Source organism: Brachyhypopomus gauderio, chromosome 17 (genome assembly GCF_052324685.1).
Source record: "Brachyhypopomus gauderio isolate BG-103 chromosome 17, BGAUD_0.2, whole genome shotgun sequence".
Classification (NCBI taxonomy): Eukaryota; Metazoa; Chordata; class Actinopteri; order Gymnotiformes; family Hypopomidae; genus Brachyhypopomus; species Brachyhypopomus gauderio.
In genome coordinates, this window is record NC_135227.1 from 16,787,295 (window position 1) to 16,859,383 (window position 72,089).

At 39.8% G+C, this 72,089-nt stretch overlaps 2 protein-coding genes and 1 long non-coding RNA gene across 7 annotated transcripts; 2 read left to right on the plus strand and 1 right to left on the minus strand.

Moving 5' to 3' along the window:
- The first annotated feature begins 8,452 nt into the window (after nt 1-8,452).
- LOC143481067 (uncharacterized) lies at nt 8,453-11,515 on the plus strand. The gene is made up of 3 exons (XR_013121952.1): nt 8,453-8,534; nt 10,392-10,624; nt 11,047-11,515. It is a non-coding gene; the product is annotated as an uncharacterized LOC143481067 (long non-coding RNA).
- Nucleotides 11,516-19,076: 7,561 nt separating this feature from the next.
- nkx2.2a (NK2 homeobox 2a) lies at nt 19,077-40,272 on the minus strand. 4 transcript variants are annotated; one of them, XM_076978890.1, is made up of 3 exons: nt 40,226-40,272; nt 20,793-21,107; nt 19,077-20,204 (listed from the first exon to the last, which is right to left on the minus strand). In XM_076978890.1, the coding sequence occupies exons 2-3, from the start codon at nt 21,046-21,048 to the stop codon at nt 19,651-19,653; spliced, it is 810 nt and encodes a 269-aa protein (XP_076835005.1). In that variant the 5' UTR covers nt 21,049-21,107; nt 40,226-40,272; the 3' UTR covers nt 19,077-19,650. The 4 variants fall into 4 exon arrangements, with proteins under 4 accessions (XP_076835005.1, XP_076835003.1, XP_076835004.1 ...); XM_076978888.1 differs by lacking the exon at nt 40,226-40,272 and adding an exon at nt 39,982-40,098; XM_076978889.1 differs by lacking the exon at nt 40,226-40,272 and adding an exon at nt 31,617-31,744.
- A 13,570-nt stretch (nt 40,273-53,842) lies between these two features.
- pax1a (paired box 1a) lies at nt 53,843-58,677 on the plus strand. 2 transcript variants are annotated; one of them, XM_076978887.1, is made up of 5 exons: nt 53,843-54,255; nt 54,703-55,332; nt 56,160-56,293; nt 56,494-56,694; nt 58,020-58,677. In XM_076978887.1, the coding sequence occupies exons 1-5, from the start codon at nt 54,252-54,254 to the stop codon at nt 58,044-58,046; spliced, it is 996 nt and encodes a 331-aa protein (XP_076835002.1). In that variant the 5' UTR covers nt 53,843-54,251; the 3' UTR covers nt 58,047-58,677. The 2 variants fall into 2 exon arrangements, with proteins under 2 accessions (XP_076835002.1, XP_076835001.1); XM_076978886.1 differs by having other exon boundaries at nt 53,874-54,255; nt 56,494-56,704.
- Nucleotides 58,678-72,089: the final 13,412 nt, after the last annotated feature.

Sequence of the window (72,089 nt, forward strand, 5' to 3'; positions counted from 1 at the left end):
ACATTTTGCATCAGGTATCATTATAAATGATAATACAGATGTATAAACTGGTTAGGAAAAAAAATCTGGTCTATAGCATGGATGACCATTTCACAGCTCCAATTAACTCAAATTGCCATGTCACTCCACCATTTAATAACACCGGTTTCAGGAGTGCTGCAGCGTTAACCGGACTTTATTAAATCCTCCACAACAGAGCTGCACGCCAGTGCTCACTGAGGTGATTAGTCCATGAATGAGTAACTTTACTGAACAATTCAAACCATTTTCTTTAAGTAAAGGAGTTCCATTCTTTCATCTAATATATGATGTTTTGTTTCTCATAGCCATAATGAACACTCCTAGGTCAGTAAAGGTCTACTGTCAATAGCAATGTAACCCATTCCCTGATACTCACCATGCACTGGCTGCACCAGCAGCTACCCTACCCATGACCACTGTTACTGGTGTTGTTCTAGAATCAAAGATCACTACTACTGATTAGTAGTCATTCCATTGCCAGGTAATGATTCTAGAATGTTCATTCAGAACTGGCATACTAAAACAAGACCTGGCAATTCACAACATGATCAGTTGGGATCAGGCTTGGGTCAGGGAATACAAAAATCCAGTTTACATCCACTTACTAAAAGCTATGATAAGTGGTCTAAATCAATTGTCTATTTTGTCTATTCTGATGGTACACAGTAGATAAAAAACCTGTATCTTACAAATGTATCATTTTCCTGAAATAAGCATATCAAAAGTTAAATGAATAGGTTAGTGAAAATGCACAATTATTTACTCACCTTAAAGTTGACCAGCTAGATGTTTGTTTTGAATCTTCTGTTTTGAAGTAAAGGAAACTTATACTTACCAGAGACCTTGGTTATGACCAAGTACCTGTGCATAGGATTATAGAGTAGTAAAATAATCTCAATTTAACATTTTACACATATAAATCAAACTAGAACTATTTTTTCATTGTAGTATGAGATCATGATTATGAGGACTTTGGTATGTAGGTCACAAGATGCTAATTGAAAGACTTCATTTGTTAGCTGTTTTCAACTTGTTGCTCCACTGAAATGCTGGGGAAAAAAAACAAACAAAATGAACGTAATTCAGTTACACGGGTAGAAACTCACTGGAAAGTTTTGCTGTTCTTCTGTCACTGTGATTTGCTAACTATAAATATTGATCATACTCTGACATCTTATCTCCACAGAGACGCAGTGCTGCACACTGGACCAGCACTTCCACTTTCACACTACTGCACATCTTCGCCTTCAGGAATGATGTTGCCTGTGTAAAGACACTGGTTATGTAAAGATATTGGTTATGTAAAGATATTGGATATGTAAAGATATTGGTTATGTAAAGATATTGCCAGTGTAAAGACTTTGGCTATGTAAAGACATTGCCTGTGTAAGGACACTAGCTATGTAAATATATTACCTGTGTAAAGACATTGGCCATGTAAAGATATTGCCTGTGTAAAGACATTGGCCATGTAAAGATAGTGTCTGTGTAAAGGCATTGGCCATGTAAAGATATTGGCTGTGTAACGACATTGGCTATGATAGATATTGCTTGTGTAAAGGCAATGCCTGTGTAAATACATTGGATATGTAAAGACATTGGCTAGGTAAAGATATTGACTATGTAAAGATATTGCCTGTGTAAAACCATTGGCTGTGTAAAGACATTGCCTGTGTAAAGACATTGGCTATGTAAATATATTGCCCGTGTAAAACATTGCCTGTGTAAAGACATTGGCTATGTAAAGATATTACCTGTGTAAATATATTGCCTGTGTAAAAACATTAGCTGTGTAAAGACATTGCCTGTGTAAAGACATTGGCAATGTAAATATATTGCCTGTGTAAAAACATTAGCTGTGTAAAGACATTGCCTGTGTAAAGACATTGGCAATGTAAATATATTGCCTGTGTAAAACATTGCCTGTGTAAAAACATTGGCTATGTAAAGACATTGCCTGTGTAAAGACATTGGCTATGTAAAGACATTGCCTGTGTAAATATATTGCCTGTGTAAAAACATTAGCTGTGTAAAGACATTGCCTGTGTAAAGACATTGGCAATGTAAATGTATTGCCTGTGTAAAACATTGCCTGTGTAAAGACATTGGCTATGTAAAGATATTACCTGTGTAAAAACATTGGCTATGAAGACATTGCCTGTGTAAAGACATTGGCTATGTAAACACATTGGCTGTGTAAAAGCATTGGCTATGTAAAGACATTGCCTGTGTAAAGACATTGGCTATGTAAATATATTGCCTGTGTAAAGACATTGGCTATGTAAATGTATTGCCTGTGTAAAAACATTGCCTGTGTAAAGACATTGGCTATGTAAAGATATTCTCTGTGTAAAAACATTGGTTGTGTAAAGATCATACCTGTCAAGTTTTGTATTAAAAAATACGGGACATTTCCCGTATATGACGTCATTGCAGAATTTGCATAATCAGTTATTTGCATATAGCCGCAATCGAGGCTGTAGGAGAAACATCTTTGTAGTGGCAAAAGTGAAGAAAAAAACACCCCAAATATGTTTTGAACTACAAATGAATAAAAAAATTAAAAAATTCTAGTGGTATTTCTAGCTACAAATGGGGACATCTCCTGGGCATATTTCTGTGCCTTTAGCCCGCGTTTGTGCTTGGCAGATTGTTCGTGCTGACGGACATAGTTCCTTCCCCCATGAGAGACACTAAAATCACAGCTACATATCTTACAGAATGAGTAGCTGTGCCCCTTCATGCTCCTCTTTAGGAAAATAAATTCCCTGTCTCATTCATCAAGGTACTTACACGTACGCTTAGCTTTTAGGCTGGACTGCCTTCTCTCGTTAAATCCTGATTTGTTGTTCCACGTTTGCTCCCACTGTCGACACTAAACCCGCGAGTTTTAATTTATATATTTTTTAAAGCATTCATGTGCCGCGCCAAACAGAATTCTGTCACTAGCCTCGCGAGAACTGCTACCTGCAGTAGTCTGGGTGGCAGTTCTCGCGAGGCTAGTGACAGAATTCTGTTTGGAGCGGCACATGAATGCTTTAAAAAAATAAAAATTGAAAACTGAAAATACGGGACAAATACGGGAAAATAAAAATACGGGACGTCGCCGGGACAGAGCGGTAAAATACGGGACTGTCCCGGCCAAAACGGGACACTTGACAGGTATGGTAAAGATATTGGATATGTAAAGACATTGGTTATGTAAAGATATTGCCTGTGTAAAGACATTGGCTATGTAAAGATATTACCTGTGTAAAACATTGGTTATGTAAAGACATTGCCTGTGTAAAGACATTGGCTATGTAAATATATTGCCTGTGTAAAAACATTGCCTGTGTAAAGACATTGGCTATGTAAAGATATTCTCTGTGTAAAAACATCGGCTGTGTAAAGATATTCTCCTTGTAAAGATATTGAATATGTAAAGCCATTGGCTAGGTAAAGATATTACCTGTGTAAAGACATTGGCTATGTAAAGATATTGACTGTGTAAAGACAATGGCTATGTAAAGACATTGGTTATGTAAAGACATTGTCTGTGTAAAGACATTGACTATGTAAAGATATTGCCTGTGTAAAGACAATGGCTATGTAAAGACATTGGTTATGTAAAGATATTGCCTGTGTAAAAACATTGGCTATGTAAAGACATTGTCTGTGTAAAGACATTGGCTATGTAGAATATATTGTCTGAGTAAAAGCATTGCCTGTGTAAAGACATTGGCTATGTAAAGATATTCTCTGTGTAAAAACATTGGCTGTTGTAACGGACTCTGAGGAGAGCGAGATTTATTAAATGGAATTCCATAGGCAGAGTTGTAATACCGGGCAGGGAGTATGAACATGAAATGTACACAGGCATACTAATAGGGAACGAAAACAACAAGGCAGGCTAACTAAGGAAGGACAGGCAAAACACACTGATAACGGATAACACAAAAGCACAAACTTACAAACGGCAGCGATCACAAGGAACATGAATGTACAAACGGGCTCATAGCACAAAATAACAGATGACCGATATGGGAGACACTGTCACGTATGACCATGCCCCCCTCCGTTAGCTGTCACTCCAAACTCCCTCGTGTCTGTGTTTCGTACCTGTTTACCACGCCCCGCTCGTTTATTTTGATGATTCCTCTTTGTTACCACGCCCCTGTGTCATTGTCATCACCTGTCCCTAGTTTGGTTCTATGTATATAAGTCCCGTCATTCCCCAGTCGTGTCATCCGTGATTTTGTCTATCAGTTGGTTTGTTCATCCCGTCGGTACGTGCATTCGTGAGTTTACGCTGTGTTTCTGTTTTCCGTGTTTGTTCTGCCTGCTCCGTGTCTCCCCGTCGTGTTTAAGTTCCCTGTCCCATTATGCCCGTGTACCTTACCTGTTCTGGCTGCCCTCCCGGTTTGACCCACGCCTGTCCTTTCGACTCTGATTTTGGTATTCCCTTTAACAAATCTCGCTCCTCTCAGCGATTGTGTCCGTCTCCTCGCTCCGTGGCGCAAGCCACGTTACAGACACAGGGACTATAAATACATTGAACTAGACTAGAAACAGGTGAAGACAATAACGATATGGGTATGGCAGACGAGGGGAAACCATAGAAACAGACAAGGCGGGATCAAGGAGCAGGGAACAACACAGACACAAGGAACAGGGAAACCGGAGTAACAGCTAGGAGAGGGGGCATAGCCCTACGTGACAGCTGTGTAAAAACATTGGCTGTGTAAAGACATTGCCTGTGTAAAGACATTGCCTGTGTAAAGATATTGAATATGTAAAGACATTGGCTAGGTAAAGATATTACCTGTGTAAAGACATTGGCTATGTAAAGATATTGGCTGTGTAAAGACACTGGATATCTTCAGTGTGTAACAGCTAAAACAGAAAAAGAAAGACTCTGCATGAAATTGTTATTACTAATCAATAAATATATTTTGAATATTGGTTATTGTAATAGTTGTTATTATTATTGTAATAGTTGTTATAAGGAAAACCTATTCCGGATTGACATTAAAAGTACATTAGAATATACACTGATTAGTATTTTCAGATATAATGCTTTTTTCTGTATCTAGTATAAGAAATCAACACTGGTAACATCTATATTCAAGAGGAATTCGAGATTCTGATCTGCCTAAAACAAAAGATTGAATATGTTCTCTACATTCTAAATCATTTAGCCACACAAAACAATCTGGGGTGAGTTTCCCGAAAGCGATTGAACTTAGCGATTTACGAACAACTTTAAGAACTACGTAAGAACGCTGTTTTTACGCCGATTTCCCAAAACCCTTCTTATCTTTCAAACTTACGAACGAGCAGAGGTGGAAAGAGTACTGAAAAATTGTAATTGAGTAAAAGTATCATTACTTTGCCTAAAATCTACTCACTCAGAGTAAAAGTAAAATTACCCATCTCAAAATTTACTCAAGTAAAAGTACAAAATTACTTCATTTAAAATGTAATTTGAGTAAAGGTTACTTAGTTACTTTCAGTTATTTAATGCATGGATGAATCATGAACCAAATTCAGCACAAGTTGTTTTAATCGATTTCAAAGTGTATTTAAGTGCACATCCACACTTGCAAAAAGATCAGCTGGGCTCAGGAACATACATCCTCACAGCACAAGGACAGTCACAACCTGTACCATAAAGTGCAAACAATTTTCAGTCCTATTGTCCAACGGACAACACTATGATAAGAATAAAGAAATTTAAATTACAAATTATTCAAAAAACAAAATGCCACAAATCAAACTAAACAGGATTCCACTACTCACAATAAAATGCCCACAGGATCCCACATAAAAAATTTTAAAATGCTCATAGGATCCCACAATTTAAAAGTAAGTGCTCACAGGATCCAACTATTCACAATACAGTGCCCACCGGATCCCACTATTCACAATAAAATGCCCACAGGTTGCCACAACTCAAAATAAAATATAAAATGACCACAAGATCCCACATCTCAAAATAAAACAAAATGCGCACAGGATTCCACCATTTAAAACGCTCACAGGATCCAACTATTCAAAATACAGTGCCCACAGGATTCCACTTTTCACAATAAAATGTCCACAGGATCCCACAGAACCTGATAGATAGAAGATTTAAAGATAGAACAATCTCATCCTTTTGGAAAAAAAGTGCACCAGATTCCGACCTGATTATGAGACAATGGAAAGGGCACGCGCAAGGCAAGGCCACGCAATTGGCCTTCAGTTCTGGGACTCAGAAGTTTAAATTTCTGCCCGCATTTAATTTTTCACCATCAATATTTTTTTCAAATGTAGTGAAGTAAAACTACTTGGGTCAAAGTGTACTCAAGTAAAAGTAAAAATTACATATTTCAAAAACTACTCAGAAAATTACAAATTACTCATAAAAAGTACTCAATTACAGTAATGTGAGTAAATTCCACCCCTGCGAACGAGTCCCTAAGTAACACTTACTTGACTCCGCCCCCGCGTTTGCTCAGAACAGGGTCTGCCAGTCGAAAACTGAACCACCGATTTACATACATTTCTATATTATTAAGCCACAAAAGTGTCGGTATGTAACTAATAATCATAAAATCAAACAACAAAAAAGTATTTACACAACATGTATGTAAAAAAATAAAAATAGCTAATTTGTAATTGCTGTCCATCGCCAAGCCTACTCTATAAATAGGCAATTAACCTTTATCTTTAGAAGCAATCAAGCAGCAAGCATGGCAAACCGACCACGCAAACTAATTTTTTCTCAGGACGAACTAACACAAATGCTGGAAGAAATTGAAGAAAACAAGAGCATACTATTCTCCAAAGCTCTGGGAAGCTCAACAAATAAATGGGAAGAAATTGCCTAAAAAATAAGTGCCTGCAGTGCATACAAGAGATCTGCAAGGGACATACGCAAAAATGGCATGACTTCGCTAGTCATGTAAAAAGAAAGGGAGTGGAACCTAGTAAAGAGAGGACTAAGACTGGTGGGGGTCAATCATCCACAACAGCCCTCACACCAGAAGAGGAAAAAGCCCTGGGAATACTGGGCCCAACTGCATCCCAAGGCATCACTGGATACATGTAGCTTCAAATGAGTTCCCGACCACCCCACCTCACCTGCATCCCCTGTGCAACCTTCTTTTCCCTCCAACAGTCCTGTCCCATCTTCTGGCCCTTCCTCTGCACAACATATTGAAAGACCATCACATGCTCTTTACAACTAATGTAGAGGCAGCGAGGAGGTAATTTCTATTGAAAGCCAAAGGCTCCAGATACAAAAAGAGCGTCTGCATTTATGCCATTTATATGTGTAGTATGTTGTATTTTGTGAAAACAATCATTTCGATTTAGTATGTATATTTATGCGCAGTATTGAACTAAGGACATTGGATCGAATTTATGTGACACAATTACGCTTTCAAAAGTACATTTACCTGTTCGTGGATTCGTGTTGTACACACAAGCGTGCGTAGTTCGGAGCGTTTTTAAAGGGATAATCAGCGGCCTCTATCGTTTTTCAGACAGAACTGCGCGTGAACTTCAGGTTAAGAACAACTTAGCGAGTTACGACAGGGTCAGACCACTCGTAGATTTACGAACGAGTTTAAGTACGACGTTGGTTACGAAGACTTTTGGGAAACCGGCGTAAATTTACGAACGTTCGTAAGTACGAGGTTACAAAGTACTTAGCGTTAAGAACGTTTTGGGAAACTCACCCCTGGCTGGTATCCGAATATCTTTGCAAAACCAAAACCAAACAGGTTTGGTGTAATGCTATCAGGAATAATTTAAGTCATCAGGAATTATAAGGTTTACTATCCCACAAAGCACAGAATTCTTACACAACATAGACAAAGAATATCTGACAGTGTCATACTATTTAAGTTTATTTTTAGCTTTTGATAATGCCTTTTGTCTCATCTCACCTAAAACTAGCTGTCTCAGCCAACAAGTTAAGACGATAACATTCTGCATCAGTTCAGAAAACCCATTTACTGCTGTAGTTATCTTGAGTGGGATTTTTAAAAACTACTATCAACAAACAAATAGATTATTAATTTTAAAATGCTGTTGTAACTTAAAACAGTAAACCTTCCACAACCTGGACCTTATAATTCTCTTAACAATGTGCCCTAAAATGATACTTGAAGTTTTATTTCTTTAATTTTGTTCTGTTTTTCAGCCTAATCTTTATTTGCTGTATCTGTACTTCCCAGTGTTTAAAACAACCAGACAAAACATCGCCATGAAAACATCAAATAGCAGAAGCCTAGGTCAAGATGGTGGGGCCATCATAAAGAACTTGGATGAAACACATTTGTGTAGTGCAATACTGACATTAATTCTTCAGCCAAAGGCATTTGATAATGATGTTGTAAATCTGTTCTTTCAGTGATGACCTTACTTTGCCAGAGGGAAGAATTAGTGGTTATCTGTTATGCTTGCTTACTGCTGTTTGCTCCAGGAAAACATGATCAAGCATGTAAAGCACAAAACCTCAAGCAAAGGAAAAGTCAGCAACGGTAAGAACAATACATGTACAAGTCCAGTTCAATACATTTATATTGTATTGCACTGATGTTCAAAAGCTGGACAAATCTACACAAGTGACAGTTTTGGTAAATATTAAGACAATCTTACAGTTTTGGTTAGATTTCCTCAGTTTCATCTAAAGCCCTTTATTGTTACAGTGTGGCGTGAGGAGTTTTGATTTCTATAGTCACCTATTTCCTTCCTATGATCACAGTTCCTACGGTCTAACTTAGTTCCAAATACATGATCCAGACAGCAGTCTAAACTAATGGACTCTTACCGTTTGTGTCAGAACACACACACACACACACACACACACACACATGTATATACATATAGTTATGTGTATATACACACACATAAAATAGGTATAAGTTACAAAAGGTTTATTTATATTTGTTTAGATGTCTTTATAAGCAATCTTTATTGCTTCACATCCAAAACTGATGAAAATTGTTGGTTACTCAGCTTTGCTATAAAAATGAGACCAACCTACAAAATATGAAACTTGCAGTAATGCACAGAAATTAGAGCTAGTTTACGGCAGGGCAAATTAATGAATTTGCAAGAGATAGTGCATGTGAGCAGGATCGCTGATGTACCTCTGCACTGGGGTCCAAGTGTGCACTCCTGTATGGATCCAGTTCCATCCACTTCTCATGGCTTGCTCATGAGTCTGCATATCAATATGCACATTAATATTAACATTTGGCCAGTCAGTTTTGCTTGGCGTATGAGGCAGCAGACGTTTGTGAGGCACACAGGCTTGGGGGGTTTAAAATACACAGCCCTCGTCACCATCCTTGGCATGGCATATGAGGACCCCTGTGGCTGACAAACATCAAACAAGCAAAGAAACAGAACTGGACTAACACAGAGTCAGTTGACAAAGTGCTAAACCGATGGACAGCTTATACATCTGGGCAGTAGTATAATCTGTTTATCGTAGTATTGGTAAGAAAGAATAAAGAAGCGTGTCATTGCCCCTCTGTGCTGCTTGTGACCCACTATTCTCCATATATGCATTCGTGTGTAAATTACAAGAGTACTCTAGTAACAATCATCACTGCTAGGACTGAGGTGACCTTGTATATGCAGAGCATGACATGTGCATGGTGGTAGACATGAGAGAGGTGAAATTATGAGGATGACCTGAAAAGCCCAAGTGAGTTAACGTATCCTCTGGTTCCCAGTGTGGAAGCACGTGTGTCCACAGAAACAGGCGTGGAACGTCCAGCACATCACTCCAGGAAAATGAGCAGATGTTTAAAAGTACCAGTGAAGATACTCTGCAATGTTTTCAAATGCACCCACTGTTTACCTGTGTTTCAGATATCTTTTACCTTCTAAGACCACATAGAGGATTCAATTTTACATTTATCTCACACTTACAATTATTAAACACATTACACTTACAATTATGGCTGAATATAACTCAAGCAATTGAGGGTCAAAGGCCTTGCTCAGGGACTCAACAGTGACAACTTGGCAGTAGTAGGGGTCTTGAACCGGCAACCTTCCGACTACTATTTGAGTGCCTTAATCAGCTACCGCAGCCCACTGCCGAGTTTACAAAAGTGCCATTGTGTGACAGCAGCAGGTGGAGCGCTTAGGGAATGCACACCTCTGTCTCTTTGTCCTTCAGCACAATGGCTGCAGCTGCACAGACTACGTATAGTTCCTCGAGTTTGCAGATGACCCAACACTCCATGATCTCACACCCAGTAGTAACGATACAGCAGGCTGATGCAGGTTGAAAAATCCTGTAACTACATTCTCTCTAAAAAATGTGACAATTACCATTCCACCCATCACAGGCATTAATAACGTGGTCTTTCTCATTACAGTGCACCCGCCCATCATCTCTAAACATCTGCTTTGGACCATACAGGAGAGACTGAACACACATAATACCTACTGCAGGAGAGATGGCTGTCCACACCCTGATCTCTCTGAAGGACCTGTGTAGTTCCAGATGGAGAGCAATCAGGATCAGCGTTACGTCCTTGCATCCTTTGTTGGCGAAATTATTCTTAAAATCCCCAATTCTCTGTTTAGGAAGGACATGCAACACACTTGAGTAAGTAAAGGTTGTTTATTCAACAGTCTGGATTTGGGTGCCAAGCTGAAAACATTACTCTGCCATGCAGAGTACAAACCTCCATTTATAACCATATACTGATGTCACCAACCTGTGTGGTTGGCCTTCCACTCAGACAAACAGACAAGGCCCGGTTGTTACTTGATAAGCAGAGTTACAAAGTTTTACCAGGAAACCAGGGCATGTCTATTCTATTTGTATTCACTCACGTACTCCATCACTCTTTTATATTGTGATATTATTATAGCACACTAATCAATACTTATTATCAATACTTGCTATGCAGATAAGCAAACTATAAATATGTTATATACGAACCTGTGAACACCATGAATACTTTAATATATGAAGCAAAAATGGGAATCAATGACATTTTAAAATGTCTCCACACCTTCCTACAGGTCTTTAGATGCAGAGGACCACCAAGCCAAACAACAACAAGGAACAGCTTCTCCTGACGTTGGACTTCTTCAACAACTGACACATGATGTCATGATTTATTACTTTTAAATAACATGTTCCATACAGATTGCTGTATTGTCTAAATTCGACAGAAAAACAATTTGTCAAAAGATTTGCAATCATGTTTGTCAGACTCTGAAGTCTGTATTTCGTTTACCTGCCCAAAAACTGAATCACTGGAATTTTGATTATACTAGACTCTTGTTCACTTGTATTGAAAGAGCCATTAGTTTATTTTGTCTTGAAGTGAATTAGTTGTGATCAGTGTCTACTCACAATAAACCTTAGTTCTTCTCAAGAGAAGGAGCAAGACTGTGACCATCTTAAAAATTCTTTGTTGCTTGAGTATGTCCAGTTCCAGAATGTCAGTAAAATCAGTTATACATTAAATTAAAATATGGTGACTGTTGACTAAATATGTGCAATTGTCTGCATGAGCTGTTTTGGTATTAAACAGGCTATTAGAGAAACTAGTCCGTGTCTTTAACATGATTCCTATAATGAATTTTTTCACTGACATACTGACAAAACCCCATGTAGACTCCAGTAGACACACCATTAAGCAACAAGACTTAATGCACATAGCTCAAGAAGAGTTCATATCTTCCAGATTCTCTTTGATTTACGCTGGCTTCTGGACCCTTCCTTCATCAGCAGTAGTTGAATGACTTCCATGGTGGTGCTTTCTGCCAAGTCCATCCTACACCTCCAGACACACGCTAAACGTTGTCTCAGCAGCCTCCTCAATGCTCCCAAGTTTAGTCTCAGTACTGCAGGTCATTCTTTTAGTGTCTTAGCACCTGAAATCTAGCACAACCTGCCTCTGTCATTCTTTCATTGCCTTTTTCAAAGTACAAATCAAATCTTCCCAGTTGAGAACAGCAATAAAGACATGTATCATATTATTACTATTATTATTATTATATTTTATTATATATAATAATAATTATAATAATAATAATAATTATTATTATTATAGATCTAATTATCCCAATTAATTTAGTTTTTTACGGGTGTGTGTTTAGTCTAATTATTCATGACATAAAGCTAGCAGCAATAAAGAAATAAGAATCTCCAAAGGTTTTAAGTGTAAAAGCTAAGCAAATGGGCTACTCAGTACTCAACCTCTTGCCAAGATCTAATCATTTAGCTGAATAAGTCATTAAACTAACTGAGGAAGCTGACTTACCTTATGGGGGCGTGTCCATTTGTGGCTACTGATAAACTCACTGTGATTTAATGAGAACCGCAGCATGATAGCAGGACAGAGAAGAAAACCCAGTCTCCCTTTCAGCTCCCAGCCTTCATTTAAATCACATTTCTAAATCCAGTTCTAGCTTTTAAAGCCATTACAGTAAATGAATGAACCCACTGCTTTGGAAGGACACTCCTCTAAAGATTACAAAAACTCTCTCTCTCTACATGATATTACTAGAGTTTGGGGAGTTCTTTTTTTTTCTTTTTTTAATGGAATGAAAAAAAACTACTTTTTATTCTATTCTTCTGAATACTCGACATTTTTCCATGAGAAGCTTAACTTCTGCGCTCTAAAATGCTTCTATGGGCCATCTGCTGAGACACAGCTGTGTACGGCTAAGCCTTCCACTGGTCAGGAGCCAGTGTGCTTTTAGCGGGGCACTTCCTGGGTTTGAGCTCTCCAGACAGATTTGTTCATTGACAGGTCTTAATGCTGTTCTTAGACAAGCCTTTTGTCCACTGAGAATCCCCCAAAAAATCACTTCAATCAGTAGTGATGAGACTCGACTTAATCCAGAGAATCTAAAAGTATATTAGGAAACCATAGCATTAGCTAAAGACGTATAAAATGAGGCCTTGAGTGAGCAGAAGGTCTGTGGAAAAACAATAATGATTGTACCATAATAATTTTAGAGTTATGAAACTATTATAGAATCACTAAACTTTACACATCATCATCTGAAGGACAGATGTTCTATACCGACTGTACTGAGCTAATTCAGATTGCATTTAGCTATACAGATATTTTGTGTAGCTACTTTGAGATGCAGCATAGCAAGACAAGGTTTTCATTGCAATGAACATTGGTTTATATGTACAATGGCAATAAAATCAAATTAGAAACAACAACAAACTTAACAGAGATGTACCCCAGGAACTTTATTATTAGAAACCCTAGAATTGTTTAGCCAACCTCTATTCCTTCATTAACACACAATGTGGGACTGCAGAAATGCTAGATAAAAAAAGAGGTGGTTTTCATTTCATCTGCAGGTCCGTGTCTATTTTTTTTTTTCAGAGGACAGCCACACTCTACAGCCACTTTATTAAAAACACCCACTTTGTTCTCACATTCTCCAGACAATGTATTAGGATTTTATAGGACCACTCCATAAAAGGTGCAATGACTGTAGCTCATTTATTTGTGTTCATCAGCCAACAGTGCTGATAAACTTATACAAGGTGGATAGGTCACCACCATGCCACTACCTCCATAGTGTTAATGAGAATATGTATCCAAGACTTGGTCAACAGTGATCCGGTGGTCAGAAACGAACTGGTAGGCCGACATATGATGTTTACCAGTAGATGGGCTCCAGTCTGTAATCATAAATGTATTAAGTGTGACTATAAGAGATGTGTGCCTCATACAGCGTTCTATGAATGCATAGACGAGGTAGATGTTTCTGAGAGTGGCTACTGAGGCTCTTTGAGAAACGTCTTTTCCTAGGCGTCTTCCTGCGGGTTGAAGGTCGGTGAAGAACACCTTCGTGTTTCATTGTTTCACATCACAGTAGCAAAACAAAACAGGATAAACCGAATATACATTAAGCAGCATCTTAACACACTTGGAGGAGGATACCAGTTGACTTACTATGCACTGTAGTTCATCTTCTTCTCTCCTTCTGCAGAAATTGGCTATGGAGGAACACTTGCGTCAGCATGGGACATGTAGTTCAAAGCCAAAGACCACTGAACGATTATGTTTGCTCTCACAGAACACTATTGTTAGATGTTTCGTGTTCGTTTCTGTTGCTTGCGCTAAAGCAGTTTTCGCTACAGAAGGGAACTTTGTGAACCATGGTGTGATGTTATATTCCAGCTTGTTAACTGGTTGACATTCATGAAATTATCTTTAAAGTCATTCCAAAAGCAAAACCAAGCAAATAAACAATAAACAAACCTAAAAACTCAAAACACCAATTAGTCCACTTACGGCCTCCACAATAGATGTATAAAACTATACAATATATTCTGAGCAATAAAAAATATGTTCAGATGTTTCCTCAGCGATTTACTACTTCCACAATGATTCTAACATAGTAACATACAACAATAACAGCTCAATTGAGCAGCCTACCAAAGTGAAACTCCATGGTTGTTTATGGACTTAACATTTCAAACATCTTAAATCTCAAGTTTGTCCCTGGTTTCTGACACACCACAGAGACATGTCTGTGTACAAAACTCCAGTGTGTGTTCACCTCTTCGCATCACCAAGTTCAGGCACTGGCAGGAATGGTGAAGGAGACTTGAATGATCACTGAACCACGAGACTGTTGTGATTGTGGAGAAGAGTGCTCTCCACAAGTCTGACCTGGAAGAATGTCCAGCAACCAACCAAGCATGAATGCCAAGACGCTGTGAGGTTTTTTTCAAGATGTTTGGAATGTGGTTCATAATTTAGGCTATGGGAATTATGGGTTTGTTTTTTTCTGTTTTAATAACAACAATAACAAAACAACAACAATAATAATAATAATGTATATCCAGTCACTTGGCAAAAATGTTTCAACTTGGCCCAAATATATATACTAAATGTTTTAATATTCTCAATGAGGTCTTAAAAGTTTCATGTCATGTCAGAAAAGTCAGTGAATTGTTGTCATCCAGGCTTACTGTGATTACAGACTAAACAAAATATCTCTTCATAGTGTAGTCGGCTACTGTTTGAACACAGTCTTGACCAAGAGCCGTGGCCTTAATGCCTTAACCAGTTAATGTGTATAAGGCTAGTCAAATTAAGCAAACAATTTGCTGAAAAGAATGAAAACAAATCTGAAAGCATGAACAACCATGGTGACTGTTTTTTTTATCATCAGTGTGACAAGAGCGCCACCTGGCTCAACACTGCAGTTTTATTAGAAACTTTGTTATTAATTTTTAGTACACTTCAAGCGTTTAAAGCGTGCCATTCATACGTCTCTACGTTTATGCAAAATCACAACAAAATATTCTGCTGTGTTTGAGGCGATAAACATAGACTACGTATTCATGTGTAGGACAATGTCGATATAAGATTGCTAGTATTTTAAAACCGTTTAAATAACATGCCGTGCTGGTAATAAAATATACTTTCCCTGCTCGTTGGGTAGTTGTAGATTTCTTGTGCAAATCCTCAGTGCAGCTTAAAGTTAAAGTCCATAAGAAATCTTTGGAGTAACTGTGGGAGAGTGCTGTAACCACACCCGGGCTCGTCGGCCTTCCTCGCAGGTAGACTGAGAATTTCCACGTGCCGACTGCGCCTCTCAGTGGATTTTCATCGCTTTCGCTACACAAGGTGCCTCCCCCACGACTCACGGACGCTGACAGCATTCACGTTGAATTTAGATTTGGCATTGTCACTCTTGGGTAGCATTGTAACTCTCAGTTACAATTAAAGAACGATATTCTCATTTAGACGGACACTTAAGGCCTCTTTATAGTGTTTCATGAATAAAATGCAACAAGGACAATGGGTAAAACGCACCGTTTTACCTTTGCACGGGGCTCTGTCGCCATCTTGTGGTATTCTTCACGCCAATTTTCACTAACCAGCGTGAAGCTGGCTCATTGCAGCAGTTTGTTCAATATCTTGTCCGTGACGGTGGGTGAATCTAATCTGGATCTTCTGAGAGGCAATAAAATACTAGATTACTTCCTTTAAATAAAAGCCCCTCTTGTTATTGCAGTGAGAACCCTTGTTATGTGGAGATGTGCATGATACAAAATGATTCATGCTTAGGTTCAAATGGTCACGACTGCGCAGATCCAAGGACTCATAAGTGCACATTTCCTGAAAATTCTATTTTGAGCCATGAAATGGTATTATCCACGCGCTAGTTTGAGCGCATTCTTGTCGATGTTTGCTAGAATGTTTACGCCTTCTTTCTTTATTGAGTCTCTATACTCAAACACTCTGTAACCGAAGCCCATTTCAGCTAAGCACAGGTCTCGTAACAAGAGGACACAGATGATATGAATTATCTTTCTGGGGTTTTTTTTCAGTGTTTCCTGTGCTATTAGAAAGCTAGGTTTGTATGATGTCTTCTGGGTTTCTGTGGAATTTTATTACGAACGTACTCATGTTCTTGTGATCAATGTGAGCCACAAGAACGTTTTAGATACAAAAAAAAAACCCGGGGCATTATCTTCAGTTAGGACTAGAAATTAATTCAGATTATTTCCTTTTAGTCAAAGTGGGCTGACTTTGTGATTTCCAAAACTGTCTAAGAAGCATATAGCCTACTGTAACGTTCTACTGCAATAACTGGTATTACAATAGTTTTACTAATTAATTATGGTAAACAGAATGAGAGAGAGAGAGAACGAGAGAGAATGAGAGAGAACGAGAAAGAATGAGAGAGCAAAAAACAGAACAATTCGAATGCGTACCTCTCATCCGTTTTGTAATAAATTAATCAGAGGAATGTAGCCAAAAATAGCATATTTTCCTGACAGCGAAAATGTGAAATTAGAATAGCTATATGTGAAGTTACAATGAAATTCCGCAGTCACCATGTATAGTCTCGTTGCCTTGTGAGATTTTTTCCATAGCGACAAAAAGATACGCAAACACCGGGTACTACGCGGGAACAAGGCACGGAATAAAATGCATGCAATTTAGTGTCTTAAATAGTTTTGCAGGAGCATCGCCACAGACTTTGCAGAACAGACAATAATCATTCTCTTTTAACAGGCAGACAAGAGGGGGTGTGTGAAAGAGGGCAAAGGGAATGAGAGAACTGTTGTTAGCACTGCTATATCAAGGAAGAAGGACTCCCTGTTATCTGTGAATGGGTTTGCCTCTTTCCAGAATAGATATAGCACGAATTTTTAATTCGTTTTTCTTTGAGAGACAACAATGCTGCATTTGAAAGCTGGACACAATTTGGGTTTTGTGAAGGATCCCTTTCTCTTCTCGTGGGCCCAGCTGTCCATATGGAATAGGACGTGTACAACAAGGACCACAATGGCACCAACAGACAGGCTCACAAAAAACCAAGGATGTATCTCCCTGATTCGGGATGCACTGGCCGTGATAAAGGGACTGAAAAGCACCAAGAACTCCAAGACTCTCTCTCACTCTCTCTCCCTCTCTCTCTCTCTCTCTCTCTCTCTCTCTCTCTCTCTCCAATAAAGAATACACTCCCCCTGTTAAAATGCACGCCTCTAACATCCAGAACAACCGACCCTATGCCTTTGTGTTCTTTTTGTGCCGTGTACAGTATATTGTGTAACGATAGACTCCTCCGTCACACTATGACACGCAGTCGACTGTTGGACCGGTACGGCAAGGCCGGACAGCGGTTTATAGACTAAAGCATAATCGAGATAGCTTCCAGTTATTTTCCCCTTTAAACACGTTTGAAAATTGATTCTGTGTTAAAAGCAAAAAAAAAATGTATCCTTTAATTGAAGGAAATGCACATAAAAATGTTTACGTTTGTGATCATGAAACGTTTACGTTTGCAAACTTGAACAATTAAGTGCCTGTAATTATTTGAAAGTCAAACAAAAAAAGAGAACGACTAGAACGCAACTAAGCCTGGTTGAGTTTACTCTTTGCTTCTATGTTATGTTTAGTCGCCATTTGTTAAGGGCTCTGTGCTCAAAGCTAAATTTAAGTGTACAGAGTCATTCGCGAATATATGCTCACGACACCATTTTCACGGTGCTCTGCGGAAAAAAAGATAAAACAAAGACAACAGAAAATATTAGATAATTAATATTTGTAATACCACCCTTCCGGGTTTAATAAATATATTAACAAATTATGTATTAAATAACCGTATGTTGCTTTTAACACACAATGAAACTCTGGGCAGTAACAATCACTTTGCTATGGTCCCTCGAGATTGAGCTCTGTAAATAATTAGCACTGTGTGTCACTTCAGAAGTTTGTTTAGTGATAGTGGCGGTCGTTCTAACATCTGTTGTTATTTGCGTGGAAAACACAAGCTCTGAGATTTTGCCGGACACAATTGTATAAATAGATATAGATACTGAACTCATACGCAGGATCTTTGTAAAGCAATATCTGACGACATCCATCTTTTGATTTTGTGATTTTGAATACGTTTCTGGTTTACGTTAATTAATTATAAAAAAATTATTATTATTATTATTATTATTATTATTATTATTATTATTATTATTATTATGGAAAGCAGTTACAAACTGGGACCACCATTTTAATATTCTACGTAACGCATACTAACGTAGGCTATTTCATACCCATTTAGCCTGTAATACAAGGTATTGCAAAAGTGAAAAGAGAAGTGAAAAGAGGATAACGCAGAACAATAACTGTTTTTCCTAAATGTGACATTCCAACATCGGAACTGTCGAGCACCCGCGGACTTTGAAAAGATGAGTGCGGTCGCATGAAAGACTGCTTAGCTGAAGAATACCTCTTATATTAAGTAAGTGGTTTTTACCCCCATTTCACAAGTGACTTTAGCCTTCTTATTGCTTGAGTGATCATACATATAAATTCAGAAAATCGAAGGCTATTGATGTCATTTTTGAAGGCAGCAGAGCACAAACTAAACACATCCAGGTAACTTTGCTGTAAAACAGCGTTAAAGCATTCCGTGAAACACTCCGCGACCCTTTAGCGTTCATGAAGGGGTCTCGCTCACAAATCCAGCATTTTACAAATTATTCAGCTGGACCTCCTCGTTAAAACCAGACGCAATCCAAAGCTTCTGAAACACAGCATTTTATTAAAAGTCTTATAAAAAATTGGGGTATTATTTCATCAACTCGCGTTGCAACTGCTATCAACATATTTATGAGGGATATTTATCAACTGCTGTTCCATTTTTTCTGCCCTAAATGTCGGGTAGACTATATCTTTATGACTAGCTGTGTGGCCAAATATATCTGCATTGCATACAGTTACCACAGATATTTACAGAGAAACGAAACCAAATAAAATAAGCTAAAAGTTGCCAATGTTTTATTCATGGCCATAAATATATTCGGTCCATTGTAAAAGCAAGAAATAAAATTTTCTATAATTATAAAGTGGTCTTGTACGTGCTTATAACACGAGGGACAAAAGAAAACATTTCTACAACACACAAACATATTTTACAAAATTTCACAAGAGCTGTAACATTCTTAGATCTGGGGGAGAGGCTGGACCCGGTTTTCTGAACGAAAACATGTAAACACGGCGCACACATCAGCCCCGAAATAAAACGTGAAGATGAGTCAAGCTGCGCAAAGTCTTTTCTTATTGTTTGGAAAACTCCCTAACGAGGTCTTTAAAATGCAGCCCTAGCAAAGTCAGCGAGGGTTCACCAAGTCCACTGTTGCGTCTGCACCAAGTGGTGTGCTGTGGGGAACTGTGGCGTGGTGGCGGCGCTGTAATGTGCATTGTATTGCATGTGTTGAAGAGACTGGGCACTATACGCCGAGAACGGGATTCCAGCCTGAAAAGTAGCCGCCAGGTCCTGAGCTTTTAGCGTATGGCACGGTTTGCCATCTCTGACTAATACAGGTACGGCCACCCGCCGAGGAGAGGGAAGATGGGTCACTTCCATACCTTTCTCCGCACGCGCTCTCTTCATTTTGTACCGATGGTTCTGGAACCAGATTTTCACTTGAGTTGGCGTCAGGCGAATCAAGCTCGCGAGGTGCTCCCTCTCGGGCGCCGAAAGATATCTCTGCTGCCTAAACCGGCGCTCAAGTTCGTACGTCTGAGCCTTGGAAAAGAGCACCCTCCTTTTCCGCTTCTTACCGGAGTCGCTGCCGCTGCTTGAAGTTTCCTTGTCATTATCTGGGGACTCGTCCGCTGAGGGTTCGGGAGATTTTGCAGACGAGTCTTGAGAGTTTGCAGATAGACCGTGCACTGCGTAGCAGAACAGTAAAGGGAATATTACTATTTATGTTACTATTTTGAAAACATGCTTGCGTGAATTGATCAAAAGTCGAATCTTGTTTTACAGCAATTGATAACTTTATAGCTGGCAAATGGGATTTACTTATTTAGCAAAAACTAATCCAATACAGAAAAAAATTCACTAACCATATAACGCGTTTTATTCAACGAAACGTGGTTTGCACAGCCAACACTTGTTCATTAACAAAAGGCACATTATCAACTGATACAAAGTAACCACGCTAAAGCTTATAGTAAAATAATTTAAATAATTGTTGCACAGTATTTCCATATTCACAATTATTCACAAGCCAGAGGAAAATACGAACCGACAGAACCACTTCGTAACACATCTAATAATGGGGTTACGCCTTACGACAAGTGCAACAGTGAAAATGAGCACAGAACAACACTGAGGACCCACGAACCTTGAACAAGATCTAAGATTACCAAATGTTACACCAAATAAAGCGTTCATTAATTACGACCGGTGTCTAAATCAGCACTCTTAAAAGGGCAGTGCACGAATTTATTTTCGGATTCTTGAAGGGTACTTACATGAATATTGAATGCTGTCAGTAGTCGCAAGCCACCTGGTGTAAGGATTGTCGGCGTTATCATAAAAGGGATTCTTTAAAGGCAGGTTTTGGACATTCTCTAGCGGACTTTGCACCAGCACTCCGGGCGTTTTTGTCGCCTCCGAACCCTCCGTATCCTCCTCGGTCCCAGTGATAGATCCTTCTTCGTCGTTAGTGTCAGGGAGGTCCAGAATGTCCTTCACCGAAAAGCCTGTCTTTGTGTTGGTCAACGACATGTTCTGGGGCAGCTAATGCAGTTAATGCAGGAAAGTTGCTGCACCTGTTTGGCAATCCGCTGTTTTAAAAACACAAAAGACACACGCGAGATCTGGTGAAAAAGATTCACTACCGTTTCAGCGCGATGCAGAGTGAAAGGCAACTCATGGGGATGGGTCGATAACCATTGCCTAGAGAAAGTAGCGGAGGAATCAGTTCTGTAAGTCCAGGAAGAATGCGAAAGACACTGAAGCACTATATCTGGATCATGGATATTGTGCTACCGCTGGGTGTTAGGGGGAAATAAGCCATTACCGAACTGATCAGTCCATATAAGGTTGGTCTCAACACATGAACCTGCAGTGAAAAAGCATTAAAAACGCAAAAGGTTGGCCACGTGTGGGCGGGTCTTGGGAGTCAAGTGGATGAAGACAGTGTTTGCCGATGTGAAATTGTGGGTTTTGGGGAGATCCGAGCCTATACCATTGGTGCTTCAGAACATGATGAGTGGTATAACGTGTCAATTAATTACAAAGATGGGGAGGGCCTTTTTACACCCTATTTACATACAAAGGACCTCCAAGTAGCTTTATACACCGCACAGACCAACTTGAAAGCGCATTTTAGCAAACTGGCTGTGAAAAAAAACGATGGCGCTAATTATCGCCATATTCCTAGTGATAAAAATGAAATACACTAAAAAAGTGCCGTGAAACAGTTGAGTATTTTAAAAAATAACTTTAATGAGCTATATACTGTCGTTTATTCTTTTAACAACCGATATCATATCGTCTAAGCTGCAATACGGTAATTTATGCAAACCTTTTAGGTCAATATTTTACTTTTGGATTAGGATGAAGGGACTTTCACTGGACATGATTAAGTCATCAAATATCCTCGTAGAAGAAACAGACATAAGATATGTATTATTATTATTATTATCATCATCATCATCATCATCGTCGTCGTTGTTGTTTTTATAAATAGCCTGTCCAATTTCCACTAAAGACTTATTAGAGTGCTATTGTCTGATTTAAAAGACAATGCGAAAAAATATTTATGATCTAGTATTTTTTAACCTTGCACAACCTACCAAAAAATTGAATGCAAGTTTGAAATATACTGCATGATGTATTATCTTTAGAGCTTCTGCTCAAGGCAAACAGAGCACACAGTAAATTATTCCACTATCTGAATTTCGTCTTTATTAAGCTTCACTTTTTACCAATGTTTTCGTTCCCTAGCTTACAGAACAGCGAAGCATTATTGTTGATCAGTCTTCTTTCCTCTCGTCTTTTTATCCCTCCCGCCTCTCTTTTCTTTTTGCCTGTGCCTCCTATCTAGTATGTGATGTGGGTGACAATGTTGTACGTTTTTAGCCAGTCCTCTGCTCATCCTGGGTGGTCGAACCCGGGCAAACACAAATACAAACCGATTGCTAAGCTGCAGACAATGGTGGAAATGTAGACAAATGTCCGGCTCCTGTTGGAAGCTTTTGTCCGGCCGCAGTTTTTGCATTTATTTAAGAGCCAAAATAATAGATGATTGACGCCCGTGTACAATACGTTCTAACTGTTTGGAATAAATCTGAGGTTGTTCCTAGTTGTCATGGCATTCAACTGCATTCAATGGACTATCTCTTCATTCATTTCTAAGCCCCTCTACAATATTAAGGAAAGTCCTTCATATCTCTCTCTCTTTCCCTGTCTCTCTTTCTTTCTCGCTCTTTCACTCACACAGCCGATTAATATAATAATAATATTTATATTAATAATAATAATAATAATAATAATAATAATAATAATAATAATAAAATATTTTTATTATATTTTTGACAGTTTAATAAGTCTATAGAAATGTGATGAAATATCTGAAGATCAGTTCAGTCCCTACACGATACGTCTGGAATAACAACGAGTTTTTTTTTTCAAGCGGGTTCCGTTTGTCGTATAATCAGTTACCTGACATGTAAATGCTTCACTGAAGTTTTGCTTGGAATTAATCACGCAGCGACATATGCCGGACAATAGCGCCATTGAACTAGCTGGGCCTGGAGCAAAGTCGAACTCTGAACGCTTTCACAAGGTCGTTCTCTACACATCTATAGCACAGAGCAGAAATGAAGCCACTCAGGTTGTTAGAGGTCTACATGTAGATACATCTCGTCTTAAATATTTAAGTATTTTTTAATGAAGGGCTGGGAAATAGCTAAAATATTGACGACTATAAATAACAATAACAAAAACTAATCTATTATTTTGTTTTTCATGCATTTACCTTTTTACACAATTTATTCGAGGCGAAAAATCCACGTGTCGCAAGAATCACGCGCGTTGGAATCGATGACGGAGCAAGCGCTCGTGCGAGGTTTGTGGCCACTTAGTTGGGGACGTATTTGAACAATTGAACCGAGGAGTTCGGCGAGTAGAGGCAAATGTTCACAGGCTAAGTGGCCATACTTCACTTCAAGAGCCATCTCCTTATGTTTACCTGTTTACTTTCACAGGTAGCTCAAACAGACCCCACGTCTTTTCACCGAGGCTCTGGAAACACACTCCCAGGTCCCAGCTCAGTTAACTAGTTCGACTCTTGTAAATCCCGATGAGTGGATTCAGTGTTTACATCGAGGCTGCTCTCCAAACATGTCCGCACTTCAGGTGCACCTCGTGAGCGCGCGAGAGTTCATGCACTGATTCTGATGTTCACGAAACCGACGTTTGGGGGGGGGGGGGGGGGATGCTGTTAGGAAAATAATTTACAAATTTGGATTTTTGACACTAGAAGTGTTAGATTACTATAACAACGACGACAATTACACCACCAACATTATCGCCGCCACCATTGTTATTATAATTATTGTTATTGTTGTTCTTAATAAAATACAATTTATTATTAGTGTAATGTTATAGTATATCTAGTCAAGCATGCCTATCGATTATTGCTTTGTGTGCAGAACTAGTGAAATTCATGCTCAGCCCTCCCTTGTCTGAGTGTGTGTGTGTGTGTGTGTGTGTGTGTATGTGTGTAACAGAGAGAGAGAGAGAGAGAGAGAGAGAAGACCGAAGAACAGCGATTTCTTAGCCGTATGCAAACAAATACGCCCCACTAGCGTGACAACCGTTTGGCGCCAACTTGTAAACTGTTTCTATTGTAAATGTGTTTTTATAGTAAGCTAAGACATTACCTGTATGTAAGCAAGCGTGCTTTGATTGTTGTTGTTACCACAGTCAATACGCCATTCTTTTTTATCTCGTCGAGATTTATTTTATTTTACCATTGCAGCATAGTATAGTATAGGTTATTTGCAAATAATAAAGTCCACACAGTACAGCAAGCGGTACTGAACAATATTTTATAAGGAAAGTATACTTACTGGTAAAGCAACGGAATGGGCTTATCTATAAATATACTGTGATACAATGAGAAAAGACAGCAACAAAAGGGGTTGTACACTAATTAAATTCCCACAATAAAAAGGCAGAGGAATATACAGATAATTCAAACCTACTCTGTCCGAATTTTGAGGGAACTATTGTTGATGAATGGAAAGGCAGAAAAGACATCACATATTTCATATAAAAGTAGGCTAAATCCCCAGACTAAATGCATTCAGAAGGCCCGGGGCAAGTGTAGTCTATAATGACGCTGATAATTTCTTGCTTTAATCGCTGAATTTCAGTGTGTTCCGATGCCTTGGGCGAGCATTTAGGCTTTGATAATATAACCTCGTCTCCCTTTAGGTGCTCGTGAGAAGCGCGTCAACTGACAAGAATGATTCGTGCGCCGTCCCTCTGATTAAAAGGCCACGAGTGCCGAGCGTCGGTATAAGCCCGTCGGTTTGTGGAACTAAGCCATCGCCCCTGGAAAAGACCCCGCGGCATGAATCAGCCGCCCAGGCTCGGTTCCTGAAATCCAGGCACCTTTGGCTAAAAGGCAAACGCTGTGCCTTTATTCGTCTCAAATCGTCTAATGATTAAACATGTCGCAACGAGATTAACACGGTGCCCACAGCCCGAGGAGAGGCCTTCGTTTGTTAAACTACCAGTTTATTTGTAACGGTGAATTTCATGGCGCTAAATTCGTCGCCTTGGCACCTTTATCAGCGCACCCGAAACAAATTGGTTTAAGGATTATCATTTTAATCACTCCCGTTTTTCAATATCTAAATGTCTAGGGACTGCCTTCCAGTCTTTGTAGTCATTTGAAATTAATTAATTTTTAAATAAACTTCGTGCGGCGTGTAGGTTTATAGAACTGTATTATGGAATTCACAATGTGGAATTCCTTAGTAGAAATCAACCAAGACCTGTACTCTTGCTCACAAAAATAAACGACCTTTTTCCTTTTAGAAATTGCACGAGGACAGAGATCGACACTACTGCCTTCACCGTGCGTGGTTCACGCATCCCTGATGCTCTAGCGAACTCTACTGACATAACCGCGTATTGACCCGAGAAAATAAAGTAAAAAAATAAAATTGCATCTCGCTTTAGGGCTTCCGTGACATTGACAAACACAGAATTACCACTAAGTTTTCACTATTGTGGTCAATCTCGGTCTAACATTCAATGAAACGTTTTATTGTGGATTTGAATATGGGCTATTGAATGTTGAGAAATATTAACAAATACTAACTAAGTAGGCCTACTGCTACATCAAATCTTTGAAGTTTGAGATCTAGTTATTCCTTACAGAAATATACGTACGAACACACGACCCACGCCCTACTAAAAAAAGTTTATCGTGCTTGCTTGGAGCGAATTTACCAATGTAATTTGTACTCATGCAATTCTAAGCCTCAGTATATTGCTAGTACAAATATGTTTCAAAATTTTATGCACGTTTCAACGAGAGATCTGATGGTAAGATGTTACATTTCGCTTAATTTTTGCCTGTGTTACAACCACATATACACACATACACACACACGCGCTTTTAATCGCACTCACACACGCAACACACATACACACACACACACACACACACACACACACACACAGAGAGAGAGAGAGAGAAGAGAGAGAGAGAGAGAGAGAGAGAGAGAGAGAGATTCGCACTGCTCTGGAGAGTAGGATGAGTGATAAAGGTAATGTACTCACCTGGTGTCTGACGGAAGAGGGTAAGTGGTGTTGCTTCGGTTTAGACACTGTGCAGTTAATGAAATATCTCCAAATGGAAGTCAGGAGTGCACGCACCGATAAGCCTGATGTGCTTTATATACCCAGGGAGCAAGTGCTCTTCTCCTGATATTGTCCAAGTGCGTTTGCATAGCTGGCGAAGTGGGTCTGTCTTAGCTGCCTAGCTAACACTGCACGGTGTTTGTTTTCCCTTGCAATGACGTGAGGCAAAATATTGGCCATATGTTCATCGGCAATAAATTGCTCATGAGAGCAAACACGTCTGCTTCTTGGCTGTGCTTTTAGCTTATACGACCTAACTCGTACAGCACAAATCGGCAAATTTGTCATTTCTGCACAAAAGTCTTACATTCGGCATTTTTCGTTTCTTCGATTCAAGTGCTAAGTAACTTATTATGCCACACAAATCGCAGATTAATACTATCTGCCACCATGAATGATTGCTTTTGCAACAGTGAGGTTTTCCAATAAATCGCCTGGTTGCCATGGGGCTGCATAATCAAAAGCCCAGATGTGGCATGTTATTTTGGGGGAAAACACCGTTTACTTAAGATACCCAGGTACACTTCTTGATATCCGAGGTCAAAGTAGCTTCCCAGCGGCAGCTGATTTGAACCCGAGAACAGAGCTTTAATTTCAATGTGATATCTATCCGATAACAGAACCGTTTATATCCATGAAGTAATATATAACTTCAATAACATATATGACGAAAGGACTTCAGAGGCTACATAATATCCAATTTATTTGCCTACATACAAGTTATATGAAGTCAGGAAATGTACTAGCAGAACTGTGACGGCAACGTAATCGATTTAGGCAATTATATTTTAAATACTCACACAGCGAACACTGAACCATTTATTCATACAGTCAAACCTTCAGTTTTATTATTTTATTTATTGATTAATGGATTAATGAATAAAATTTTGATCTTAAGCATATTACGCCCATTGTGTGTATATATGTGTGTATATATGTGTGTGTATATATATATATATATATATATATATATATATATATATATATATACACACACACACATACATACATACATATACACACACACACACACACACACGCCATTGTAGAGAAATTAACTGAAATGTAAACCACTAGCGCATACTCATCGAGGTTTACATATCGGCTAGAATATGAATATGAACATAACGGTCATATGCACTCGTGGTCACATGCCAGTTCGTAAGCCTTTGAACTGATTTACACTGTTTTAAAGATATGTGGTCCAGGTCTCCTTAGATTTGGCCATCAGTAATTGGTATAATAATCCTTTTTTTTTGCCATAGTTTCGTAATAAAGCCATTGCACTTTAGCTCATTACTAATTTAATCATATACATTCTCAACACGTTTATGCCTTAAGCTCCATCTAAGTTAGTTATTCATTTCGTTACTTATTCGTTCATTTGTACGTGCAATAATAGGTGAAATCACGGACAGCAGAACCCAACACTTAACAGCTATCCTCTGAGCAGGACAGCTTAAATCGATGATTTTATTGTGGGCAGCCTGGAATCTCGCGTGATAATGATGGTGTTGCCAAGTAATGTGGGAACGAACATCAATCAATGAGGAATGCATTACTGATTTTGTAGGTCTCCACTTTGCTGATGAAAGACTCAGATTAGCCCCATGCAACCTCCTCTTTTAAGAGTGCTGACAAGATGCATGGAATACAAATAAATAAATTGGCCTCATTACAGCTTTCAGATTCCACATTAACCTAAAGTAGTAGGTAAGACTTGCAATATATTCATACAGATCCCAGTCAGCACAAAAATCCTTTCCACTCACCCCTGCGTGTGAATCCTCTTGTGCTGTGGGAGTTCCATTAAAGCCACTCAGAGGGCCAACTGAAAGACCTCCAGAAGGAGGATGGGGAAGATAGACCCTTGCGGTCAAGCTATTAGAACTCATCCCTGACCAAAGCCTGATGACAGAGACACTTCAGATGAGCTGGACGAGCACACAGAGCATATAAAGACACCAATGGCAAGCCATTCTTCAATCTATCGGTTCAAGTTTCGATATATCAGGCACTCAAAGAGAGACACTCATGAGGAAGGAATGCTCCTCCATGCACAAGCGCAACCGAGAGCTTTGTGCATTCTCATACGAGGGTGCACTCTGGGGAAAAATGTTTAATTAACACCCAGGCACCCTTGTGCATTTTTAGTGTGAGAGGGACTCCTGATCCGGGGACTTGTTCACTCTTTACTTTTTGGTTAGCGGCACGGCCACTGCTCTCGACTTAAAAGGCACCATTTTACTCTTCTCACAGGAACACATTTAAACAAAATCCTCTGCCTAATGGTGCCTCGAGAAGCCAGGTCACATGAATGAGGATTCTGAGGTACATATGGAGCCATGGGTGACGATTCAAACAGAAAGGTTTGATTCTCTGTGAGCCAGATAAAAGCGGCAGATTCAAAAGCAAGCCTGTTGCTGGGAGAGCCGCCATGCTGCACAGGGCACATCCAAAGATGGCTCTTCATCGTGCTCATGCCAGTGGGGTTAGCAAAGGCAGGGGGGGGCTTATCGAGGCCTAAGAAAGTTCTCGTTACAAAGAAACGTAAAAACTAAGTGGTCTGCAGAAAGCAACTTGTGCTAAAGCATCACTATCAACAGTGCCCTGACACTAGCAAATCCTGAGGTGACACTTTACAATTTGGAAACTGAGAGGTGGAATCCTTGTGTATTATCAGGTCATCACTTGACCCATAGAGGTCAAATTGTTTCATGGTATTTGGTTTTTATTGCTGCCAGCTATCTACTTGTGCTTGTTTGGAAACATCTACCAACCAAGCATATTTGTAGGTAAAATGAATCTAAAGTGATAAGAAAGGTATCTTTTTCTTATTATTTCCCTTCATGAACATAAAAAATACAGCAGTCACTTTGAATCAATCTCATGGTTGTCTTTATTAAGGTAGCTTTATTGTTAAGGCTAAATCAGGTCATTTGGGGTCGTTGAAATAAAGTTTTGACAAGTCCGTTTCAGACATACCTGCTGTTAAACTTTCTAGTATTCCCATTCTGAATACACTAACCTTTTGTGCAAGAAAACTGTTCTCTGTCAAACTATGAAAAAACTATTTATATGACACACCTAGGAGATATTAGTGACACCTTCCACCAGAAATCGTGTTGCAGGCAAACAAATATTCAAACCTTGCTCATGTAACCTTGCTTGGCTTATAGCCTCAACACTGTTTTTGCGGTTTAGCATCAGCGAGAGCTGGCCGGGGCAGGAGGGGCTGTTGCACTCTGCGTCTGGGGCTGCTGGAGTCAGTGACCGGCCTTCCGTTGCCATGTCGTGTAGCCGATCAGGCAAGCCAGGGCTAACATCCTACTCACTGTCCCCACTGCTCCATTCAGATGGTGAAGAGGACACCGGCTTTCACAGACACTGTACCAGGGCAGCGTTTCACCTATAAACCTTTTCCCCAAATGTCTTGACTGTGGTCAATTATGCTGGCAGCACGAAATAACTCCTCCCCCTGTCCAAACGGACAAGACACCTCAACATTGCATAGTTGGTCATGTTTCAGCAGGCCGTAAACTAAAATTATGAATGGAAAAGAGGATCATATTTCAAGTTGAAATAAACGTTTGCCTAAGCATTGTAGCAGGGGCAAAAATAAGAACACATTAAGTAATGATCCTGCACAACATCAAAGTGTAGCAAGGGCTTACTCCACATTTCAAAAGAGGCTTTCATTTGGTTTCACTGGCTTACTCTTCTGATGTACTTCAAAATCTCCATCTTGTCTCAGTCTTTTTTAACAAAGGATCAAATGCTCAGACAGTATTTGCACCTAAAAGATACAAGTTCATCCAAACTTCTATTCAAAATATAATTTAACAGATATATGAGAAACCTAATCTTTGACTGAGAAGCTGATGATAATATTCTCTAATAGTCCTTGTCTTGTAATGAACACTTACACTGAATAGTTGTGTTGAATGACGGAACAATTGACTTTAGGCTGCAATAACTAAGATACAGGGAACTTCTAGTAGAAAATTATTGCAAAATATTTTCAGAATTGCAGTGCAAATTCCATGCACTTGAAAGCATACATCTCACTTGTGCATGTCTTAGGTAAAGTACCTGATCTCTTGACTTTTAAAAAAATTTGAGTTATCATAATAAACATTTATGCTGTAATAATGTGTGCGTGTGTGTGTATATATCTGGGTCTGTTTGTTAGCCTGAGAGTACTTTCTTTTTGAATCAAAGGTGGGCTCATGTTTTTCTCCAGGTAGAAAGGCTATACAAAAGGGAGAAGACCACTGTATTAAGGCGTTTGTAAGACTCACCTTGAACCAGACATCACCCCAGAAAGCCATGCATTGCCCATCTGCTTTTTCTGAAGCCTTTTAATTATCACATCCAAATAAAAGCTTAGAAGAAGAGCAAGAAATTCAATGTGTGTCGTACAGATGGGCAGACAAATTTCAGGATAATTGTGCAGTAAATATACACTTTATCCTGGGTCTATGATGGCAATTAGCATGTTTTGTGGAGAGGTGAAAACTTTCCTCTAAAACGGTCAAGATGACAATTTGTGATGATAGATGGAAGTCCATTTGTGAAGGGAATCAAATCTGCTGCCCATTCTTCAGGTAGTGAAAGGATGCTTTTATAAGGTGATATCTATTAAAGAATAAAATGCAAAGAGCCTATGAAGAACTCATTTTCAAGTAACCTTAATTGGCTATCTCTTTTTGATGCATATAACTGCGACTCCACAATGAAGGCCAAAAATCTCATCCAAATTCACCATTCACAATGTGGCAAAGCACACTTTAGGTTTAATTAGTCAGAAGAGAAGAATGGCCACAAAAGCTTTTGGCCATCTATCTCACAAATCTCACTAGGTCTTCATATCACTGCCTGACAACACTAATATTTAGAAAACCTATGCTTTTGTTTGAAAATGGGCATAAATTTCATTAAATTATTCATAAATTTTGCCCCTGGTATGACACCTCAACCCCTCTTTAAGAGTCCCTCAGACACCTCATTCGGTCCAGTCATAAAGTGGATTTTTAAACTGCAATGATCAAGGCGTGTGGAGAGAAAGAGCAGGTGAGGTCAAAGAACAGGCGTGTACCACCTTGATCTGGAAGCGCCCAGATCAAGAGACATGAATTTAAAAAGGTTGAACACTTTGACATTTGTGACAATGCAACTTTTCTTTGTAGCACAAGTACAGTGGAATAAACCTGCAGGGTTTGGTGCAAATACATGGCGGCCCTGTAAGATCTGGGGCACATGCAGACTGGTCTCTGGAACTGTGGGACCAACAGCTGCCCAAGGGACGTGTAACTACTTTTGTCTCAGAGTTTATAACAAACTAGCAAGAAAGAATCACGGAATGACCCACACATACATAGCTTACCAGTTCTTGAGGTTGTGCTTACCTAGTTGACTCAGAAGGTAGATCTCAGCTTCATGAACTTCAGGTATCTTCCACAGGACCGGGTAATGTCAAAAAGTAAGACCTTTGGTATTTCAACGACCCTCATCTGCATATTTTGCTCAACTATGAAACAAGTTGCATTCTGCACTAGTTGGTCACCATAGTGAGGTTTGCTCTACTTCCTGTTTGCTTCTCTTCTTTGCTGCCATCTAGTGGCTGTAGGTTCACAGAGCACAGCGACTGCTGCACAAAGTACAGTAGAGTACTGCACACAGCTCCGTGTCTCCCAGGTAATTATTTCCTTTATTCACAGGCCACAAACAGACACATTCTCAATGGCTGCCATGTAATGGGCCATTATTTGAATTAATGGGAGTAATGGCATGAGGTTGGTGACCCCCTCAGTGCGATGGGCCTCTCCATGCGAGCGCACCTGCCGAGACAAGGTAACGTTTATCACTGACACCTTCTAGGGCAGCAGGAGAAAAGGGAGCCAGCATGGCGGTGAAGGTCAGGGCCGCAGGGCCACGGCGGGCCATCCACATCCAAAATTCAGCCATTTGCTAAAGCCACACTCTTGTGGTTGCCAAGCTACTGTCTAATAAAGGTGGCGAAGCGTGGCATGGGGGAAAACAGAGGTAAGATGTTGACTTTGGGATAAGTACCTCTTGAAACGAAACAGCACCACATCACATTCTAAACATTTTTCAGAGGTGAACTTTAAAATGGCCCGTGAGCTGGAGGGGAGAAAAAAATCTTTGTATTCTGTAACTCTCCCATTCACCCACATTTGCATAGCAGTTGGGTTAGTTAAGGACAATTAATTACTAATGTTTTAATTACACCACATGAATGGGCTAATATTGTTCCTGGTGTTTTTAGGTGTATTTCTCTAGTGCATTAGAGTGCACATGCTTGATACAGGAGCGCTCGGATGTCTCCTTATTAAAGTAAACAAAAAGATAATTATATGTTCTCTTGCTGCATGTTGGCGTGGTGGGTACTTACAAAGTCATCGTTGAAATGGTAACTGGAGGGGATATGGCACTTCATAGATAATGTAGCAGTTACCTTCACTGCAGCTCCACACATTCGCATTGGTCCACATTCCCTCCCTCTGCAGCGTAACATCAGGGGATCGGGGGTCAAAATATTTTTTTTGCTGGCACTTGCAGCTGCCAATCACACGTGATGTGAAGGGACTCTCACGGCAGTTTTGCGTGAGGAGCCGCTCGCTCCCGACGGCACCGATCTGAGAGTAGCATCCTCAACACGCCGCGCTGTGTGTATGCCAAAGTGCAGAAGGTACGTGGGCTGCGAAACTCCCATCCAGGAATAAAGACGCTTCACTGCGACTGAATTCGACAAGAGGGCCCATGTAGAAAAAGCCCTGGTTCAGGGTGAAGCAGCCATGTTGCAGGAGATCATGTGTTCGCGATCTACTAACGTTACGTAAGGACGAGGACAACAGGATTTGGTAAAAATATAAACACGTCAATCCGTTGCTTAGTTACCAAGAAAATGAAAACTCGAGTGCCCATACATCAGTATTGCCGCATTGCTCAGTATTGCTCATTGGTGCAGAAGTGCATAGTACAAACGTGATGTAGGTACCTACTGGTGACGGTGGCCAGGACCCTACAGATGCGATTCAATGCGTTTTCACTGGAAGGGCCAAACACCATTGCTCCTTGACATATTTTCAATGTGACATGCCAACTGCTAACTTCATCGCAGAACTGCATGTCCGAGCATCATCTTGTGTATGTGCACAAGATGGTGCTGAGAACAGCAGAAGGCTGGAGGTACCTGAACCAGAATGAATAGTGCATAAGAGCTGCTGTGATACCTGCCATGTCTGCAGAGAAACATTCTACACAATCTACTATGGAGACATAGTGCAGGCTGCTTCTTTAAGATACCCTCAGGTTTCAAAACAAAAAAGAGCCAAAGCGATGTTTATTATTAAAGGCATTGGATTTCATTCTTATATTTTTATAAATAGGCGAACGCTGTATAAAATAGTGGCAGTTTTTGACAATTTATTGTAGTACACTACAGACATTCTGAATCAAATGCAGAATGCAAATGAGAATACATGCTTCATAAATCTATTTTCTCACTTTTATCACTTCATAACCAGAAACAATTTCTTGATTCTCAACCAGACATGATCAGACTAAACTGATCTTCCTTTTTAATGTTCAGCTCAGTTTGCAGATCAATATCAGCAAGGCATACAGAATCACAACCACGTAAACCGCAAGCAATAGGTTTACACAACTGGTTTTAAATGTGCTCAGTTTGGCCTCGCCGAACAGACTTGGAACAGGGCTGAGATTCGGTCATATCCAACTAAATGTGACTCAGAGTCTCTGATTAATTCCCTGGTCTCTTCTGAGGTGGAAGTGATGACCCATTCCTGTAATGGAACTTGCTAAAAACATCAAATAGACCCTACAATGGCAATGGTGCAAACCAGCTAGCCTTCTTTTTACAGATACCTCTATTTTAGAGACCAGGCAGGTTAAAACCGCTGGTTGTGAAATTACTAGAATGTTTTTTCAACATTTATACACCCGCATTATACATTTATTGATACAGTTATATACTGTACATGTTTGCTTTTACCAATTTGCTCAGTCTCCGTACCACTAGTCTGAGAGGACAAAGATCTCGTGCTCTCCCCGAGGTATGCAAGCTCAAAGCCAGAGGTGAGACAACCACTGCCCAGAGCTCCCACTGAATACCACTCTATTTCCTCTCTGAAAGCATGGCTGCAGGTTCTCCTTGAGTGTGATCCAGTCCTCCAGCATTCGCCCAACCGGAGGGCCGTAGCATGACACCCTTTAGCAGCTGGGACTCGCACCAAGATTTAAAGAAAAGGGTTGTTTTCTATTCAGTTAGACCATAAACACATTATTGGTCTAGTCAGGTAAGGAAATTCCACACAAGCACAGGCACAATAAACCTGGACGAGCTCTCAGCAATGTCCAACATGCCTAACGCACCACTCATTCTTTATTTTCTTCATAAAAAGGGTTTTTTTTATTATAGTAAAAGATGGTGCTGATAATTGAGACTGGATGCTATACATGGAGGACTTCTTAGTAGATGCTGTCATGACTATTAAAGGAAGGAAATGTGAAGACATCTGATTCAGACGTGTGAGGGATGTGCAGACAACTGAATCCCCCAGCATAAGGACAATGTAACCGAATAGCTTGCAAAAACTGTACTACTTATTATTACTCAGTGGGATATGTTTGGGAAAAAACAACATTTTATTGATTCCAAATTGAACTATAAACATTACTATTGACCTAAGTAATTATTTTTCATGTTTGACTTTTCAAAAGAACTGAGCTGAGTCATAGACTGTGGCGGATGGCAGCAAGGGAATATAATCCTGTATATAAAACTAAATAAAGTGTTTAAAGTGTGAATGCAGTTGTGTGGGTCCACAGATTTGTTTATGTGCGGACATATCTAAAAGGGGCGCCACGTATTCCCACAGGGTTCATAAGTTGGTGGCCCAAATGGATCTTTCCCACAGCTGAGCTTCTATCCCCTGGTTCATGGGTTGGTGATAAAAGATGGGTGATGTCACCCGTGGGGTGTATTGACTGACCAAGGAGATGCAATTAAGGGGACGAAAACACACAAAGTAAAAGCTGTGTACATAAAGAGAGGTCTTGGACAATAGGCAGGGCAGGACCCATTCAGGACCCCACCCCTTGAGAACTGGCCAGGGGTCTTCGACAAGGACTGAGAGCGGTTCTTGAGAGGGGGCTGTCGGTGGGGTGAGGAAGGCTTGTGTCCAGGGAAGAGGACGCAGGGTGTTGCTAGGATGTAGCCAAGTGGCTCTGAAGGGCCCGACGCTTGTTCTATGCAACAATCGAGGTGTCAGGCAATTACTGAGGATGACATTTCAAGGATGGCTGATGGGGGTTTGCTAGAAGCTGCCTCTTCGTTTGGAACAACATGCACACCAACAGCCATCTATACACATACATTCAGTTCTCTGTCTACCGCAACCTGTAGCTATATTACAAATCTGTCCATTTTGGCACAAACACGTATCTTAAATACTTGATCTTACAATATGGCAAAACGTTCATTTTCAGAGTGTTCATGGCACCTCTCAACGCACAAAAACGATCCGCAGATCGTCTGCTAAGGAGCAAGGGAACGATTCATCATTCAAGTTGTCGCTTAACAATGACAATCTGTTCTGATGTGTCCCGATTCAGAAGAAACGAGTCTTTAATAGCTCTTCCCCTTAATCGCCTTTTAACCAAGGTGCCACCACCTGGCATTGGGCCACGGATTGCTGTCAACCTCTGGGCTCCCCGCCCTTAATGTGTCCTTCTCCAGGGTCTCCTTCTCTTCAGGTAGGGTCATTCACCCAACATGCCCCCTCGTCCATCCAGAGTCCAACTGCTGGCTTTGTCTCACAATAAAGCCATCTTCATCTGACGGGCCAGGTGTCAAAGAAAAAGTGGTACCCCTCTCTTGTTTCTTCATCAAACAGTCCTACATTAGCATTTTCTCATTAGCCAGACACTTTTATCATTCAAATTTGTAGATTATCGTTTGTCCTGCAGATGAACATAGGTTGCCCTTGACAACAAAGCACCAGGGAGTGGAGTAGACAGGGCTCTGTCCAACGCCAAAGCCACCTGAGGTGATCCAGCGCCAATTACTTGACTGTTGCATATAGCAAGAAATGGTCTGGGTTGGCTAGTGGTGCCTGTGGGGGCAGCTTTCTTGTAATATGTAAATGTGTGAAATATTTTGCTTTTGGTCTTTTTCATCTAAAAGTTTGCGTCAGACCTCAAACATTTGCCTTAAAGCCGTTCATTTTATTTTTATTACAGTCTAGCGTTCACTACGACGTACTGTGCATAAATGACTTAGAAATGGAGTCGCCTACATCCAAGGCCACAAGAAGGAAAAGAACAGTAAACCCCATTTACTGTCTTCAGGGATGCGTAAAGCTGTGTTTTCGGACTGCACTCCCGAAACCCCTGCACGAGCCCACTGTTCTGAGGCCGCGATGCCGCCTCTGGTCTCAGCTCTGCGTGCGATCAAACGCCCAGCAGTGAAGATGGTTGTGACAAGCACAGAGCAAAGGAGCAGCAGTTGATGGATGGCGCTTTGGAAATCGCCATCTCATTAAATCGCATGAACGAGGTCCCGCCTTCACACAGTCATACATCAAGGATGTATGAACTAGGGACGGGCCTGATAGCTCTTGCTTGTGCAAAAGTAATAGGTACAGCGTATTCCTCAAAACATATAGTTTATATTTTTCATTTGTGCTCTTTTATTAACCAGGAATAATCACTTCAAAATGAATAGCACATTATTAAGTCTTCTAGTGGCCCTTAGGGTTTTTTTTTTTATCAGTGGTTTGTATCAGCGTGCAATTTATCTCCAGCCAGTCTTCACTCGGAATATGTTTTATATGAGGCCCCATTTATCATCTCCTGTCAGCTCTTAAACGTAGCATTATTCACTCTAGAGTTATAAATTGGAATCATTAAACAGTTTTTCATTTAATCTGATGCAATAACAGCCTCTTCTTTATTGGCTTGTGAAAAGAAAACAGTAAATACAATTGTGTGTCAAGATGAGCTGAGATAGCGCCTGCTCCCGCACCCTCCTGCCCGCGTGTGACTGAAATGAAATTAGGAGGCGCGAGGAGGAAGGATCAATGTCGGAAGATTTGTTTGACTTTCAAAGTGAAGGGGACGAGGTTGAACGGGGGGACCGCGGCGTTGTGAGAACCAGAGCTCCACCTCTGTGAACTCCATCACAAATACAACGTCCTGTCCTTTTATCCCCATCGGCTGAGTTACACCAATCAGACGCAATTCTTTTCAAGTTTGAAAGATGGATTTAACACACACACACACACACACACACTAAATGCGCACAAAGCCTGCCATCAGTGAACTCAATTAGATGTGCAACAAAATCTTCCACAACGATGGTCCCAAAAGCACTGACCTAATATCCGGTAAACTACCATCTAATGTAAAGAATTTAAAATAGCTGGATAGATTTGTGCCACTAGCAACGACACATTATAGGAAGAACATGAAACCAGTGAAGTTTAGGGGGGGAAATGGCTTCAAGAGAGTCATCTCAGGCATTTTACTTGATTATTCTGCATTTGATTATTCTACCATTCTACAATTTAAGATTTTCCATTAAAAAGATTCTCAGACAGCTTTTCCCTCATGACCTCAACAACCTCATGAGCTTCCCAAACAAAGAATAAGAACAATAACCGTGAATAAGAATCCCTGCGTTTTTATCTGCTTTTTAACCTCTAAGAAAACATGATGCAAGACAGAATATTTGAGCAAAAGGTGTGTTTTTGGTGCTTAGGCAGAGTTTTGAAAAGCACACATCGCATTTCTGATTGACAATTTCATCTTAGCAGATGACCAAGAGCTTCTCTCCTTTGAGGGTGCTTAGACCCCTCATTGTAAAAGAATGGCGAAAGACTGCCACCTTCTGGCCGAGCAGCTCACCAGCATGGGAGAGCTCCACTATTATATGTAACCTTACAATTTCTTTGTAGTTTAAATACATCAGTTCTGCCAGGTGGCTATGCTACTTCTATAGACACAAATACGCATTTTTAATTATCGTTTCACTTGACTGAACGTATAATCCACTTTTGTTACAACATCAAATGTGTGTGACGACAGAAGGTTACGACAGAGTCAACACCTACAGTTAGAAAAACGGTAAGGGTTTTTTTTTGTTTGCTTGTTAAAACAGATACGTTTGCATTCGAACGTATCCTTGCATAAAACGTGAGCACTACGAAGCGAGTACTAACAAGGCCAACGCAAGCCAAACCTGAAACGCCAACAGAAACATTAGGAGGAGGTGAACACGTGTGCGTATTTATCCAGGCACAAAAGAAAATAGAAGCAAGCGCGGGAAAGCGTTTCTGAGGTGTGAAGGGAGCTATTGATCGGGAGTCTAAGGTTGCCCATTAGAGTAAGTTTGCGTTGTGAAAGGTCCTTCAGGGAAAGTGTTGGATTAATAAGTATGATTTGTGGAAAAAAGAAAAAGACTGAATCTAGTGGCTCTCTAAAAATTAATTAATTAGTTAACCATCCTTGAGCTCAAGTCATTCAAAATCTTTGACCTACAGAACTATTTAGAGCCATTGAGAAGATCTTGAAAGGCGAAAAGCCAACGAGGAAACGAAGCTTGTTCACGGGCATTAAAAAGTGGACGAGTGGAGGTTACTCATTCATAAAGACAAAGTTCAACCTTCTTTTGAAAGAGTACTTCTAATTTGGCGCCACTCTTCACAGTTGTGTGACCTAGACCTTATTTCATTTGTTGTAATTAAAAATGAACAAAATGTCACACTTTTCTACAGTTGTTGCTGCGTAGCCAATACCTTTGCTACAGTGAAACGCTCTGCAGCTCCGCCGGCTTCAGAAAAGTCTTGTGGGTCAATTGTTTAGGCTTTCAAAAAGCTAATAAATCTCCTTTCATAACATGGGTAGACCACTATAGACAGTATAGACACATTTCCTATGTGAAATAGCCTTCAGCACACAGGCCCTGTGCTTCATTTAAATGATTCAGTCATTTTTTACCCATACATAACATGATAATACACCTCACCAAAAAGTCAATTTTTGTGACTACCAGTTTAAATGCACTTCTCTGCCATACGACAAAGTTGATGGTGTTCACACTTGGTATAACTGTGCTTGGACACGTCCACAGCTTCAGGAGGTGCAAATTATGGACAATTAAGCAGAGTTCAGGGTACGACGATAGATGTAAATCGCAGACGTTACATTTCAGGCCAAGATATTCACAGGAAAATGAGCGCCGTGTGACATTTTACTGCTTCACGTGTAGATACTTTATGAAACACTGTTTTAATTTAAAGACGATCATGTGTTGCATATAATAGTTAAAAACCTGAAAAGTCTAAAAAAAAAGTGAAATGGCACCCAGGCAACTCTCACCCATATCGATTCAGCCCATTTTTATATTACAATTACGTCATTTCAGATAATAAGCCTATTTAAACTCTCTAATGCGCTCAGTTCTACAAGTTCAACAAGAGTCAATGGTCAGATCTGAACACCTGAACAGAATACGTGAAGCTTTATGTTGCAATGGCGTACAGTGCATTAAACTGACACCTCTTCGTACTCGCCATTACGAGGCTTGATACGCCAGGGTTTCCCAACCTTTCACAACTCGCAGCACACTTAACCCACCACACAACGTTTCGCGACCAAGATGAGAATATTAATCGACTGTTTAAAATCTAAAAAAAAAAATCATTGTAGCTTATAGAGTTTACTCACACTCGAGCAAATTAATCCATTTGCTAACCCACCGGAGCTGTGTCGATCATGTGACTGCACTACGCCAGAACAAACGACGAGCTAGATCTAAATACGTCTCATTTGATCATATAATTTACATAATATGTCACATCTGACATTGCGTTTTTTGAAATAACTGTGTATAATTGAAATATTCTGCTTTGCAAAAAAAAAAAGTAATAAAAAAGGAAGAAATATTTGGCCAACGGCCCACTAGCAGTACCGTTAAAGCCCAGTGGGGTTGTCGAGGCCCTCAGGTTGAAATCTGAGCTACACCATAACGTTTGTTTCACCTGTAGTCGCAATTACATTTAATGTGCTAGCTGGCAAAGATAGTTAACGGTGATGAATGACTAGAGTTTTTTTTATATAAACAAGGAGATGTCAACAATGTTGAGAAAGGCCATGCTGATATATGTCTGCCCCGGTTACATTTGCTGTCATTTTGCTACTAGAGTTTACACTACAGAAGCCTACAAAATATAATCAGAAGGGAGACATAGCCACACGTGCCATCACGTTCCTGAGTTGATGAGCAGTTTTGATTGGTCAATTATTGGATACGAATCCATCCTACAGCAAGCACAAGTATGCAATCATCCTATATGAATAGGCTGATGTTTTTCACTTTATTTCTGAAATATGCTTGTGTTATTTTTTCCATCCACTTTTTTGTTAGACCTACCAGGGAGTTATAAGGAAGAAGCATGAAATCTTTCCCTATGCTCATTGTTCTTAGGAATTTTCCATGCGGGAGAAAACTTTCAAATTACTTCCATTCTTGTCCAGTGGGTGGCACGTTTGTGCAAGAAGTTGTTGTTACTGAATGATTACTAAATGAGAGTTATACTACCTTAGACATGGAGTAGGGTTTAAATGATAATGAATATTTTCCTCTGAAAAAAAACCACATTTTATTCTAACATGTTATTATATCATGCTTCATATGTTATTTACAATGTACAGTGTGCAAAAGTATTAGAAATGATGCACTATTTATATCTAAAACGACTATATAAATACTACAAAGCAAGCAGCTCCTGCATGAAAACATGCCATATGAAGTTCATCAGTTAGCCTAGAGCAAAAAAAGTCTTTATCAAAAGTTTCTTTAGTATTGGTAGTGGATTCAGTGTAGGGAGGCTTCAAGGAGATTTCTCACTTTCATTACCAGTCACACCACCTATTAAAATAAGCTCCTTATCAAATAAACTCCTTAGGTTTATCATGTAGCGTACTAAGGTTACGAACCAAAATATCCAAGCTGACAGCATCCAGAACCACAGGTCAGAGTTCAACACTCCTGACGGGTGCATGTCATTGGCCCCGCCCTCTCCCTCGCCTCCCTCTGTTTACACACCATTACCTGCAGTCACATCGTAAGTGGGCGGTGTGAGCCCAAACATGTGCGATGGGGAGCAATGTGAGTTCAGTTTTAATGAGAAAAGTCAAATGTCTGTAGCCTTGTAAAACAGGCCCAGATAGCAGAAGCGACTGAATCACCATGGAAGTGAGGAAGACCTTTTGGAGGCTTGTGTAATGTTGTATGCCCTTCACCAAGACCTTTTAGAGCCCAAATCTACAACTGTGCCCTGATATCTGGCCACTTTGTTAAGGCTACTGAGTCTATTTCACTTCTCAGCAAATAAGTGGACAATACTGAGGCCATTATGGCACAAACCATCAAGCAGGGTAATATAGGGGTCCTTTTACTCCAATGGCCAGATTCACATGAACTGTACTGGAACCAGGAAACGTTCATCAACACTAGTAGCCATTAAGGTCTCAAAAAGACTCACCTGATCAAACTTCACGCTTGATTTGAAAGTGAGTTTTCTCACGATAAATAGCTACACATATTTACTGTAATGAAGTTTGCATTAGATCTATGATTAAAGCTAATGTTGCACATGCGATTTAAAATCTTTCTACAGCATCCTTTCCTCCAAACATCCCTGTACTGTGGTGGCGTTACGGGGAGAAAACAGAAACTGCAAGGAAAAGCTGATGAATAAATGAAGAGTTCCTGGGAAGGGCTGGCTTACGTTTGCTTTGGCTCTAATCCAGAGTGGGGGAGGGAGACAGCAGGCGAAAGAGAAAGGTTACTGATACAATGAATCATCCTCAGACTAAAAGCAGACAATGACAAATTCATCCCTACTTAAACTCAACCATGTTACCTGGAGAATGCTAATAACGCCACGGTTGATTTAGCTTGGGTCTCCCGAGACAGTATGTATCACTTTCAACCTGCTTAGCAAGTTCTGAAAGAACCGCAGGCCAGACATCAGACCTTCACGTCTGCAATTCACTAAGCTCCAATTAAAAGCTGTATTATTGTGGGCTGTAACACTTCGTCAAAGAAACAGAAACAAAAATAATATGCACATGAAAGTGTTACACCATCAGTGGTTGAAAAATATAATTAGGTTTTTTGTAATCAAACCAGATAACTGCTGCTAAACCAACAGGTAGACTGCGCCAGTGAGTGATATTATGACTTTAATGCATGCATGGTCTTACATTATACTTGGAGACAATAGGAAAAAGAGGAAACTCTTAAAAGGCCTTCTTCACAAATTGTGTTAAATGGAATTGCACTACCGACTACGTGCACATGAGGGCACCCTGCAAAATCATCGCTTTAATTTTTTTGCACTATATATTTCTGTTTGTTTATATTTGTCTTACATAACTCATGTCACTCTGTGAAGTCATTTGTGTACATATGATATCATTAAGCCATCAGAAAAAATGGATGGATGAATGATCTGTTAGAACAACTAATGTGAGTAGGTGTGTATAACAGCTCTCTATTGTCTTATCTATGCAATGTCAAGTACAAATAATGAAAGAGAAGTCTTACTTCACACCCACAACTTTCTGAAGCTGTGGATATGCCCACGCCGAGAATCAGATGATGGTTCCAGCACATTTGGCAGTCAGATGTTTTCACACAAAACCAAATCCTTTCTCCTTGATTGTCTATAAAACACATTTTGCTCTATATATAAAACCATGCATCTCTTGCTGTTTCTGCATAAAACCCAATCTTTCATTATTTCTATACAAAATCAAGATCCACCCCCCCCCCCCCCCCCCCCCAGGTCTTTATGGAGCCAGGCCTTTCTCCTAGAACTTTGTCCTGAGCAAGCAGAGCACAAACTGGCTTTAGATACATCATTTTGTGGGTGGCCAGCGTAGATTCATCAATTTGTTGGTGCTCAGTGTAGAGGGCAGTAAGACTGCCTGGTTTCCCAAGCTATACCTGGAGCCTTACTTCAAGAGTCCGTAATACACAATCAAAATTAGGAACAACGTCAAGTCTTCCAAACTCACGCAAACTTGTGTTTATCTGTGTACGTATGTACTTCAGTGTTGGGCAAGAAGCTACTACGTTTCAGCTGTTTAGCAGCCACCACATCACGATAAGCCCAAACTCAGAACTCCTTGATGAACTGATGACAAGGTATGACTCCAAAGTTGCTCCTCAAAATAAGAGACAAAAACTAATAGCTTAAATGTAAACCTTGAATCACTTCACAATTTGCAAGCAGCGATGCAGTGGTTCTGTGTTCAGAAATGGAAGCCTGCTTCAAATGTTCCATGCGGAGGATGGAACGGATGAAACACACGGCTGTGTGTGTTGATGGGTCTGTCTGCCTTCACTCGGGATCAAGACTAAGGTGTCACAACTGCAAATGACAGTGCGCACAACTCAAATGAACACGCACAACTCAGCTGGCCCCGCCCCTCGCCGATAAGTCAAAATTCAGTGGTCAGCCTGTGTTAAGTTCTGGAACCCCTACAAATTGCTCAAGAGATCAGGAGACATCCTGGCTTCATTGAAATAAAGACATATGGGATCCATCTTAAAGTTGCTGCACTAAAGGTCTTGTGAAGGATCACTATACTTGCTACTTGTAAGGACAAGGAACCGTTTCTTCTTCTTTGTTTAGAGAGACGCACATTTTCCCCTCCACATTAAATGCATTTCTGATGCCTTACAATTCCCTCAAGTCTAATCTTTAGTCTCTTTTCCATTGCCATTCGTGCAGTATTCATATGCAGATTTTTCCAGTGATCTCATGTCCAAACCCATAAGTTGGATTAAAGAAGAAGAAATCTGATTAAATATTTACCTTGTGTCTAAAGGCAGCCTAAGACCCTAATTTGATAGACACAAATGTGCTATTTATGCTCTCTGGAGCTATTCAGACATTACAGAACAGTCATAACACCCAAATCTGGCAGTGCTTAGCTATGTCTACTGAAAATAAAAGAAAGACGTGTTATGGAGACATTTTGCAAATTGTCTTAACAGTCTTTCAAAGTTCAAGATAATGTCAAAAAAATGCACACAATAAAAATAGATAAGCCCTGCAATATAATACAATTTCAGATGTTGAGATGCTAATCTTCACACACAGAATGACATTTTATGTGTAAAAATGACCATAATTGGAGAACGGAAGGGTAGACATTGCAGGGGTCTGATTCACTGTATTAGTTAGTCTACATACCTACTGACCACCCACACCCTGTCTGACTCTGTTTGTGTATTTGTTTGTGTATGTGTGTGTGTGTGTGTGTGTGTGGGGGGGGGGGGGGTGCTGTCTTACACATGTGTGTGTGTGTGTGTGCAAGTGTGAGAGGGAAATGTGCGAAATCTCATGCTCAGTCCAGCAAGTCCAGATTATCTCATGGCTATCTCTGTTCAGACTTGAAGAGGACATGTTCAGCTCTGCTACCAGCATGATTGCAGAGATTGTCCCATATTCACTCTGCTGAGATGTAGTAAAAGGCTGTCTATCTCCCGAACCGTGGAAATCCCCTTGAGATGATTTGTTTGGATCGCTCCACATTTAACAAGCCATTCTCTCAAGTCTCTGCTGTGGAATTGAAATTGCACTGGTGCATAGAGAAGTGCTTTATCATGTTTGGAGGGGGTGGTGTGTGTCAAGACCATACCTGAAGGAAAGACCATACCTGAAGGAAAGACCAAACCCAAAGGAAAGACCAAACCTGAAGGAAAGACCATACCTGAAGGAAAGACCAAACCCAAAGGAAAGACCAAACCTGAAGGAAAGACCATACCTGAAGGAAAGACCATACCCAAAGGAAAGACTAGACCTGAAGGAAAGACCATACCCAAAGGAAAGACTAAACCTGAAGGAAAGACCATACCCAAAGGAAAGACTAAACCTGAAGGAAAGACCATACCTGAATGACCAAACCCGAAGGAAAAACTGTTGGTTTCTTTTCAAAACCTCCTTGTCAGTTATTATAGTTATTAGTTGTTGTACTTTACCTAACACGTAACAACAACATAGACAAAAATTAGCTGTCAAGAAATCTCTCTCTCTCTCTCTCTCTCTCTCTCTCTCTCTCTCTCTCTCTCTCTCTCTCACACACACACACACACACACACACACACACACACACATAATATAAATATTACAGAGAGAAAGAGAGAGAGAGAGAGAAAGAAAGAAAGAAACTACACAAAGTTTCCAGAGAAAAGGGGATTCAGGGGTCCTGGGTCCTACATCAGCTGTGTAAGCAATGTGAAGCATCCTATTTTTGGAAACTTTGTGTTTTATGTGTACTTCTTTACAATTTTTGTAATATCACTATGTTTGAACTAGAATATTATATATATATATATATATATATATATATATATATATATATATATATATATATATATATATATATATATATATATGATACATTCTATACATTCTATCCTGGTTTATTATTTTTTTAAACCAAACTTAACTGAGCATTTACCTTGCAAACAGCTCAAATGTATATTTTTGTTGGCCAATTAAACGTATCCATGAACTGATAATGCATTTATTCAGCGTTGCCCACCTCAAGAGCAAATGCTTGATGAATCCACGTGTAACTACGCAAACAGGCCGGCATTATGTAGACACCGAGTTTAACTTGTGTAGCTTTCAACAAATCGTGGGAGTGACAGACGAGCGGCGGCACAGGTCCGGGGGTGTTTCATGAAGTCAGTATCCAGTAGTCAGTAGCGCTCTTATGCCAAAGGCTCTTGTTGATCGCCCAAAACAAACCAGCTGGCCAGTTCACCTGGCAACCACACAAGGGCAGAAATAAGGGATGGTATTTACGGATGCCTGGCCGCTGGGCGAAGCGGAGCCACGAGACATCATCCTCCCCGGCCTTTCAACAGCCGTGAGGACTGCAGACTCGGAGAAGGGCTCGTTGGGTATTCTAAACGCAAGGGTGTCGTCTCTTAACTTCGCCTGTGCAGTCGGGCCGTGTGTCAAAGCACCTCTGTCAAGGCCGTGTGTCCAGCCAGCCCTGCTGACGGCTCTCGACAGCAGCCGTCCACGAATAAATCACAGCATAGTTTTTCATCTGCTTACTTCTATTAATCAAACGCTGCAAAACTCCCTGCATGAAGTCAGTCGCAACAATGTTTGGAAAAGTATGTCCAAAACATGCAACAAAAATTAAACACACATTTAGTCAATTTCATGCCATTTTTGCAATTCTTCTTAAAAGACGAGTTCAATCATATATCATTTTGGTAACAGTGTGGTTTAACACTAGACTCAATTAGTGTCAAGGACAGTCGACCTTGAAGAAGAACTAAAGGTTAGGGTTTGGCTTCTCCCACCAGTGCCGTACTGGTAGAACATGCACACACACACACACACACACACACACACACACACACATACACACACACACACACACACACACACACACACACACACACACACACACACACACACACACACACACACAGACACACATTAGAAGGAACAAGATAGAAGGACACTGACTAAATTTTGTTGTGATATCTTTGCTCATTTTTGCTCATGGATTCCAATGTCACAAACAGGCTTTTATGCTGGTTACACTGACAGATATCGAGTTTGGCTTCTGAGAGAAGACACAAGGTTTTCATAAGCCCATTAATCTTGAAAGGCTGAGCTGTCAGAAGCATACAGTACCCCTATGTGTGACATAAAAAAGGCATGTCTGAGGTTGGTGGAAAATGATATCACACAGTCAGCACTGAGCCCTGGGCATCCCGGGAGGAGGCAGGCCCCTAATCGTGTGCACACGTCCCATACACATCCTTCCATCCCCACGTCCTCCCAAAACTTTGTTGGTGGTTTTCAAATTTTACTGAGAACTTAAACGAAATGTGTTTTACTGCATGCAGTAAAATAGAAATACATGACAAAGTCAATATCTAGGGGAAATTGTAAATGCCAATTCCCTTACGTCACCCCGCATGCACGAAAGGCAGCAGAAATACTCTTCCACAACGTCCATGCACTGCTAACCAGCTGATGGAGATGAAAGACCCTCAGACACTGATAGAAAAAGAGTGTTAGGTAAACGTTTGCAGTGTAACTGGTGTAGAGCAGTTCGAGACCTAATAGAGCCATAACAATCATGTTTAAGTAATTTAATTAAGTTTAAGTTAATCAGTTTCATTAATGTTCACCATAAATGTTCTGCCTGCTATCTTTGTTCTTAGGATGGGTGACTGTGAGCTTAAGTTTGATCAGAAAGTCAGATCCCAAACTATAGCCATTAGGCACTTGTTCTGTAGTGACAGCTGCCTTGTCTTGCCTGGAACAGAGCATTTATATAGGTGAATATAGTCCAATAAAGGTGATTATGTAGAAAGTCTAAAGGATAAGATCCTCTTCATGAAAACCTTTTAAAAAAAACCCTTTACCTTTATATGAAAACTGCTGAAACCTAATCTGGTCCTCATTCGCCAGTTTTGCAGTCTAGTGTGGTGATCTTGCAGAATATAACACTGCACTCTTCTGCATGGTCACACCATTGTCACAGGACTTCTCAAAGTTCAGTTGAATTGCTAGACTGAAGAAGACCATGTCACCATGTTCATCAGGTCCATTAATGCCACAGCTGCAAACCTCAACCAACGATATAAATGACTGGAAACACCTCGGAATCATTAGCCTAGCTATTCAGTTCAAAGGCAGCTTGCAAAACGTAATGGAGGGTGATGGGTGAACCAGCTGAAGAGTGAGTGAAGGGTTGTAGACTGCACACTGCATACCGCCGTACACGTCTGCTGCCATGGAGAAATGCTGACGAAAAAAATGTCAGATAAGTTTAACACATATCTGGTTGTCTGGCTTGACTTTGCACTGTCAACTCCTAGGTAAATTCCTACATGCTAACATTTGCTCTGCATAAATGCTCAGATTGGCACAACAATGGGCAAAAACAATGCACAGACTCAGTATTCAAGCATTTCATGAAAGCATTTTATCCTTTGTACATTTCTCAAAGCACGTAAGAAATATGCAGCTCACCTTGTCTGTTCCATGTGTTGTAAGCTCAGCCATCATAGTGACAAGTCACTAGTTATTTACCATACAGCCGCTTTCTCAAACACATACTGTACATTCTCTGTCCCTTATGTCCCTTTATGGCTTTAGGAAAAGGACCAGAAACATCACACTGCTTTCAAGGAAATGGACGGGCCCCTGGCGTACTGTTGGTAACGAAACAGGGGAAACGGGTTGGATTGCAAAGTGACATTTAGTCATTTATTCTAAGAATGAGCAGCAAAGGTGGATCTATTAAGATACGCGTGTAGGTCATTACACCAGCATAGCAAGCTAAACACCTGAGACACATGGAAATCATTCAGAAATGCCCAGGTTGGGCCATCGGCGCAGATGGAAATTCTGAAGTGAGGGGGACCAAGCTGTACAATATATACGTGTATGCTTGTAGATGCTAGATTTCATTCATTCATTCATTTCGGATGGGGTCAATATAAATCTGGAGGGGACATGTCCCCCCCCCGTCCCCAGTGCCATCTGCGCCCCTGGGTTGGGCTGTCAGGAGGAGCTGCATGTCTACATTGTGTCTCACGATACTCACCATCTTTGTTCCATGTCTTTTTTCCAATGTAGTTTTGTCATTACAATACATCCCTTTTTCCTAGATAGTATTATTGGCACCAGGTAGCTTACAACCAGTGTTCCAATATGCTATAATCTTGAATTTAGAAAGGGATCTTTGCCTCGAGACTGCTGTCCTGCCTCGGGACTCCGATTTTCCAGTTACTAGGTGTTCGACAGCTGGTGTGATAACAGGTTATGTTCCTGTGCAACCAGTAACCGAAACATGTGAAGGAAAACAACATCATCTTAGCGACTCACTCACTATGGTGAGTGAGGTTGGTAATGTCTGGATGCACATTAGTGCGCAGCTGAGGAGAGCTGTAGTGATTTGGTTTGTTGTAGGAGCGCATAAAGCAAGCTTGTTTGTTTGTTATCTAACTCAGTAGTTTGTTTGTGACAAACTCAGCCTACCTCGTAAAATAAAGTGAACAGTGTTTTTATCTCATATACCTTTCGTAGTGCAATGGTTCACATGTATACTGTATGTATTTGTAGTTTAAATGCAGTGTTTTTGTTATAAGGTTTAAATGTAGCTTAAAGAACTGTTGAAAACTCATAATTTGAATCCTTATTTGAATCCCTATTTTCATATATCCCTATATGAAACACAAGTTTCATCTGTGTACGTCACTGAAGTGCCAAAGCGCTTACATTGCATGAATTACTGTTCCTACACTAAATCATTGGAAGCAGCTATTGAAATGCCCTTTTTTCTGATGTGTGTTTCTACACTGTAAATTGCTTAGATGTCCTGTTTGGACATTGTGGTGTCCATTTTGGATTTTTTGGGCCATATACGATGTTGCTCTTCTAATACAATTGTTTCCTTATCCTTTTAATAATAACCATATTCAGTATCTATATCCTAAACCTTCAATAGGCTTCACTAATGTAATACATAATATAATATAACATTATATATATATATATATATATATATATATATATATATATATATATATATATATATATATATATATATATATATACAATAAATGACAATAAATGTATCTGAAGCATTATCTGCTATCTGGAGACATGATTAAACGACTCTACATTTGAAGACAGATGAATCATACATAAGAGTAACAGTAGGCTACTAGATAAAGGCTCATCCACAGAGCACATGTTGATGCTACTTCACCTAACGTTTATAGGTAAAAACCGGAGTGCATTCTGGACTGAGTCTTCGTCCAATGAGATTGTTCCACCCTCTCAGTTGCTGGTTTTCCATAGGGGAGACATTTTGTAAAGGTCATAAACAATTAACGCTCAGCCTCGTGATACACGGAGCTTAGAACCATAAACGCTCTACTGCGATCGACACAAGTACTTTCATATTAGGTATTACGAACATAAGCAGCATACATTCATTTAAGTAATAGTTGTTAATTGTTAATAAGTAATGATGTGTTGTTTAGCGATACTTTGCTAAAATTGTAAGTCTCCCAAAACATCGGTTTCAATTAGTAATGAAAATGGAATATTCTTTATTCTAAGAGTTGTGTTTAGCGTTGGCTGTGTAATAATTTATGTGACAGTACATGAACGTAAGGCATGTGACCTTGTTTTTGAAACAGCTTTTTGTGCGTCCTATTTTTTATCGTTTAACAAGATAGTTATCTGTCCTGATAGACAATCATCAATACAAAGTCAAATAAACAGTTATAATTAATTCAAACGGGCCTTTTGTCAGCCAGGGTTTCCTAGTGTTTTCCGTTTATCGTTGTGCTAACACTACGATCATCATCATAACTTTGTTGTTGTTGTTGTTGTTGTTGTTGTTGTTACGGTAAATATTGCTAGAAATGTGTATTTTAGTCATCACTACGGCTGAAGCACGTAGTCCCGGTATATATTATCTGCGCAATGATAAACACTCACAAACACTAAATCAAAAACTGAGCCAAACGGGTCTTCAATAAAACACCGTAGACCATCCATAGGTTAAAAAGAAAACTGAAAGCACATTACAGAAAGTCCACACTATATGTACGTTATTTCTGCTACTTCTGAGTTTTTGTTTTGTACTGGATAAAGGCACATTTCAGCATACTGTTGACTTAAAATCGATTAGGTCCTTTCTTTCAATCTAGCCCCCATCCCCCCACCGTGTGTGTGTGTGTGTGTGTGCGTGTGTGTGTGTGTGTGTGTGTGTGTGTGTGTGTTTAAGCTTATTCTACTCTAAGCTACTGTAACTATTAACCACAGAGAGTACATTTCTGTGGAACTACCTTTACCTCATTCCTTCAGTTAAAATCCAAGGGTAAACAAATTCTCTTGTCAAGAAAAATTCTTTCTAATGGTCCATATGCGTGATAACGCATTTCAGCTGTAAAAATGCCCGGTTAACCTGACCACCGATTACGAAACATTGTAAGAGCGTGTAGCTAAACAACAGTACTTCCAAGCTTGCTTACGTGCCCCGCCGGGTCAATTAACCTGGAGTACATTTAGTTATATCAGCGCAGGTAAACTCTACCACACCCGTATGACCTCCAGGTGTGGCCGCGCATTTATATTCCATCAGGAATCAGGAATCCCATCAGGATATTATTGGATGCTACACGTCTTGTTGAAGATTACACCTTTAGATCAACTATTCCCTTCAGTAGCACCAATCCTCACAGTCACGAAGGCAACTGAAACTTCCGGATAGCCAAAGTGATTAATCAGTTCTGTAAGATCATAAGAGGCAAATACATCCGTAAATATACAGGAAAATTAAACTGGCGAATAACTACATTTTGGTAAAAAAAAAAAAACTACATTTTACAGCACGTTGGACACATAACATTATATTTATGATTTCCACAGTAATAAATGCAATGAAAATAACCAGGGTTTGATCCGATTTGGTCACATGATTTTTAAATCATGTATCAATTCCCATTGCCAAGATGCCTGTAAACATATTCTGTAATATCTATTTGTGATTATGACCAAATTCTTATGGCTTTGTCAGCATAATTTTGATGTGAATAATTATACGAACACAGGACTGTTTAAATATACATTTAATTTTAATTTTAATATTCACACTAACTGGATACAATTAGGTCATTTTGTCATGCCAAACTACTATGACACGTAAATAATGATAAACAAAGAGACAATTTTAAGTTAATGATTTTATAAATTAATTATATAATACATACACATATACACACACGAAAATGTTCAAATGTCTACAGTTTGTAGCTGAAATCAATTTACAAAAGATAAAACAATAAAAAAAATAATAATTTAGAGATAAAGGAAAAAATCCTTTTGCCCAAAACATTTCCGACCAACATATATCTTTCATGACCAGACCAACATATATCTTTCCTCGCAAGAAAATATTTTTTCTCTCAGATCTCATGAACTGACTCTCACATATCCGTATGGATATCTGCCAATCAACAACTTAAAAGATGATTTTGCCTGCCTATATTATTGCCGTCAAATGCATGTAATAGATAAACTTGTTACCAGTCGAGTAAAAGACAACCATAGACCACTTTAGTTAACTCACATGGCACAATTGAGACGAGCAGTATCATGCATTTCCTTGATACGTATTCATTTAGTTTGAGGAAAATGACTTTCAGGATGAAATCTGTTTATACCTGGAAATCTGGTGCAGTCCACCTTCAAATCGCCTTTGCGACCGACTATTATTTAAAAGAATTCTTGCATTTTGGTGCTCCGCTCATGTCCTTATGTGTCCAAAAAACAGGATCTCAATTGCAATACCAAATTCATCCAGACGAGGGAGACTAAAGTCGTTCGACTAACTCCAATGGGGATTTACTCTTTTTGTTATTTTCGGTTGGTCAGCGCATAAATCCATTTACTTTTTAATGAGCATAGTTTTCGATCAACTACCTTGTGCTCGCCTTTGCAAGAATATCCTCTCCAAGAAAAAGATAATGTACAGATAATGTGCTATTTCAATACTTAAGTGATGCACAAATGCACAAAGCTACTGAATTCATTTTTTTGGCCTACATTCTATGCATTTTCAACACCTTAACTAATACCATATTTTTTAATCCGTAGAGTCCATTATTGAACACATTATTCAAAGTTTGTTCTACTATTTTGACCCGATGTTTTCCATGTGTAAAACACTTCTAAACCACAGTCACGTAAGATAGTAAGACTGAATGGGTCGACTGTTAACTTTTACAGGCGACATTTTGCGAGCTATTAAACTATACTTTTTTTACATTCTCACGAAAACACTGAGAACGTGCTGCGACAATGAATCCATTAGGAATTTATACAACAGCATATATAGGATAGTGTATCCAACGACAAAGCTATCGGATGCATTAGGTCACTGCTACAGGTACTGAAAGGTGCAATTGCAAAGATGTTTAAATTTCCAGCTATTTCTGAGCCCAAGAAGTCTAAAGTAAGATAGTTTTGCCACAGCATCTTAAAATAAACAAACATTTTATTGAGTAGTATTAAATGGGCCTGCTAAGTGTATTTAAGTTAGTAATGAGTTCGAACGTGCATTGTTGTGCATATTCACATTTGTGTATACTGAATGTCCGTGTTTAAAAAACTTTCTTTTCTTTTAATGCCAGGAAAAACAATATGTTCATTAATGAAATGAGTACTCGTTTCACTTGTATACCAATTTCTGTGATTTTTCTTGCTTCAAGTCCATATAATCACAGTTGAACTCATTGCCTTATTCATTGTCTCATCTTAAAAGAATAATTTCTTGCTCATGATATTGACATTCTGCGCCAAGTAGCTCGTCCCTTTACTCTCCAGCGGAACAGTCATTACAGCACGCGTTTCTGTTGAAGACGTCTTCACTTAGCTCTGCAGTTATTCGGACTGCCGCCTTTAGGTATGATATCTTCATATTAATCCATTTTGTGTTATTCTGGGCACACGTAGCCGCCTACCTTTCCTCTTTAATCTGAATTAATCTGTCCAGAAAGTTAAATTACGCATACCGGATGGCTCGTGTGCAGAACAGCCTATCCGAATTCGCAAGGACCAATGAAATCGACCCACCGCTCAGAGCGTAACTAGAGATATTGACGTGGAGGACGCGTCAAATTAATTCGAGCTAACTTCAGCCTACGGGATCAGACAAATTCGTCTTTAACGAATGAGGAGCCGTCGTGCCACTTCCTTTAAAGGAATTCTACAATTTTTTGCTTCTGTTGGAATAGAGAAGCGGTCTTCGGATATTTCTAATCAACTTTTTTTGGTTCTTCACACTGCCGCGGAGACAGCGCGTTCAGCCATTGAAGGAGAACTATTTCAAGCAAAGCATCACAAAACCACGGGCAAATGGGTGAGCCCGCGTTCACGTCTGCATGCTTCAGTGGCGAAGGGATGATAGAAGCAGGACATGTTGAACTTGCCTGCATTACGCCAGAAATAACCGTAAAGCCAACGTCGAATATCGGTCGGAGGTCTTTTAAAAGATATACGCAAGTAACCAATTAAATATAGATAGACGTTCGTCTTTTGCACGACTGTTGGAGGTAACGGAACGCAAACTGCAGTCATTTGTAAACAAAAAAATAGTGTTCGAAAATAATTGCAGTATATGCATCATAATGTCACGTTTAGGTAATATAAGATCTTACCTAGCCGTATAACTTTAGCAAAGTAAGTGAATTTGCACATCGGATCGCCATTTTCATTTAGCCTGTCATTCGATGAGCTGATTGTTGAACTCGTATTTCATTCACTATTTTACTTCTGTAATCCAAGTTTGATGTGTTTTCTTCTGCAGAGCAAACGTATGGGGAGGTGAACCAGTTAGGAGGGGTTTTTGTCAACGGACGACCTCTACCCAACGCTATACGACTACGAATAGTGGAGTTGGCACAGCTTGGGATCCGACCTTGTGACATTAGCAGACAACTTCGTGTTTCCCATGGGTGCGTGAGCAAAATACTGGCGAGGTACAACGAAACCGGGTCTATATTGCCCGGTGCTATTGGGGGCAGCAAACCGAGAGTCACGACACCGAACGTGGTGAAGAGTATACGGGAATACAAACAAGGAGACCCCGGGATTTTCGCATGGGAGATCCGGGACCGACTTCTAGCAGATGGAGTATGTGACAAATACAACGTGCCCTCCGTCAGCTCCATCAGCAGGATTTTACGGAACAAAATAGGAAATCTTTCCCAACCTACGCAGTATGAAGGTGGCAAACAAACTCAACCACAACCAAGCATTTCTTATAACCATTTATACCCGTACTCGTATCCTAATGCAATGTCCCCTACTGGGACCAAAATGAGCAGTCCTCCAGGCGTCCCCGTCGCCGGTGGACACGTGAGCATACCCCGCGGCTGGCCGTCAGCCCACACGGTCAGCAACATATTGGGCATTCGAGCCTTCATGGACCCCACAGGTGAGACCGGATGACATTATACGTTGTTTTGAAGAATTTGTAAATTTGCTGAATGTGAACCTACTGTAGTAACCTCGTGAGGCCTAGGCTATGTTATTTACTCGGTGTAGTCTTCAAAATGTTAATATATATACACTATGCATAATAATGTATAGTAATAGTTTAAATTAGCCAATAAAAAATGTACTGATTTAATGGCAAAATCGAAGAAGGTAAAATAGCTACTGAAGTTGTTAAAGATACGACTCTGTTAAGTTAGCCTCGTGGCCTGTCCATACAGGCCTGTGTTTTTAGGATACACTCCAACGAAACAGTAAGCACGACTTAATAGTTTTTAATATCCTTCAAAATAAATATATGGGCACGTTTCTATCATATTGCTGCTGTGCAATTAATAAAGACAATCCGATTAGCATACACAGAGAACACAAAAGTCAAGATATGTGCATTAGTCGGAGAAATATGAGAAGCGTATTGTTTTCTTATAATTTCTTAAATGATTTACAGATTTCTGGCGTGCAAGTACTTGGACTAATAATGGCGTTTACATTTTACATATATATATATATATTTGTAATTCATGGTAAACGTAATAATTAAAATAAATATATTATAATTATTTCCTTTCATTACGTACTATAGAATAAATAAAAAACTGAGGATTCAACATTTGTTTAAAATCTTAATTAAAATAATTATAACATCATTAAAGAGTTAAAATCCTAATATTCTAATATTTTTGTGCGACCTTTCCTTATGCGTTTCCTATGAAGTGCTAAAGCAAGCGTGCAGAGGTGGTGGATGTGAAGTGTTTGTTTTCTGCTCAGCTGTCGCCGGTGCCGAAGGGTACGCGCCCAAACTGGAGGACTGGACTAGCGTCAACAGAGCCGCGTTTCCGTCTGCGCACGCAGTCAACGGACTAGATAAATCGTCGTTAGATGCGGACATAAAGTACCCTCAGGTAAACCACGTTCTGATGCAAAACTACAACTGATAGTGCACATTACGGACAGTTTCTTTGCTAGTCGTTATCTCATGATTTTAGGGTAATTGAATAATCAGTATTGTAATGATGCACGTTAAGATACATATCTAAATGCGTGCATGTCTGTGTCTGTGTGGGTGCGTGTGTTTGTGTGTGTTATCCTCTTCTTTTCGTAGCCTTCATCTACTCTTTCTAGTTACGTTCCGCCATGTGCCTATTCTCCTTCAAATCAGTATGGCGTTTATAGCGGCCCGGCAGGTAGCTACGTAGGCCCCGGGCACCACTGGCAGGCTCAGGGAGCGAGCCTGTCCCATCCCGCCAGCAGTATGAGCATACATTCGGGAGACCTCCATTCTCCTATGTCCTTCAAGCACACCGTAAGAGATGGTAGGCACAAGTTTGGTTGATATGGTTATGTGGATGACTCTACGCCACATTTATCGTGTTACAGGCTACAGCTGCGTTTATCGACACTAACTTGGACCCCAGCCAAGAAGTGTCATAGTTGATCAGGGATATTTCCTAATTGAGATGATCTTAACACTGCAAAGTGATTTTGGATCCAGAACCGACCGTTTTCAGTCTGTAGACTGGCTGCCTTCATGTTGCTGAAGTTACATGCTACATCTTTTTGCTCAGGGCTTCATTTTGCTATTATAGCGTGATTTTCAAGCAATTTTTTTGTATGAAAATCACTATGGACATGAAACAAATAATTTTATTTTACATTATTATTTTATCTACTACATTCTTTGAAATGCAAAAAAATGTAAAAAAAAACATAACAATTACAAGTAGCAATTTACCACAGCTTTAACTTTATTGATGAATCTAGTGTGCTGGTAGAGAGCGTGTGTGTGAGCTTAGTCTTATTTTACTGTTATGCCAGAGTCTTGAGATGTATGTGCAGATCACGTGGGCTCACATCAAGCACCAAAGATTAATATTAGACTCGCGAGCGTTGGGTTCTTTGTAAGTGCTCCGCCAAGAGTCTGCAGGTTCATGTCGGGTCATCTTTGCTGTGTTTTGAGCTTGTGGAGAAGCATTGAACTAAATGGGGGTGACACAGTGACAACGTTGCTTGTAAATACGTGAACTCAATTTTAGTAATGACAAATAATAATAATTTAGTGAAAATGAATAATTTTGTGGGAGTTCTAGTGAAACACAGAGTATATGTTAGCATGTCTCATAAGTTTCAAAAGTTATGCCTTCTACTAATAAATCAGTTTTATGAATCGCTGAAGTGTCTTTTTTATTCTTTTAGTATTATTATTATTATTATTACTACTACTATTATTTATTATTATTATTATTATTATTATTATTTGCTTATTGGGCTGTTTTACTCTTAAGGCTAATTCACACCTTATCTATATTTATTCATCTGTTTATACTTTGGTCTTATTTTGGGGAAGGAGTATAGTGTTTGTATGGAACAGTAATGCTATATTGCATTTATCTTCTATGTTTTCCCATCAATTTGCATTTGCAATATCATAACCATTATCATATCATATCATTAAAACACTTATCGGGGAACAAAAAAAGAACGTTTTCAAAACAGATGCTTTGTCCGATATCTTATACACTAATCTCAATCGTCCTAACGAAGGTCTATAGATGTGCGGCGTTTGTAACTATGGGAGACGATAGTTACAGCGTGTTTGCTTTCTGAACGCCCCCTCCTTGTTCTTCACAGGAGACAGAAAACCCCCGAGTCCCCTGAGCAAGCAGCAGCACGAGGCACTGAGTAGCATACACGGGCTGGGCCTTCCGACCTCCTCGTCATAGCCCAGGAGACTGTGTCTGTCACGCGCAGAGCGTTGTCTTGTAAGCCTAGCCGCACACTTAGTTGAGCGCATTTCAAGAACTCAAACAGTAAGTTAAAATGCTACTTCTCCTCCCAGTGCGTTGTCCTGCTCATACCTTACCTAGCCTCCTGTAACAGTACATATATTATAATCCGCCATGCAATATTTCTGAAACGAACTGAATGTAACGTCTTACTTTACTCCAAGTGTCCTGATGCCGCGTTGTTTGGTGGTTGGCTGTTTTGTCATATGTTCCGCTGAGCAGGCTACTTGTATGTCTGTGCTATTTATGAAAACGACTGCATTGCAAATGCAAAACTAATTTTGCGAGATTTGGCAGGCTTGCTTTGACGGTAGTGTATTGTTATTGGTTTCATGTCCTCGGCAATAATTTCCAAGTAAAAAAAAAACAAAACAAAACAATTCAGTACCCTAATCATACTTAAATATGTGAACAAAGTAATTGTTATTGTAAATATGACAAATTCTTTAGTTATATATTTTTTATAAATTCATTTGTAAATACGCTGAATAAAGGCATGGTATATGAACACTCATACAGTCTATATTATTTTTGTGTTGGTTGCACTGTAAAGGATTAGCTCAATGTTTTTAGCCCCAATTTCGGGTGTTGAAATGTTGGCCTACTGTTTCCTCATGTGTTATGGACACCATTATTATTATCCTTCCTCCAGGTTGGTGGTATCCCAACAAAAAACACAATTAGCTGCAAAAAAGTGGTGTTATTTATTCCAACTCGAAACGCAATATGTCGTGCGCGAAAGCACGCGGGCGATAAGGCTATTTTGCGCTCCCCTCGAGTGCGCTACCATGCTTAATGGTCCTTAGCAGCGTTTGGCACCTAATGTGATGCTATCGTTGTTTGTACTGGACCAAAGCCACAGCGTCGGTAAAATATCGGATATCGACATGGGGTTGATTGCCTTCATTGATTCTCATAGGCGAGCATTACGCTGGGACCGTATAGATACAATTCTAGACAGGGCTATGCCTTTGTTGGCAAGTTAGTGCAACTTAAAATTATAGGAATGAAAAAGAACAGGCTTAGCAGAAAACCACATTTTTACATTATATGTATGCGATAACAATGCATAATAGCACCAGTAGACTAAATGTGTTTAATGAAAGGAACAGTTCAGTCGTTTTTTGAATATGTGGCCGCGGCCTGCTATTTAGTTTTACTTTATTTCGGGTTACAAAAATGTTTGCGCTAAATCTATTTTTCGTATAACGCACATTTGTTCAGGGCTGAAATAAGATGAGCTCCAGAATGCAAACAATTTAGAACTACGAGCTGCTGAGCGTCCGTGTCAATTATTGTTTGAAATGGCCTGATTTCCAAAGACTTTGGACCACAACATTTGGGAGTTGGAGATGAATCAGGAGTCGGATACATATGCTTGTGCCAAGCGCAATTCCCTTAAAATTGCTAATGTCACTTGAGTTACGCTTCTCGTTGTTAAACGAGAGGCCTCATCTTTATGGCAGCGTGTTGGAAGGATCGCTAGAATATCTTTGCAAATAAATAAATGAGCACCGAACTGTGGAAATTTTTGCATCAATTTTATATTCGTGTTTGTCTGTATTTGGACGATGAGTATGAATATGAGTTAGGCTCAACGAGGAATTGTGGGGAAAATACATAAATCGTGCACGTGCTATGCTGAAAACCAGGCCATATTTTACTTTCTGTTGTCCTATTCCACATCACTTGTTGAACATAAAAAAATTTAGAAGTCTATCTATCTATCTATCTATCTATCTATCTATCTATCTATCTATCTATCTATCTATCTATCTATCTATCCATCCATCCATCCATCCATCCATCCATCCATCCATCCATCCATCCATCGATCTATCTTTCGACCCTCGGAACAAAAAACAAAAAAATGTAACCTTTAAGACATACGTTTTTATGTCTACATGCTTTTAAACAAAGGAATAATATATACAGAGACAATAAAATGTTCTGATGCACCTGCTTATGAGACATGCATACTGGTGAATTTGATAACGTAGAAACATGGCATGTATATTTGGAGGCGTAACATGTATTTGGTTTTTGTATCACATTCCCAACAGACTAAAATACACAGAAATTCTGCTAAATAATCTAAACTGGAGGATTTATACCAAATGCGAAATTTAATTTCCAGTAAATAAAAAAAATTAAAAGACAGTCCTTATCACATGTATCTAGTGTTTTATATTATTATTATTATTATTATTATTATTATTATTATTATTATTATTATTATTATTATTATTATTATTATTATTATTATTGCCTTAATGCCATTTGGATATTCTCTGCAACATGTTACTTAAAATAAAATCAACAGACTTTGTTCAGCTTACAGTATAGAGCTTTACATAGTTAAAGTCGAAATATTCTTAATTCATTATCTATTTCAAAACTAGAATGTACCGTGTAAATGCATTCGACCTGCCGGGCAATTAATAATATTATATGACCGTTTGTGGAGACGACTTTGAATTTGATTCATCCTGATAAGCGACGGGAATCCTGATTTGTGTAAACCACTTTATGTGTTTATAAAACATAGCTATAAACAGTTTGGCAAATAAGTACAAAGGTACAGTAGGGAGCAGCATATGGTGAAAACGGCACTGTTGTTGTATAAGCACTCTCAGTGGCATAGCGCAAATTTCTGGGGCGACACCGCAAGGGGCGGGGTGGAGACTCTTTATAAATGTTATATGTTTATTATTATTTCTTGTTTATGATCCCCTCCTGGGTCAACCCTCTCAGTGCGTGCCATGTATGTCCTTTAATAAAATGTGAACACTCTTTGGTCTACATCTTAGCCTATTTTTTTTATATTGAAACACGTGCACAGGAAAAGGTCCCAGTTTAGCGCCAGGTAGCTTTAGTGATCCTATATTATAAAAAACGTTCAAATCGTTTGGCGTTTAGTGCACAGAAGTGTGCGTTTTATATTGCTAGTTATAAAATACAGAAATATCACTAAACTATTAGTTCAGGTACATCGAAGTGACTTTTCAATGAGTTAGCACAACTACAGTAGGATATTTGAAACTTTAAGTGCCTCTTTGTAAGCTTGAACAGGGTTGTATGCACACAGACAGCCTGTCAAAAGTGATCCCAATATGTGACTGGCGCTCTCTTTTGTACGAACGTGAGGGCTATGATAAAGTAGTATATAAATCAATAAAACATCCATAGTGTGATTTTATTCATTAAGTTCAAACATTACGTAAGCAGTGTTTTCAAAGAAACAGACCTTAATACGTTTTTATGACATAAATTGCGCATGCAATGTCAAACCTGATTTTATATATAGCAGGAGCTGTATTTTATTTTAATCTGCCATGACACGTAAGATGTCCCTCTCTGGAATTTACATTGCATCGCATATATACTTATCATGGCTGGTCAAAAAGGCAATTTAAGCATATCATGTATTTTTTATTTTTTTTTTGCATTTTTTTGATCTTCTGTTACTGTAATATAGAGTGTATTTAAAGTGAAGGGCAGAACTATCGTTCTTGGTTACTGGGGAGGAAGAAGAACTTTTATAAGCAAGTATTGATGTGGCAGCACACATGTTAATGAAGTTCATGTTTGACATTACAGTATATATTACATTAGAGAGCTTGGGTGTGAGATTCCTCAGTATGTCAGGAATGGCCTATATGAAGCCATGGCAGTGACATTTACTGTAAATTAGAAAAGCAAAATATTTAACCTGATAGGTGGTTTCAACTTAAAAACTAACACTTGGTGCATGACAAGTCTCTTGTTATATTCTTTAGTTTAAGGCAATGTACTCCACAGTGGATAACATCATAGGCTGTTTTGGGTTTGTATTATCTTGTAATATTTCATGCAGAAGTCCATTTGTATGGTAGGGTTATGAGGATCGTGACGAGTCACACTGAGAGCACGTCTGCTCAAGGCAACTCCAGACACAGCCTGTTAGCCACACAGATAACAGATCACACCCCTGTTCCGTGGCTCCACACAGAAGCTGCTGACAGTGTCAGGCAAATCAAATAGCAATGCCACAGCAGCACAACCAATCAAATAGTCTTTCAATTATTTCTGCATAATTACATTCTACGTATTAGTACAGTTCTATCACATATGGTTCTGTTGATATCACGGAAATATCAAGGTGATTTGACTTGATTTTGTTTGTATGCTAAATGTGTAAAGTCCTTTGTTTATGTGTTTTACAGGGAGATCCAAGCTTAAGCTTGGATGTTGGGTTTGATGAATATACAGTCAAGAGGGACTTTAGCATGAAGTCTGTAGGCTTAAAACAAGCATCAAGACAGTGTCTGTGGAAAAAGCCAATCTCTTCAACTTAACTCTAGTTTATTGACCTCACACCTTCAAATGGTTCATTAACAAAAAGTTAGTGAACTCATATAAGGTTACTGTAAATTATATGCTTCTTGTATAGGTCTACTTGAAATATTCCATTGCTATGCAAGTTAAGAAGCTTTAGTGAAATACCCAGATAAATGTTGAATTCATAGGGAAATGATAGAATGAATCTTTTACACTTGTTTGTATTTTGCACCACAGATCTGTAAAAGGGCAAGTTGCAAAAATGGAAATGATAAAATTTGTGAAACATTGGTCTTTAAAGCCATCAACTGTAAAACTGTAAACACAAACGTTTAGCAAAACTGAAAAGTCAATTTAAAGATTAGGAATAGCCGTTGTAAACTCAATGAAAGCCTCAGTACAGCCATTATACCTTGAATAGTTGTTAATGCTGCTGTGATGCACAAGGCAAACAGTGCATGTTTCAGGTTGTGGATGCGTTCGTCATTCCCCTGTAGCTGGTAGGCACGGCTGTGCAAGAAAGAATGTAGTTAAACAAGAATAGCACATGGGGAAGCAATCTAATACAATACAGTACTAAACAGAGTGAGTGTTAGTCAACCAAGTTTCCTGTGGGTATTCATTTTTCATTGAGAGAAAGATTTATGCCCCCACCCTGGTTTGCTTCTGCACACACCCAATATGTGGCAAAGTGGCACACGTTCATAGTAATTACAAATCATGGAAGTCAGATTCAGTGATGCATCACATTTGAGCTGCTGTTGTACATCACATTTGAGCTGCTGTTACATCACATTTGAACTGCTGTAGTGCATCCCGTTTCAGCTGTTGTACATCATGTTTGAGCTGCTGTAGTCAGAGGCGGTCTTTGCATAGAGGCATTGCCCCCTGTAGGGGCCCCCTGACTGGCTAACTTATTTCTTGCATATTAATGTTGATGGGCCCCCTAGCTAAATTTGCATTGAGCCCTCAAATTGCTAAGTCCGCCACTGACTGTAGTGCATCCCGTTTGAGCTGTTGTACATTATGTTTGAGTTGCTGTCATGCATCACTTTCGAGCTGTTGTGGGGCATCACATTTGAGCTGCTGCTGTACATCACATTTGAGCTGCTGTTACATCACATTTGAGCTGCTGTGATGCATCGCATTTGAGCTGCTGTGTTACATCACATTTGAGCTGCTGTGATGCATAACATTTGAGCTGTGCGAGCCCCAGTCAGGCCTTACACCATCGCAGCGCCTTCATGTAAAGTGGAGCAAGCATATGAACTCTGGACCATCGTCACACTTCTGGTAGTCAGAATGAATGAAGTACAAAAGTCTGAAATGCCACTCAGACATAACTTTACTTTGGTTAGTACAGGGATGTTTTAATTTTTAAGCACCTGGAGACACGGAAATCATCGTACTTTATCTGTCTATTTTTGGTGTTTGCATGAGTGGAGAGTTTTATATGTAAGGATCAGTAAACGTACTGTACATTCCCTGAAGCACAAAGCTCGGCTTTAAAGGCCATTTGGAGCTGCAAGCTTAAACAGATGATGAAACAAAACTCATCTGTTAAGCTAAACAATAGGAAGAGTCGTGTCTTCACAGTGTCGGAAGGGGACACGAGCACTTGTTGCTCTAGAGTTCAATTCGTCACTGTCTCAAGTGTGTAAAGAAAAGTTTGGAATGATTCTTCAGAGACAAGATCTCATCATTTTCTGACAAGCGATTTCCGCATTCGTTTTTCTTTGCTTTTTTGTCGAGGGGAGGGACGTGGTGATGTGTCCTTCTGCTTGATATACTGGCTCTCACACAAGCCCCTTCTTTACCACACTGTTCTAAGTATGTACCACTGCCCTCACTCAATTTGTTATAAAACGCTCTACCAAAATCCCCCATACTTTATAATATTGTTGGGACCAGTGGTATATTTTGCAGTTCTAAAGTAGTATTATGGTCCAGAAAATGAGCACACCACTGCAGGCTGTATCAGCAAGAGAAATGCTGTCGAAGCTTCCTCCTCCTTTAACAAGAGGGCTTTAATTTCCTTTTATAAAAATTAAGGAAAGATATAACCACTAAATGGCACCTCAACCCTACATTAAGCAGTTATAACATTTAAGTTGCTTTTGTGTGTTTTGCTCATACATATCATTAGTAACTAGGTTTTACTCAATATTTTCATCAGTACGATAGCAGTGGTAGTCTATGATGCTAAAATGGACTACCAATGAATTAGTTATTCAGTCTATTAATTATTTGATACCTATTTTAGAACTAATGCAGTGCCGTCTGTGTTGAGGGGTGTACGTGCAACTCTGCTTGGGCACTCTGTAAAGACAGAGGACTGATCTACTCAGGATAATAAGTAGCTCCCTCCCGGGTCTCGACTTGTCATGTCAGCTCACCACATCAACCAGCTACTCTGGAAGCCGACAAGATGCTGACATTTATCTTCTCCAATTAAAATGTGGCATTTCATGTCTTCTTTGCCTTCTTTGCCTCCACCCAGCGGCCTCACACATCGATCTATGAATGGATCTATTTTACATGCAAAGATGTGTCCATGAACATCATACATCCACCAGATCTCTTTCACTGGAGCGCCTGAACTCTTGACTATTACATTCAGATGTCAAAAGCAGCAGAACTCCTGTTTGCATCCAACATTTAGTTGGTTCCTTTTACAACACGGCCTCCAGGGTTTGGTAAACTAGAGTTACACCCATTGTTTCTGTATGATATTAACAGTGAGTATGTAAATATCTATAAATTGTCATGTTTTATGCATCAAACTTCAGGCCCAGATCTTTCCTTGTAGAAAATATGTATGCCACAGAGAGAGAGAGAGAGAGAGAGAGAGAGAGAGAGAGAGAGAGAGAGAGAGAGAGAGAGAGAGAGAGAGAGAGAGAGCGACTAAATGTTTTTGGGTCTATGTCAGAGGCCTTTAATGAAATGATTTCTATGTGTGTGGTGAAGATATCCCGGGAAGGAACAAGACAGTGGGACAAGCAAGATTCCCCCCCTAATTTTCAAAGACTGGTGAATTAATCTTCTGCCTGGACGTCCATCTGTGATTTATTTGAATGTGCTGAAATGTCTTGTGCACTCCACACTGCCTCATACGCGCCTGCCATTACCAGCACCACTGAACTGCGGGATTTCGCCAGCTCTGTCAAGTTAATTTTTGGCCCTGGTTCTTATGAGGTGATAATAGGACCATGACTTCCCCCAGAAATATGTCCTCGTGGTTAGCCACTGTACTGTCTGCTGGTTTGGGGGGAAGGAATGTTTTCAGATATAAATCAGATTTTCTCTACTAACAGATGCACGGCATAGTCTAGGGTGTGAATAAGTGTTTAATTTCATTAAAGTGTTTTGCTTTAATGCTTCAGGATTTTATATTTATAACATATTTATCCAGGATCGTTAAACAACATCGAACATATTCAAACATATGTGTTCCATAAAGTCATATTAAGACATAAGGCATGAAATGGAGTAAAGCTTTTCCAAATTACCCCTAGTGAATGTGGCAGAAAACATATTCCGAGATCAAACTTGAGCACATTCAGGAATGCATTAGCTACTCTACAAAAGTGGCAACTATAAGCTACATGAAAGAATCAACACAGCATGCACAAATGATCTAAACCAACAGCTGGAAGACGTCCAGGTGCTCCAGTTTATTCATTGGCACAGTGTTTTTGGACCAGCTAACTCTTCTGGTTCTGGAAAGGCTTCATGTAGCTGCCATGGCGTGATGATGTGTAGGTGAACCTAACAGGTAAAACACATCCCTGCAGGTTTTGAACTCTAAACTTCACATTTGTCTTTGTCATCCTAACCATCATTCCCCCTGTGTGAGTATACGACTGTTAGGGGGCTTCTACCTGTCAAAGCAGGAAGAGACCAGTTGTGCTGCTTTGGTGCAACTGTGTTGAATGTTTATTGGTATTTCTATGGAGTTGCTTACTTTTAGGAACCGTTATTTCATCTGTGAAGTTTAGCAATGGTTCACCCCATTTTTATTGTTAGTCTTTTGACCATCCTAATGTCTGCCGAAAGGAAGGACAAAGGATTTTTTGAAATGCAGAAGTGTTTCATTTTTGAAGGCATTTAAAGATGGACAATTCTGTTATGCATTAAAAAAACAATATTGAAAAACATCACAGTTCACAATAAAACATTCAAATGAAAATAAAGAAATAATTTAAAAAGAACAAATGTTAAATATGTTATATTAATTTTGTTTTCATATCCATCAAATATGCGCATATTCAATTTGGTGTTCTATATGATTTATCGCATAGCTATTTTTATGTATAATTATGTTTTTTGGATTTTTTTCACCTAATCCTAATCCGTAATTTATTCTTATTAATTTCACACCAATCAGGTAAGTCACCCTGTCACACAACACCTCCCAGTCAGGGAGACTTTTCTCCAAGGTGCATGCAGACATCTTTTAGGGCGGAGCAACACGCTCAGAGGATGGTCCCGTCCACGCCCTCCCAATGAGTGACCTCACTCAGATGGCCAGAGTCTGTACCTGATAGGGCAGAGTGAGGATGATGCCCCTCCTTCCCTTACGACTTTATCCAATCAACTCTCTCAGGCCACTGGCCCTGGATGACTGTGACATTATCAGGGATGGAACACACAATCTCCCGATAACAGAGCGAGAATGGAATCTATAGAGAAAAACAAACTTTTATGACTCCTAATTAGTGACTTAAATTACTCAAAGTATGCCAACAGGACACTGGCAGTGCAACCTTTTATACAGCACATTCCCATGTCATAATAAACATTGCTAAGGACTCATTTGTCACGTCTGTATCCAGGCCTATAGGCAGTATTCGACCAAGCTGAAGCATGCCTAGCTGTTAACCGGTGAAAGAATATCTCAAACAGTGACACCATGTACAGGGAGTCCTGGAATGAGTGTTTTCACAAATGAGCCAATAGACAAAGCAGTACGTTGTGAAAGATGGACAATAGCAGAAAGGCATTCATCATCCCCATGACAGCTAGTCATTCGTCTAACGTCTGCGGTAGTGATAGGGCAAGGACCACAGTGCACCCTCATTTGACCTTTCAAATGCCGTCCGGTCGCTCCAGGCGGCCTCCAAAACCTCAGCATGCGGTTGTATGAGAACACGTAGTCGCCCCTTTTTACGACTCTGTTTCCGCCATGTCGCATCTAGGTGAGCTGTTGAACCATTTCACTGGCACGGAGGCAGCCTGAAAGAACTCTCTAGCTTCGAGTGTCGGCCCGTCGCCCTCTGTCCCTCGAGCTCGCGCACAGATGGCGGTGCGGGTCTTTGAAGAGCGGTAAGCGTAGTCAGCTGTGGAGAAGCGCTCTGACCCTCTTATTCTCCCGAGTCTCATGGCCCAATCTCGCTCTCCATCTCACCACATCCACCCTGCAGCAACCCGAGTGCCTGCTGGTGTAGCGTGATATAAACACAGAGACAAGGGCAAGTCAGGGGACCCAGACCCAATGCGTAGAACTATACCTCTTTAGGTTCAAGCTTTACTAGTATCCTTTGGGTTTGCCACGCTGTGAAAATACATCTTGGTGAGGTGAATTTGTGAGGCTGAGAGACATTTCTAAACAGATTAAGGATTTTTAATTTACTCTGATGTTTGAAATGTATACGTAGCATTTCCTAAATTGCTTTATAATCCCTTCAAGACTGCACAGGACTTTATCTATGAAGAGTGCGAGTTCGCTCACGTTTGGGTGTCTAGCCCAGAGCCGGAGTGGCTAATCGGGAGATTCGGGAGGATTCCTGATGGGCTGGCTCATGTCAATCTCTAGTTTGGGCCGATTGGGAGGGAAAAATAATTTTGGGCCAGATTTGGGGATGAAACTACCAGGCTGAAAAAGGGGCTCACTCCGGCCCTGGTCTAACCTCTTTATGAGACTCCATGAACCACTCCTGTTCACAGTCCTCTGTGCAGCATGGCCAGGAGTTGTATCACAAGAAATATTTTGCCTCTCAGGTCTATACTGCAAAACTGCTGGTTACATCATGTCATAAACAAATGGTAAAGTTATAAAATTTTACTGTAAATACTATTAATGTTACTCTCACATTATGTTCTGGAAGGCCTTGTAAATATTTTTCATTTATTTATTTTTTAAACTTTAAATTAGTTTCTGAATTATTTAGAATGTACAATGTTATATACATGTTATATTTATTAGGCAATGTTATATATTTCTTTGACAAATTTACTACCATTTAAAAAGCAAAGAAACAAAAGCAAAGCTTAATTACATGTGCCTTTGGTTCGGTTTCCTTCAAAGGAGGATGCTTTATTTATAGATGCTTATTTGCTTCTTGATGGTAATGGGGGATGTAATGTGATCCAAGAACAAATACTTGCATTTAAGTAAGGGGACAACATTGCTCGGACCAAACCTGGCCTTTGTGTGGACAATCACCTGATCAGACTATGCAAACAAGACCCAGAACATCCTCTCTCTGGCCTTCCTCTGCCTGTCAAGATCTTTGATGTGTTTAGTCTGAACTATGCAGATCTGTGGTTTGTTCTTTGCTACTTTTAGCTTTAGTACAGCAAACATTATCAACTCTGTATCACTGAACTCTTGAACTAACCCAATAGTTTACATGGTATATTTCATGGTTAGATGACAATGCAAGGGACGCCAAACAAAACCATCGGCTTCGTGGGAAAAAGGAATACGTGGGACCATTCATAGTTCTGGTCACTTTTTATCTTTGACTTGCAAATGTGTCTTCATTCTTTTCCAGGTGAACAAAAGCTATGTGTCAGAGAGCGTGAGGAAGTGCTTTTAAGATCCTCTTATAGTCCACCACTCAGGTGTCTTGTTTTGGTCTCAGAGGGTACTATCAGTTTCCGGCCAACAAAGTTTGCTGGTCCTCAGAGTAAATTCTAAGGCTCCCTTTCAGACCACCTCCACCTCTCTTTTTTTGTTACCCCCAAGAAGCAAAGCAAACAATCCCTGGGGAATGGACCCTGTTTGTTGGTTCAGGGTGTCAGCAGGTGACGACTCCCATTTTATACACCCACAACCCCATTCTGGGCCACCTGTAAAAAGGTAGCACTTGAAGAAGGAATCCAGGATTAATTCAAAACAACATGAACCTACATGAACCAACATCTTACCTATACTGTAGACAGCTTAAGCTTAGTCTGATAAAAGCGTTAGCCTTTTCTGTTCTCTTAAGATGTTCTTTGAAGTCCTGGACTGCTTAATCTGTCTTAGTGCCATTCTACTGGAATACGACCGTACTTCTATGTAGGAAGTGTTTTTGTGGTTCTCTTAAATGCTGCTTGTAAGACAAACACTGTAACATGAAGGAAAGCTGTAAGAGTCACAGCATCTCCAGGTCTTCTACCTCTAGCTCTCTCTTCATCTACCTCATCACCAACGCTGCTCTGGCTATTATTGTCATATGGAAAGAATAGAGAGGTAAGTACTCCTCCTCATGGCCGATGATGATGAGAATAAGGTAAGACGAAGGTCCCTGGTGTCCACGTTGCAGGTGTTTGCTCTTTCGACGAAGAGTTGTAAGAAAGCAGTTTCTCATTAGAAGCTCAAGAGCAGGACAGCCTTCAAGTCTCCTGTATTCATGCGTTGTGCCTCAGACTGTGTAATTTAGGAGCCTAATTTTAGGAGGAGGCAAATCAGATTTTATTCAAAGCAGATCTGAGTCGAATGGAGATTCACCGCACTGTGGCCAGACTTCAAAACCAGATCATTACTCGCTTTTTCATGTCCAGAGTGCTGCAAATCTCCCTCAGAGCAGAGGCAGAAAGATCAGTCATACAAAGTCTTCATGTCAAATTATTCTCACCACATACTGACTGACAGAAATACGGAGACAGTTGAACATACAGCACAGCTGTCCATGGATATGTAATCTATGAAAAATTTGCTATGGAACGGTTTTGAATGATAATAAGTTGTAGTGTGAATGAAACAGAGATAGGTAAAAAAAACTCACTTTATTTAAATAAATCTGAACTTTTTAGAACTTGTTTGTGCATTCAATTACAAAAACAATGGCATTATTACAGTAGGCTACATTCAAGCAGGTAAAGAATGAAAGGTTAGAATCCAGACAATTTTGGAATTTAATAATAATATGGACAAATAACTGAAGCTATCAATAAACATCATGCTAAACAAGCAGCTACACAAATTCTATGTATGAAGATGTCAAACACGGCCATCAACAGAATTTGTGGTAAGATGAAATTTCTCCTGTGTCGTTTCATTTACCGCTTGCAAAAGTTTACAAATGATTGACAGAATGCAGAGCCACTACTTGGAGCAAGGTTACAGGTCTGGATTGATACTCAATTTCCCATAAACCATCTGTGAAGGATTAAGGCCTACTGTTTGAATGGAAAACCTTGGATCTGGGGTCAAGCAGACATGACAATCGGGACAGAGAACTTTCTTAAGTGCCTGAGTTTAAGGTTCTCCGCTATCCACGCAGCAAGGTCAACCGACTCTTTGGTTAGGCAACCTTAAGCTTAGTAATGTGACTCTGCTATTGACAGGTCTCAGAAACCTGTGCTCAGATCAGAGTAAAACAACCAGCCTTTTACAAATAAGTAAAAATTTTAAATCTAACACCAGAGCTGCATTGTTGACATTCAATTTTAATTGCCAGGTCTGTAAAATTCATTAATTATTGTATTATCTAATCACACATGCAAAGTTCCAAAAAATGCTGGTGAGGGCTGTCAATCATTTTGCACTTTCGTCAATAGGAACTAGGTCCAAATCAGCAATATATAATTTTCATTAAAGTTCTAATTATTGATGTTATAATAATGGTTTGAGGAAACGCCTAAGCTTATCATTCAAAATTCAGTATTTAATAATTGTGAGTTTGTTTGCTTCCCTTTAAGTCTATGCATGAATTATAGCAACCCAAGCTGAATGAATCAGGTCCAGTCACCATGAGTATAGAATAGATTCTGGAGGCTGATCTTAACAGTGTTTGTATTTATCATGTGGTAGGTAAGTCAGTGATGAAACGTGACGTGAGTAGATGTGATGCTCACTTAGATAAAGACACCTTTCTGCTTGAAAGCCTAACAAATAAGTTTAAACCATTTTATTTCTCCTTTGGTGAAATTGTGATCCACCGCTGTATAGATGCAACGTGGATACACCACCCCTCACCTTGACTGACCTTTCTTACAGCGATTCTTCGATTTTTTTGACGTGACTCAGTGCTACATCACACACATCTGTGCTGGTTTCTTTGAAAGGCTCCTGTGTGGAGACAGTGGCGTGAGGTGTGGAGGTGAGTCAGATAACAGGTGAAAGGTGGTTGATCCTGCCCTGCCTGCTACCCTTGAAAACTTCCCGCTTGTCCCATTCCTGATAACGATCTTTAATGAATAGTTCTGTGCATTGGGAGTGTTGACTGATAGCAATCATGTCGAGGAGGGTAGGGTTCAGCTCTCAAAAACAAATCGGGCCATTCCATCTTAACCATCTGGACGTCTTCCATAATACCACACACCCACTGATTACTCTTGTAATGGACCTACACTGAAATCAAACTTGGCACCTCTGGAGCATTCT

Bases quoted from the DNA above. Each gene is read 5' to 3' on its own strand.
- nkx2.2a (XM_076978890.1), bottom strand. From the start codon at position 21,048: ATGTCGTTGACCAACACAAAGACAGGCTTTTCGGTGAAGGACATTCTG. The intron at 20,205-20,792 runs GTAAGTACCCTT...TCTGCTACGCAG, and splicing joins TGACAGCATTCAATATTCAT to TGCACGGTCTATCTGCAAAC.
- pax1a (XM_076978886.1), top strand. The intron at 55,333-56,159 runs GTGAGACCGGAT...TTTTCTGCTCAG, and splicing joins AGCCTTCATGGACCCCACAG to CTGTCGCCGGTGCCGAAGGG. The intron at 56,294-56,493 runs GTAAACCACGTT...TTCTTTTCGTAG, and splicing joins CGGACATAAAGTACCCTCAG to CCTTCATCTACTCTTTCTAG.